The following is a 60,948-nucleotide window of genomic DNA, read 5'->3' on the forward strand; positions in this document are numbered from 1 at the left end:
TGCCATGGCTGTAGAATTTGGCCAATACCTATGGAAAAATACATGATGATGTCAACTTCTAAAAGCATAGTGAAAGTATTAAAGGTTCAGTGTTAATGATCTATAACCACACCTTCCAGAAAAATAAGAATTTAAGAAAAAATCTCATTACAAATGTTTTTATGACTGAAATTAATGAAAATACTGTATTAGTTGAAGGAAGACATGACAAGATTGTATTGTTTCATCAACATAAGAATGGATGAGAAACCTGCAAATACTAACAGCTGAAAGAAAAGCCAAAAAGTCTGTTTTCAGGGAGAGGTAGGACTTCCAAATGTTCAAGTTCAGATATGAACTTGTGTGCATTTGATCCTGAAGAATTCAAAAAAGAAAAACTTGTGTAGGGGAAAAAATAGAATACGATGTAGCTGATCCTGACTCCAGCTCAGAAATTCCATAAGAAGAAGACAACAAATGTTCTGCTGCAAGAGGAGTATTTGGGGCTTACCACAAATACCAAATGACATCAGTGTTTTCAACACTGTGTTGACAGAAGTGCCAGTTGTTCCGAGTTGTATTTGCACGCCTCATTGTTCGTTATGGTATATCACTACACAGATGTTTTGCACACAAAACATGGAATTTCTTTAAAGTCATCTTTTGGAACTATGTTTTCAGAATCACAGATGCAATAAAATGGAAATAGTTTTGAAGTGAAAAGTGAATATGGCTAAGAATTTCTCGACTCAATACTCTGCCTGACTACTTGAGTCATATTTAATTCTGCCTTAATTTTGACACAGCAAAAGGGGTCAAGAAATTTTCTGGGCTGAGTTTTACAGTTTGTAATTTTAGAAACAAGACTGAAACACAGCTAACAGTAGCAAGTTATTCACTATTTTAAGACCCTTTTCTGCCAATCATGTTTCCCAAGAAATAGTTTGAGATCACCATACTTTATGATGATTTAGGTGACTTTAATCTCTGATGGTTTCATAAAGTTGCCCACATCAGCTTGTAAGCAAGCATCAAGATGAAGTTCATTTTTTTTATTGCCAGTTTTTTCCTTGATTTCTCCACTACTCCGTACAAACTCTTTTACTGTGCTTACCACACTATCTGACAACCACCCAAAAGTGCGTCAAACAACATGACTAACATTTCACATGTTGTTTGTTCTTTCTTCAGCTCTCTCCTTGGGGAGAAAATTGCATGCATAGTGGAACATTTTGCTTTGGCAGAGTTTTATTGTTTAATTGTTGCTTTTTTTTAAAGTCTATGGCATGTGTTTATTTGAAAATTGAAGAATTATGTCTTGTACTTAGAGCAGAAGTTGGTGATATTTGTGCTGATGTTTGCTACTACAAAAGCTCATTCTTGGCTGACTCTTGAAGTTTGGGGTTCTTCAAACCCAAACATTGTCCACTTAAAGACATGGCCTAGTGTCTGAAACTTCACTAGCTATCCTCTAGGAGTTCAGGAGAGGCAACGGAGGATTGGTTTGATGTGCTTATAATAGCACAACCTCGGGGTACTACAAACCTTTCCACGCCATCCTCTCTGATGATATGAAATATGAAATTATTGTGGGATCGTCCTTTGGTTCTTAACATTGTGTCTGCTTGGTGTGCCAGGCTTCTGTTCCATATTCTGCAACCACCTTGTGAGCTTCTTTTGAAGCAACGTATTGATTTTAAAATTGCTCTCTTGACTTCTTCATCATTGTCCATTTTTATTTAATTGATTTTCTTTCTACATAAGGTTCTGGAGGCTCTGTGAAGTAAAAGGGGAAAAAAAGGCAAACAACAACGAACAGCTGGTTTCTTACTTCTGGTTAAAGATCACATGGCATTTCTCAAGGATAAGCTGATAGTCCTAATTTTCTAATCAAATTCTGTTTGGTTAATAATGTTTTTATCCCCTGTACCTAAACTGTGACTGGATCTGAGGCATCAGTATTCTCTTGTGTTGTGTCTTTATGACGTATTGTATGATGCTGCTATGTGTTGTTAAAACATTTTATTGCTGACCTCTTAGGGATTGTTTATGCCAGGCAGAGCGGTTAACATGCACATGTTTGTGTGTACAGCACCCACACCCACACACGTTCTCACTCATACATAGTCAGTAATAAAAGCACTTTGCTGCTAAATAAATTGAAAATAGTATTAATGCAATAAATGTCCAAGCAGGATTGATTCTGTGTATTTTATAGCATCTGCTATTGCTCTCTGTTTTCAAGCTACTAATATGTTCAAGTCTGCATAATATTGTTATTTCCAGATGCAATACTGGAGTTTGTCTGAGTGTGCCAATATTGGCTTGTTTTATTTAGTATTAAGTTTAGGCAGAGATTTACCACTCTGTATGTGAACAATATCTTGTAGTCTACATTTCTAATGTGTATGTTAGTTATTTTCAGTCACTTGTATCCATTTTCTATCAACGGCAGAAAAGGTCTATCTTCTACTCCTTGAATTTAGTAAAAACTACTGAAGCTCAACATCAAAGATCAAATGTAGGGGTTACAAGGACAGTGATGACTTTAAAATTATAAAAATGTACTAAACTAACTCTGTAGTAGGAGAAACACCTTCTTGTCCCCCTCTGATTTCTGTTACATTAAAGGAGCATAACATGCCATTATTCTGTATTTACTCTTTCTATCTAGTTGATTTCCAAACATAAGGCACAAGAAAGCAGTGATTAGCGTATATAGGTATGGAAAGACATGTTACCAGTTAATGTAATGAAGCAGCATAATTCATTCTTTGCTGTCTACATTATGTAGAGGGAAGCAAATGTGCATTAATCATGCAGAAAGCAGGAAATTGAGATGTATGGAAGGGAAGAGTGATATGATACATGAACCCATCCCCCAGCCTCACAGAGCTGGCAACAGGTCCGTTTTTGAATAATGTATATTTTGGCAGACATGTCATTTGACAGGCAGGGCTGACCAGGAGGGATGTAAGGAAGCAGGTACTTATTAGCAAGAAAAAGGAGGGAACAAAGCGTTATTACATCTAACGCAAAGTCATACTGACCCAGTTAGCATCTGCTAATGCGGAGGTGCAGGCTAACTGACAGGTTTCAGAGAGCAGCCATCCATGGGGAGTCATCACCAAGCACCAACGTTTCTGATGGGTGGTACCTCCTGCAGGCATTGCTATCAAGGCTAATGCTGCTCAACGTAGTTCGGTCCTAGCTTCCTGACAGCCCTGCTCCGCACCGTGCCCGCACAGAGAGAGATGGACAGGGAAAGGTGGAGGGGATCACCTGTCCCTTGAGAGAAGTGCAGGTCCCAGCCTTGTAGCCTGCTTGCCATCTCAGGAGAAGCTGTCTGCAGTTTGTCCTGGAGCAGAAGCAAAGTTCAGCCTGCAAGATGCTACCTGTGCAAAGAGCAAGGGTGCGGGCTCGACAGCCTGCTGGGGCAAGGGCAGCCAAGGGGCAAAACTCGTGCTGAGAGTAGAGAAGCGCAAAGAGCTCCCGGCTCCTCCACTCACCGTGCGTGATGTGTACCCATGCTGCGCGCGTCCACATGGCTCACAGAGGGAGACAAACTCATTCGAAATCCACTGTGCCAAGTGGAGCGGCACTTGCGCGTTTCTCCCTAAAACTCTGGCTCCTGGGGTGCAGGACCAGCTTGGCAACTCACTGTGCCAAGGCAAGCAAGACAAAAACCCAGAGTTTGCTCAGCTGGTCCCCATCAGAGCCGTATCTTGGCATCCTTCTTCTGTCACCCTTTCCCCAAGGCATAGCATCACGGCAAGGCCAGAGAGGCAGTATCTGGGGCGCCACTTCCCTGCTGCACTCCAGGCTCTTCCAAGAAGGGGTGATACATCCCGCCGAGCATTAGTGCTGCTTTGACGGGCCTGAGCTCTCAATTCCTGAGATCTTTTGCAGGGCTGCAGTCTATTCGCCACACACTGCTTTGCAGAGGGAAAACAGGAGCTGAGTGGGAGCTGGTCCCCACCCCGGTATAGCTTCATTTTAACCCCTCTTCTGTTGCCAGTGGTGCAGGAGGTGGGACATGGGAGTGAAAATCATGACCTTTGCAATCACAGCACTGATTCGTGATCTCTGTTATTCTGCACTGGCCAAGGCAGGTGTTGCTGAAGAGGCCCACCATATGCTTCTGCTTGATTAAATTTCAATTCGCAAAAATGCTGCATATGACATTTATATATACTTTTATATACATTTATACATACTTTGAATTGAATAAGGTCATAAAAATGATGAAGATTACACATAAAAGGAAAGTCACAGAAAAGGCAACTCCAGCTGATGTTCACCAGCCTAGCATGCTCAATGCTACTTTTTTAGTTGCTTCCTATTTTTCCACTAGTTGCCACTTACGGAAAGTTAAAATAATTTTTCTTTATTATGAGTCTCATAAAAAATGATCACAGTTTGTTTCATTGCTGGTTTATTTCCTTTTCTCCTCTCAGCTCTGTTTTTTTTTATACTTGTCTTGATTTTAAATTTAGTTTGTGGGAATTTATTTTGCTTTTCTATTTCCCCAAATTCCAAAGTGCTTTATACTTAAAAGAAAACAGATAGATCCTTCCAAGGTAAAAGATATTTGTCTTGCCTAGGCAAATAACATGTAATAAAAATAAATCCATATGGAGAAAAATGTTGCTTATGAAATCGTAGGCATAAGCATTGGGTAACTCTAAGCCCTTGTGCTGGCTATAGGTAACGGATTTTTACATTTACTTTGTTATTCGTTATTTTGAGGCTGTTAACGGAGAACTGTGGTTCAGTTTAATGACACACAGGACTAGGCTCTGTTGCTTTCCTTGATTTTGATCATTCTGCTGTCCTTTCTCTTTTCGCATTCTCCCATAGGTTCCCTCACACTAGGACAAAATCTGCAGGTCTGTACTCTTTTGCTATGGAAAAATTCCTTTTCAAGAGCCCCTGGATGATATTTCCAGTCACTTTTTTGCCACGTCATTTTGTCTCCAGCTGCCAGAAGAAATTTGAAATGCATCATAGTCACTACTCAAACTGATAACATGTGAGAGGTCCAGAAGAAATTGTTTATAAAATTTCTGACACGGTATGTCTTGTAATGCTGGTCTGTGTCATGTTCCATAGACATTATGAGATTACATAATGCATTCGATCTTTAAACAAGTACTCCTTTGAAACGTTTGACAGAGTTATGGCACTTCAGGTATTATTTCTTATTATGGACAGATAGGTCAAATCTGCAAACAATTTAATGGCCATATATCGCTACCCTTGTCAAATCAATCCTCCTAGCAAATGTGCTATCAGTGGTAGGAACATTTAGAAGCCTAATCCTTCAAGGTGCTAAACATACCGGTCCTCTTAACTCCAAATGGAGCTGAAGGCTCTCAGCACCTCTCTGGAGAAGGGCCCCAATTAGCCTACTTTTATAGTCATCCTGAATGCATGGACTTCCTGCACGTATATTAGGAGTCAAACCGCCCTTCAGATTTACTTCACTGAAACCTGAGAAGAAGCTATGCAACCGTGGACTAAAATGGCTCCATATGGTTCTTGGCTCCCGTATATGCTGAGGATTTCTTTTTTTCTTTCTCTCAGCTGAGAATGCTGCTCTCAGTTTTGCTGAGCTTCAGAGAAATGTGGTGTTCTCATTAACACTTTAACCCTGATCCCAAATAAATTACCTCACGCCACCATTTAGCTTAGCAGCAGCAGGCAAATTGAAAGGATTTGAGGTGTCAAAAGGGGACCAAACTTGACCCCTGAATCCTAGGAAAGAAATGTTTCCTTGTTTAAAGAGTTGGAGGAGAGAACAGCGCCTGAAGTGTACACAGCCTTGTGGAGAAAACGTTGATATGATTAATCCTCAAACAGGTTGTCCGAAGAAGGTTTGACAGATCTGCTAGCTTCCTTTGTGGGACCACTGACCTTGTGCATGTGTACATTAGCTGAAGTGCTATCCGTGCGGGGATACCATCGGTCTCTCATTTTATCTGGCTTGCTGCGTAACTCAAGGGGACTTCCTCTCTGACTCATCCCAACAGACAAAAGTCCTAATGAAGGAAGGAAAGATTGCACTAAGAGCTAGATGCTGGACCTGTAAGATTTTCAGGGCACTTCTACTTTTTTGAAGGTATCATGGAAAGATAATAAAAAATAATAGATAATAAAAAATCAGCTTTCATTTCAGGGAACTATAATGACTGTCATATTCCTGCTTCTCCCCAAAGCTGCCACTTTCATGCCTTCTCCCTAAAGAAGTATCACAATATCTAGCTTCTGATGTGCTGTGAAAGCCATAAGGCACTTTCACCCCTCTTTGCGTAGTGCCCAGGCCAGGAAAGCACACCAACGGGACAGCCAATGCAAACGGCGGCAGATTTCCCCAGACCAAGCACACACGTCCTGGCCACATCTCCCCACTGCTTAACCAACACCCTTTGGACATCTTTCTCTGTGAAACATTTCACATATGCAATGCAGGGCTGAGGGAGAAGGAGACAGGGTCATGACCAAGAAGTCTGAGAGGGAATGCGTACGCCTGGGAGGTGATGGGCGGTGTGGTATGTTCCCTCAAGCCTCATGCATGTGCACTGAATAAATCAGCCCCAGATTGCTTTGAAGTATGCACGAAATTTTTTGTAGCCAGGGGAGCATGTAGTAAGGGTGTCTGGGAATGAAAGGAGGGTCAGCACCAGCTCTGTATCGTTATGAAAATTAACAGTCTAAATCAGGGAGTATACGGTGATTGTAGGGAGTCTCAGATGGTCTTGGAGCACCAACTGAAAGAGGAAGATGATCAAAATGCAGCTCTGGAATTGGACCTTGTTCTTAAGCCAGAGTTAATAGGAATAAGACCCCTGAATATGCTGACTGCAAATGATGATTTGTTTCTGAGTCTGCAGAGCCCTGCTGTGAAGAGCCCTGGAGCCATGACATATAAAAAAGGAAAAAAAGGCTTTTAAATTGGCACAGAGAAAATAAATTCCGTGTCCTAATGCTGACAGCTTAAATATGTAAATTTTTTTTCCAGAAGCCACTAAAATAAATGCTGTAAATAAATAGTTTTAAATATTTCTTTACTGTAACATGGTGTCTCTGCTCGCTAGGAAGGCATTTGTGCTCATGGAAGAGCCAAATCAATATGCACTTATTCCAATATAAATGTTCGAATATTACAATATAAAAGTTTATTTTATAACAACAGATTACTGGTGAAGTAGCATTTAGCTGTCATACCATAGTGGTGTCGAGTAGCAATGTCAAAGCTGATTTTACCATTTAATAAGAATGAATCAGCACTAACTGAATAATGGGAAAATACCTTTTGTGGCACATTACATTTACGTAATTCCTCCCTATTTGCCTCTTTCTTCTGAAGTATTGTTCATTGTGTTTTCTTCTTGCTATTCCAGTTTATTACAGCAGTATCAGCTCCTCATATATTGACAGAGTCTGTGTACAAACATGCATGTACAGCCATACTATCCTTAAGCTGATTTGAATAACTTTGGCTCTGAATGAGCAAAAGCTTTGAATAAGCTTTGAATAAGCATCTCAGGAGTGCTCAGTAAGTCCCAGTAAAGGCACACCATAAAAACAGAGGAAGTTGCTTATTAAGTATTTCCTAATTTGTTAAATAATTCTGGGTTCTTTTAGGAAGTTCATAAGAAGGGACATTTCAGAAATGAGTGTAGGGAAATTAAAGCAAGTTTCTAATACACAGAAAGATATATCATCTTATTTCTGCTTTTCTCATATAGGTGTTGGCATGGTTAAAATCACCTCACATTTGTAATTATGAGACCGTGGTTTGAACTGTTTATTGTTCTATAAATCTTAATCAGAACAGCTGAGATTTGTGCCTCAAAATTATTTTCTTAATCAAATAAAAATGTTTAACCATTTCTGATAAGAAGTTGAGAGAAAAATAGGTTGGTTTGTTCCTGTTAAAAAAAATTAAACAGATGTAGAAAAACTTTTCAATGCATTGTCACAGGAAAGTTGTCAGGATACTTGTCCTGCTGTTCTGCTACTCTGTCTGTTCCTATTCTTGTGAAAAAAAAAATCTACCACACTCAGCAAAGCCTCCAACAAAAGCAGGGTAAAAAAACCCTCCACAGTAAACCAGTAAAGAAACTCAGTTTGTATGAGCTTAGAGATTCAGCAGTGTTTACTCATGCAATCTCTGCAGATGCCACTCCACTAGTCACTCACAGCGCCTGTGTCTTGGCAAAAGCATCATCCCCAGGACGCAAGCGAGTGTCTCCTGTACAGTGGCCATGGGGCCCAGACCCGGTGGTGCAGCTGCATTTTATACAAGCTATAAGTTATTTAGAAAAGTACATTTTTTAATAAAGAAATTTGTTACAATAATTTGGGGATTTTTAATTTTTATTCTCAAATCTGCGGAACATGATATCATACTGTTTATGGTTTAATCCTGTATAAATAGTACTCAAAATTGTGTATATATATCATCTTCAACTAGCAGAGCACTATAGTGTATGCTTAATTTTAAGTGGGTAAGTAACTTCTATGGAAGTTAAAGGGAATTTTAAAAAGTGTACTTTGAATGTTTTGCCAAATATGAATAGATATCCAAGGAGTACCTCAGTCAAGTTTACTTGCATTCCCTTAAATATAAACAAAGCAATTTCTTTAAAGTTATATACACAGGTACCATTTCTGCAATTGCAATGATCCATAACAGCAAGATGTATCCTATGGGCTTGAGAAAATGTTTGGCAGTTGAGATTCTCTGCGCATTACACGGTTGGACATATTATCTAATATTTTTGGCCGTACAAATCACTGAGTCCTAAGCCTATGGTGACTATAAGCGAGAAACAATTTAGTAAGTAAATGCTTTTCCACTCATAAATAACCAGAAATACCACTTCACAGATCTATTCAATAGAACTGAGCCACGTGATTAAACTTTGTCTTTCCTTTTTCTTTGTATGATCTACTGGTTTAAATATTTAAATGACTGCTAACAGTTTAATATAGGTTATCTTGATCACACAGAAATTGATATGATTAAGTTCCTCAGTGTACTTGTCTGTATCAGCTCTCAGATATCCACTTACAAAGTCTATTGTCTGAACTCCTGAAAACAAGATCTCAGTGGGGTTTCTTTTGTTGGCTAAGTAGCTGTGTTTCTTCCTGGGGAAATGTGGAAGTGCACGTATACCCTAGGGAGAATTTCTTAAGAGTTGCACGACCAAGAAGTTTGCCTTCTGAATTTCCAGATAGCTGAAGCAAAGAAGGACCAACAGATTGTCACAGAGCTGCTGGCAGGAGGCAACCACTGGGGTCTCTGCTCCAGCCTCCTGCTCAGATCATGACTATTGCCATCTCCAGATCAGGCCAGCCAATGGCTTTGTATAGTCAAGTCTCAAGGCCTCCAAGGATGAAGATTTGACAACCTCCCTGGATGACCTGCTCAGGTGCCGCACCACCTCCAGGGCCAATGTAGCAGTGCTGGTATTCAGCAATGTGCTCAGCTAGCACTGAAGGCCCAAGGAGGTCGCTGCCAGGTGGCTTAATGGAAGTTTGTAATTTATTTATATTCAAATTCTCTACTGGCTCCCAAAGAGAAGCAGCAAATCGGAAACCAGGCACCAGGCAGGCTTGTTATTTTTGTTGCCTTACTTTTGTCTTTTCTGAGACTTTCACTTACTAGTGGAGGTCTCCTGAAAGCAGAAAAGTTTGCCACAGAAGCAAACCTAGACACTGCACTTGGAGCACGGTGAGACTGATGTTTCTCGCTTGTATTAGAGGGTCATGCTGAAGTACCTCTACAGCTTGATCCGGCATCGCCTCGTGAGAGATGATGCGAGCCACATAGAGCAGACCCTAGTCTGGAGTTAGTTCCATTTAGCTAGAAGCCTGTTGTGATCCTGAAGAGCTAAGAAATGTAAGCATTACATTCAAATGTGATGTTGGAAGCAGGTTGTTGCTTGCAAGTTTGTTCCAGCCTGCAAGCTTGCTACAGCTTGTGAATTTAATTTTAGCTCTGGAACTTGCTCCAGTTTTGTAAGGTTACAGAAATCCTGGGAGAAGCCAGATTTCTTACATGCACCAAAAATAGAATGACAGTGTTTTCCTGAGAATTAAGCCCCCCCAAAAAGTGCCCCCTAACACCAAGGGCTTGAACCAGGTTTTCCCCCCTGTCAAACACATGCTAGGCTATTGCTATTTGATAGCAATTACCCCCCCACCCCTTTCCTCCCAGCAGCTCCAGCTTAGCTACAAGGATTTAATTAGTGAGTTTTTCCCAGCCCCAAATTGCTTGGTGCTGTGGTTTATACTGTGCCCTGCTTTGCTTTGTCTCCACCGCCCATGTTGTCAATAAAACAAAAAAAAAAGTTTTAAAAGTTAGAGCAGCATTGGTTTGACTAACAGCCTGCTTCTTGCAAAGTATTTGTATTTGAGCTTATTGAACATTCATTATGTATCAGACACTCAGCCTTGTAAAATTGATCCAGGAAAGGCCCACCGCATCAACCGGGCTCCTGCCTTGCTGGTTGTGTGTTGAGGAGTGCATTGCTTTTCCTGCCACACTCAAGCAGATAGCACAGCAAAAGCTCTCTGAAGCAGCCTACCAGCGAGGGCACAATAATAGCTCTTTTCCTGACCATTAATTCAGACATCATGCAATCAGTCAAATGAATCTGTCCTCCTTTGCGGCTCTTGTGGAGATTGCTGTCCTCTCGGCTCCAATGAAAGGGACCCCGACTCGGTAGCCTGTGCCTTCCTTTAATTAGAGCCAGTGATAACCCACGGACCAGCTCATTTTGCCAACGGCCATATATCACACGGCCGTCGCTGCCTGGCACCAACAGATTGCTGTCTATAAACGGAGAACCTTTCGTATGAAGGCAGCAAGCATGGGAACACCCCATGAGACCACAAATATAGCTCTTGTAGCCCTCCTCTCTGAGGCTGTCCCACACAGCCTGGCTGGGTTTTCATGTGATTCCCAAGCCTTAATTTTTATCCCATGTCAGAGCTGAAAGTGGCATGTCAGCCTTGAAAGAGCCCTTTGAAAATGCCTGTGTAGGCAAGTCTCATTTCAGCGCCGAGCTTAACTGCTCCAGAGCAATCTGCATTTTAAGGAGAAACAGCTTTGGCAGTCCATCAACTTCTCTCTGTTTGTTGCTGCTGCATATTTTATGTCACCACCATATTACAAAATGAATACTCCATATTACAAAATTAATATTGGAAATACTTCCGCTGCATTTTATGGACTTTATTTGTGCTTTGTTTTCACACGATTGTCTTACTTTCGTCTCTAGAGAATTAATAGTATTATTATCAAGGGCACACAAGCCTGGAATTAATCTGATTTAATGTTTAATTATTACTTATGATGTTTTTTAGATTACATACCAGAATTGTAGAATGCCGTTTTACAAGCTGGAACAGAGAGATGCACAGTAAGCTGGGATGCTGGGATTACTCTGAGACCTCATCAGTGAGGTTTTTCAGCAGTAGCGTCAGGCATCGCGTGGTGTGAGGTTTAGTTTAAATTGCTGTTGCTCTAATCAAGGGAGCAGGCACAACACTTGGACAGGAAGCTGAACAAATAATCAAAATTTTAGAGCTGAGCTGAGAGCACCCACCTGGATAATTTTGTATTGAGCACAGCTCAGGCCTCCCAGCGTTCCTCTTTGGCAGCAGCTGTTGTCTGGGAGGTTACGCCGAGCGACTGCTATCAAAAGGAATAAAACAGGAGCTGAAAGAAGATTGCTGCCCATGTGTTTAGTATCATCTGTGTAAGGGCAATAGAGTATTTCTGTGGCTTCTTCTGAAAGCTGATAGGGTTGGGTTTCCCCTTGAGCGTACCTGGCTGCCTTGCCTGCGGAAATCCTAAACAATACAGATGAAATTTTGGCCTGTCTGAAGTTCACAGATAAACTGCAGTTGGCATCAGTGAGAGGGAGGGGGTGAGACTCCGATTTTCCCCTAGTCTTTACTTTCTGCCTGCCCTGGGAAGAAGGGCAGGGATCTGGCTATGTCAAAAATCCCCTTGGCAGGGGGCACCCACAGGAGCTGGGCAGCTGCAGCCCTGCCGCCTGCCTCGCTCTGCAGCCGTGAACTTAGGAGAGGGCTGTGCTGAGGAGCCCTGTCTCGGTGAGACGGAGCCGGCGTGGCAGGCGGCAGTGCTGAGGTCTGCTTCGGATGCTGAGGATGACCCAAAGATGTCCAGTGCAGGCCTGTGAGCAGTCCCTTCTAGGAGGACAGTGGTAGGGCACAAGTGAGATAGGGCTGTCTTCATGGTGCAGGGCTCTGCAGTAGGGGAGTGGACACATGATAATCTTTTGAGATCATTTCCAGGCTTCCTAATTTGTGTATGCAGTGAAACTCTGATGTTCAGCACTGCGTAGGCATCAAAACCAGTAGCAGGGCAGCACCATCCTGTTAAAGACGGGTTTGCAGGCCCTGGGGTAGTTGCTGTCCTCAGCGGGATTAAGTTGCCTGCATTATTCAAGAGTGGGGAGGGAGCTGGAGCTGTGTCCTCAGGTCTAGCAGGGTTGGAAATACTCCATTTCTACTCCCTTGATTCAGAAGAAAAAAATTACTTTTATATTTCTCTTTTTCTCTTCTTTTTTTTTTTTTTAAACTTGAAGTGTGATGGTAATAGTGGAGCTAAAGGATGACTAAACACTGAATGCAAATTGTTTAATTTAAAACAGGGCTTATAACCTCCCAGCAAGTTCCAGACAAATTGTTCCTAAAAGGTCCTTATTAAACATTGCTTATTGTTGTCCACATTTGAAATTTAGTTTACATAAAGATTTAGGGGTAGTGCTAAATAATTACATGGCAGGATAATCTGTTCTTCTTATATATGGTTATAATCATTTGAAAAATCTATCCATGGAGTAGTTCAGGAACACCTATTCTTCAGCAGCTATTTTGGGTCAACTCAATGCATAGTCTATTAGAGGTATTACTTCTGCTGCAGAGTAATGAATCATATTTGCAGTCAGGAAGTCACTTGTGTAAGTGTCACTAAATATAACGAATACAGGGCTATTTAAAGGGTTTCAGGGTTGTCTGATGTTCTGGAAGATGCTGTTCCTCTGGAGAAGAAGGGTAGAAGTCCCTTATTCCAGCTGCTCTCAGTGGTTTAACATGGAAGAAAGGGAGCTATCAGGATTTGTGCCATGGGATGTTGTCATGCTTTTGCAATTCCTATATAAAGTGAAAAAGGGGCTTCTTAATTTGGAAAATTGCCTTGTAAGCTGGGTATGAAAGTATAGCAAAATTCCCCTGCATATTAAAGCCTAACTTACCAGTTTTAAAGCCATTCCCTTTGATTATTTATTCTGAGTCCTGTGTTAACAACAGGACTAAACCCCACGTCGCAAATCAAAGCAGAGACTCTGAAAATACTCTGTTGCAGACAATCCCTGGTGCTTCATTTGACAAAAAGATGGATTAGAACAAACTCCGGAGTGTTATTATTTCCACCCACATGAAAGATTGTTTCTTTTATTTGTATTAATTACTGATTACTGCTTTCTGTATCTTCAGCTCTTTCAGAGGTTTTGAATGAGATGTATTGCTTTCTATAGTTTCTTATCTAAAGGGAACCCTGACAGAAAACTGGTATCTCAGCCACTGTGCACAAGGAAGTCATTGATGTGCTCAGACGCTGTACTTCAGGGAAAACCCTAGGTGAGATTCTCAGAGAGGTAAAAATAAGTTCACAGATAATACTGCAGACAGCTAATTTTCCACCTGACAATAATGTCGTGAGTAAATGTGGTAATTAACTTTAAACTGGAGCACAGAAGGAAAAAGGAGCTGAGCGTGTTGGGCTTGTTGGGCGTGTGGTGGTTGGGGAGCAGCCCCGAGTTTGCAGCAGTCCTGGCTGCAGGAGGGGAGCAGGGCAGCCCCTCGCGGGGCGGCTGGCGTTGCTGACATCGTCTGCCTGTGGTAATGCTCGGGGGCTTTTATTTATTTGGAAAGACACACAACAGAGTGGCTCTTACCCCAGTGAATTTGCGTGCTAACTGGGACAGAGAGGGTGTGGGAGATGTCCTAGGCAGAGGCTTCATAGACAATTTGGCCTCTTACTGCCCAGTCAAACGTTGCGGGTCAGACAGCAACCCTGGGGCCTGCAGCTGCTAATACAGCTCTTGGTCGTTACAGCCTGGGCGTCGCAACGATCTCAGCTGGGAGGACCTTCTCATACAAATCCTCTTGGTCTCACCATTCAGGATGAGCAAAGGCCTTCTCTCTGCCTGGGAAAAGGCACTACAAGAAGAGGCAGTTACAGAGGTAGGTGGAGGAGGTTGTGCTTAAGAACCTTAAAATGTTACTGAGCCCTCGTTTAGCCTGTGGAGATCTCAAAATGGAAAAATCCAAGACAGGTTGCCAAGGGTTAGGACAGCACTTCAGGGGTCTGGCTTTCATACATTTTGTGCATAAAAATGATCACAACATCTAGGATGCAAAAAAGCGAGGCAGTTATTTAAGGTATCAATTACCATGAGACCAATATTTTGTCAGGTGACTGCATGAAATTCAGCGGTGAGCCTTTCATGGTCCAGGTTTTGTTAAAACGGGTAGTTTTAAAATAGCCCGTTGTACGTCATCAGCTGATCTGTCATTTTCCATAATTCATGAGCACTGGGGCAAGATTAGACAATGGAGTCTTGGGTGAGAATTCATTAATTTCCTCCATGTTTTTAGAAATGTCAGAGGTGTAAAGCTGAGAATAATAAAAGTCAAACTCCTTAGATATATCTACTGTGCTAGGAAGAATATTACTCTGAGCATCTCTGATAGTATACAGTGTCCTAGTGTGCATGTGTCTTTAATTGGTATGCAAGGAGTTTATCTGCTTTACTGCCTGCACTTATCAGAAAAGATATAAAATGGGATGGTGGTAATGGCTGCCTTCAAAGAAAAAGATATGTTCTTTCAAGGGTGTAAGTGCAATAAATCTTTCTAGTTTAAGGGCTCACTGGAAGCAGAAAGATTCTGTTCTGCTGACAACTGAATGTGGGGAACTTTCCCAGGGGAAAACAAATCATGTTTCTTTATTCAAAATATAGTAAAAAGTCACTGAAATGTGGTACTCCAGAATGTATATTATAGTATTTCCTACTGACTTCTTTACCAATTAAGACAAACTTACATACTAATACGTTTCTCAAACGGTTAATATAAGGTATCTGGCACTGAATACACTTGGAATACACTTGAGAATGACTCCCACAGTAATCTGCAGTTCAGATTAAAAAAAAAAAAAAAAAAAGACTAAAAATAAGCAGTCAACTTTAGGTCTTTTTTTAAACTATACCACAGGAATTCATTTGCCTGGAATAAAAGAGACAATGCTGAGTTCATTGCTATTCCAGAACCATTCTGCGCGTCTTTGAAAAGCAGAGTTAATACTACAGGCACCTACCGGGTCTTGAAGGGATCGTTTGTGAGTTGAAAAGAAATCAGTATATTTACTTTAGAAAAACCCACATTATTCATAAGAATCAAATGTTGTGCCTGACTGTTACGGAGAAACAAAACAGACAAGGGTGTTTTAAATTGATCTGTCAGTATGGTGCTCTCCAGTGCTCACTTTGTTCATGCAGCCAGCAACCAATGTTAGCATGAATTTAAATAATTCCCCTTGCCTTGAGTAATGACCACGAAAGGTGAGTAATGGTACCTAGGAAATATCCTAACTTTTGAGGAGCTGCCTCTTACCTGGGACTGTTTGTTTGGTCCTCCTCTCCACCCGCCCCTAATTGCAGGGAGGTGCTCTGCACAGCATATGACTAAACATAATACAATTTGATTTGTGTTGCAGTGTTCTCCAAAGAACAGATCTGTAAAATTACAACATGTGAAAGCTTAACACAATGATATAAAATGGCAGTGGCACGGTTCATATCTTAAACTGACAGACTGATGGTGATTATTGCAAGGACAATGCCCTGCATATGTCAAACGATTTGCAAATAATTTATGTCACCTTATCCTCCATTATTGTTTTTGCAGAGGACATAAACTGTGTCACTAATATTAAACTGTCGGCAAAAAAAGCCTACCTCAGCTTTTTCCTAGCTGAGAATGCAAAGACATCTGCGCAGAGACAAACATGCATATGGCCATCATTTGTCCAACATCTTACACATTGTGAAGGTTTTTTACTTGAAATGCCAACCTATGTGGCAGATGATGTATGTGTTTCTTCAGTCCTGTGATTACCAGCACAGAGCTGCTCTGCAGTGCTCTTCACCTCATCAGTTCCACAAGCTGCACTCCAAGGTGTGTGAAACATTTGCAGGGAGATGGCATCTGACATGCAGCAAGGCAAAAGCATTCTGGTGTGAATATTTGACTCCAGATTTTGTTCAAATCAGGGTCAGATTCTGACCTGGAGAAATTAGTGTGGGTAGAGATTTAGCACTACAAAATAGCTATTTGAAAACTGGAATGAATATATTTTAAAGATGGGGAAGCAGAGGAAAGTGGTGCTGTCTCCTGGGCGACTCCCAAGAGGCTGTAAAGGAGAGGGGAAGGGAGAAGGCTTTATAAATGACCTGGGCTTTATTCTTTTGGAAATAAGCAGAGGACAAGGCAATCTTAGTAATTTCTGTTTGTTAAGTTGCATCACCTCAGCTGCTGGGTTCTTTGTTTAGGTTTTGATGGTTCATTTATTACTACCAAGAAATGCCTTTGAAGAGTGATTTTCAGAGGCTGTTGCGGTTAAAAAAGCAGCAAAGAATGCAGAGCAGTGGTTGGAGCACGGAGCTGGGAAACCAGCCTCCAGCGTCCTGCTCTAGATTTTGCCCTGCTCACATTTGGGACAAATTACTTGCAACTGCTGTGGCTTGACTTACTCTTCTGTCAGGCAGATTTTTCTGTCTGACTCATCCACTTGGCTACATTTGCCAAGTATTTCGTAATCTTTGGCTAGAAATCACTCGTTTGATTGCAGATCGGTGACGTTTCAAATGGGATGCATCAAAAAACTTCTGTTGCCTTCAGTGCAAGAGATGGCTCCAATTCACTGTGGTAAGGAGGACAATATGCTGAGAAACTCACTGAGCTGATTTAAGGATTGAAAGGGAACTCCATTCTCTTATTGCTACCAGTTTTTCCTCTTTTGGAAGCCTCAATTAAGCATTTTGCACTTTTAACCCCCTCAGGAGTGAGGAATCTGCTCCTTGCCCTTCCAGGCTTTTCTCAGCCTACTTCTCAGTAAATCACAGTTTATGACTACACTGATAATTTTTTATTATTATAATGCAAAAATGCCAAAGAAATTTGGGAGAACTGGATATCCAAATGAGTTTTAATCTTACTTTCCATTTTTACAATGTTGAATTTTGTCAAACTTCAAAAAAAATTTTTAACACGAATTACCCTGTTATTGTAATTGTTTGTGATTAGTGAGTTAGAAAAGCAGATTTTAGGCATCATAGTTTATGGAAACACAATGTGTCTCCCATGGCAGCAGCATTTGGACTCGCTATAGATGCACGGAGCAGAAGGTGGTAGGCTTGTAGGAGGCTTCTCGCTGCCTAAACAAATCCTAGACAGCATGCTGGTTTCTCTGTTTGCGCTAAGGTGATTTTACTGGCACAAGGAATCTCTTGCGAAGCAGGGGGAGGACTGCAGTCCACAGGCGTGAAAACCTTTCCTAAGGGTGAGCCCCTTCCTTTTCCCTGTGCAGGAAGACCCTGACGCCGCAGCAAAGGCAGGGGGATCAGGAAAGGACGTCAGGGAGAAGGGGCAGCAGGATGGGCCCCAGGAAGAGGCACTGAACCAAATGAAAGCGCCTCCATAGAAACAGGTCTGCAGGAGCCGTCCTGTGTGTGTCAGAAGCATTTCCATCAGATGACGGGCAGCGGTTTCCACAGCAGTGTTTTTAGGCTTTGCTACAAGGGTACTTTGGCATAACAGCAAGGCTTTTGCACTCGCGCTTGCATGCAATACACAAGTCGCAGTCAGGTCTGTGATCTTTCCACACACATGCAAAAAACTACCTGCCTTTTACAAAATATTATAACCTACAACAAAATATGCTGGAGAGAAGTTTATCTAAGTAGATAAAAATGTACCCTTCCCATAATGCCCCCAAACTACTGATCTTCATCAACTGGTTCCTCAAACATGCCGCAACACAGACTTAAAACTGCAAATGAAAGAGATTGTGGAGATAGTCAGTAATCTCAGCTATATACTTCTTGGCTTGGAGGCATCGTAGATCAAGATGCTACGCACTTCTGAGGGAAGGAGCCGACAAAAACTGCAAAGGGATTTTAGAGAGGAATTTACAGGAACCAAGCTAGAAACAGCAGTGGACCTAAAGGCAAGTTTTTATTGTCTTGACAAGAAAAGAAAGTGGGCAGCTCTTAATCTAACAGTCACAATCTAAAGTGATGACATCTGAGAGATGAAGGATAATTTTCACAAGATAATCTCGGGCAATAATCCTGTGCATAAGTGACGAAACTTGATCTCAGCAGTGAGAGAATGGTTTGACCAGCAACAGATACCTTCAAAGTCAAGAAAACCTGGCCAAAATTGTACTGGCAAAAAGTAGAGAAGAGATGTCACCAGCCATGAGAGGATGACAGAGACAACCTCAGATGTATGACTAGGGAGGTGGACTTGCTTCTGACAAATCTTTGGCGGGAAGAAGTGGTAGAAAGTGTAAATTCATGCTGAGAGAAGACAAACTTGGAAGAGGAAGATGCTCTGGGGACTGGGTCATGCCATAGTCTGCAACAAGCCCTTTGCTGCAACAAGCCCTTTGCTGGTGCTTTTATTTTCTATGAACGATCATCCTTTTCATTCTTGTTTCAAATCTTCAGCACTGAACTGAGGTCACAAACCCTGGAAGACTGATGATTTGAGCAGTGCTTGTAGGGAAGGTGACCATCATGCACTACATCCTCAAGATCTCTAATTTTCTTCTAAATGCAGAATAAACTTTTAGGTAAAAACAAAAAAATCTAGATGAGAGAGCATTTATGTGACATAAAGCTTGCTTACAAAAATGTGTTTATTGGCAAACTTGGTTACTGTCAGCATTAAGCCCAATAGGAGAGGCATGAGTTCACGCTGACCTCTCATGTCAGCTCACTATTTCAAGTTAGCCTCTGGGCACACTGGTGTGGTAGACAGGGGCTACTTTGGCCGCCCCAGATGCTAGCAGGGGCAGTCTGTCTGTGTCAACAGTGCGAAGTTCTTCACTTCAACTAGTACCAAATTTGAAGTCTGCAGCAAGAGATGGGAACAGTTGATGCTTTCTATGGAAAAAGCCTGTGCCTTCTTTCCAGCAAATGAATCAGTTGGAGCCAAAAAGGGTATCAAACTCTCACCGTTTTTCTTTTTTCTTGTAAGCCTCAACAGGCAAACAAAATTGCACCCGCTTCTCTCCTGGGCTGAGTTCTTCAACCATATTCAAGGCTAACAGTCAATTTTTACGTCTCATTTATGAACACAGAAAATAGCCTTTCTGTGGGCATTGCTAAGCAGCCAGCTCCTCACAACGGTCTTGCGGGGAGAGGACGTGGTATGTCACGGTGACTTGGTGGCTTAGGGTTGTAACGGCGCACACGGACCTCCTTTCAACGTAACCACTTCTGTGTAGGCCAACCCTTTTTTTATTCACATGTGAAATACTTCTGATCAGGCAGCTGGAATCTGTGGGCCCTTTTAATCCCGTAGGTGACTAATGGCCCCAGTGCAGATACAGTTACCTGGGTGTAAACTTAATTCTATTCATGTCGCTGGTTTTGTTTCCTGCACCCCTATTACTGCCTTCACACAATGGTGTTTTGGCAGGCTGGTAACTGTTCCTATGGCAAAACCTTCCAACCTAGACAAGCCCTAGAAGGTTAAAGTCATTTCAGCATTTCTTTTGAGGTGATTACACAAGGGACCTTGAGCTCCCTGCCAAATGCTCCTTTTTTTACAAAGTTGGCGCTGGGGGTGTGAGCCAAGTATTGCAAGCCTCTGACGCAGATGAGTGCATGTTAGCAGTTAGTGAATGACGGAAGAGAGATCAGCCAGGAAAGTTTCAAACGCAGTCGGGGTATAGGCTGACTTTGCTAATGCTTTCTACTTCCAACTCCTACTTTTATCCTAAGATCAGATAACGAGTAGCACTTTTTCTTTGTAACAATTCATTAATCAGAGAAATGATCCTTGCTAGTGTTTAGATGTTTTACTTAATTTGGTACTTCTGGCCTGCTGCCCCAGCAGTGCCAAAATTATTATTTCTCACCCAGCAGGTGATAAATAACAACTTCAGTCATGATTAATACCATGAATTTCTCAACCTGACTAATGCAAAAAACTTCAAACCTGCAGAACAAGTGGGTGCTAATTGTTGTGAGAGCCATTGGAGCTGCACTCGGCTTGGAAAGAAAGCAAGCCACAGGAAATGAAGCGTTTTCTAGCAGCGCAGCTGATCCTAAGAGGCATCATTAAGTGCATCTCAGCAGCATTCTCCATGTGCAGGGCTGTGCTAGGCTCTTTTTTTCCACAACACTGAGCTTTAAGTACATTTGAGAAGCAGGAGATTGCCAGGTTATTTTTCTTTCCTTGGGGAGGAGGAGGGGAAATAAAATAAAAGGTAGAGAAAATAGCAGATTAATATCTCATTAACACCACTCAATACTATAATTTTTACTAACTGATATGTGAAGAGTGATAGATCCTAGCAAAAGCTGCTACCGCTGAAGATCCTTCACATAATGTCTGTCTTGAAATCTCATCACAACATCATAAAACATAGCATCAGAGACTCCCCAGTCAAGGAGAGCTTTCTTCAGAGAGGGACAGGCAAAGCAGGGGCTCGGGAAGGGCTGCCAGCTGGAACCAATGATCCAATACTATAAATTAGCCTGTGGCTGAAATCCCAGCCACTTCTGAATCACAAGCTGGTTTGCCACAGCCTGGGGTAGAGCAGGACGGTTGCTCCATTTTCCACGCTGTCGATGGAGTGGTGCAGGGTACACGGGATCCACAGCTCAGGTACGCATGCAGTGCTGTGCCGGTTGGGCAAACGAGACCTTCACAACATCTGGAATTGGCACCGCGCATTTCTGATAGGAGCAGACACCAGAATCCAGCAAGGACGTGAGCAGGTAACTGTGCTGAGCAAGGTTAGTCCCTTCCACAACCCCAGAGCATCATCTCGGGAGTGGAGGAGCAGTTCTATTTTCACCAGGACTTTCCCAATTATTTTAGCTCCATCAGGCAAGGAAAGCATCTGCTACTTTCCAACTAGCATTCAGCTCCACTTGAGCATCTCAATATGAAGCTATTAATTCGTGGAACAAAAAGACTGCGAGAAGCAAAGCACCACGGGCAGGTGACTTATACATTGTTCAGACTCGGTAATGTCTACTCGCTTGTAGTTATGAGTGCTTTTATGGCTTTGTGTACTGGGTTGGTTGGTTGACTCCTGCAGTTCCTGGTGTGACATATTCAGAGTACCTATGTTAAGCCACGGTGCAGCTGCTCCTGACATTCTTTCTGTTAGAAATTTAATTTTTGCCTTAATTTCGGGAAACTTAAGAAGTTCCAGCTGTCTGCTTTCTTCACCCAAAACAGCCTCTGGGAGCTTGGGATTGTTGAGCTTGAACAGCTAGGAAAGAAAATCCACGCTGTCCTCATGATCTCCACATGAGACAGACCATAGGCCTTCCTGGCCTGATTCCTGCCTCTGGTGCAGCAGTTGCACTTCAGCCATGGGAGATGTAGGAAAACACACAACCCAAGGGCAAAATTCTCGCAGCCTGCGCTTGCACAGCCTTGTCTACTAGAGGGCCATCAGGCTAATAGAAAGCCCTCTTGCCTTGGCCTTGGATAAGGCAGGTTGGTTGACTTGCTCAACACCCTTGCTAGAAAGGTTATTGGGTTTGGGTTGGTTTGGGGTTTTTTCCCACCCTTGATTGGTTTTATTGCTGGTCTTGTCTCAACTTTTCATTCTTTTTCCTGAACTGTGCATGGCATTTCAGGAGCAATCAGCATCAGTGTCCTTTATAGGACTGCGGCTTCCTGGAGTTAAAGCACGGCCTACGACCTTTGGTCCTTGGCGCTCAGCTCGCTCTGCACCGTAGCGCTAGTCATGCTAGCAATGGCATTTTAAAAAAGCATAATGGTGTCTTGTATTTATGAAGCACGAAGTATGTCCTTTGTCCAGGATTTTAACAGCTATTTTCAACACTGGTAGCAAAGCCAAGGTTTTCCTTGTAGTTTTAAGTTTAGAATGAGGTGCAGCCTGGACTCCAAACCAGCCCCGTGGCAAACGTGCCGGATAGAAAGTATGCTCTTCAGTCGAGGAAGTAAAGAATGTATTTTCCCATTTAAATTTTGCTTTACTAATTAAGTTATCAAAGTCACACACAAGGAACAAGGGGTGGTTAAACTTTCAGAAACTATTCCATTTAGCTTCCAGAGCTCAGTCTCTGCTTGCCCTCTCACTTCAGTACTGAAAACCCTGTAATTTGCCTGTCTCTGTATCCTTAAGTGCAGTCTGAGTAGCTCAGGTGGATTTGCGCAAACTTTGTAACAGACCAGTATCTTTTGCCGACACAGCATTTGAGTATATTTTCTAGATGAGACATTCAAAGTGGGTTAATGTATATGGCTACCTCAGTGAGGTTTTTTTATTCTCTGGAGTTATAACCCTTGTGATGTTACCACACAAAATTTGCAATAACTATCTGTTCAGCAGTTAAAGTGTTGTATTACCGGTGCTTGCTCTGCCTCACGGAAACCCTGCCAAAATATAAAAAAGTGGTTTAATTCAATGCTGTTTCAAAGCAATTGCTAAAATTTGGTTACAAGTTGGTTAACGGCCACTTCAGCCTTGAAAGAGGAGGAATACATGCCCACTTGCACTTCTTCAGACTGCACATAAGTTAATGCCTGTGCATAGGTGGGTTTGGAAAGCCATTAAGTAAATTACTCCTGTAGTTCAGTCTACTGGTAGCAGAAGAACTGCCAAAACCACAGAGGCTAGGTTAAAATCTTTACTCATGAATGGTGCTCTGTAAATAGCAGGAGGTAAAAGGCAAGTTTAATTGCTCTGGATTAAGATAGATACTTCAGTTTTCACATGGGATTTCCCCATCAGCATGGCATCGCTAGCTTTAGAGACTATTAGAGAGTGTTTTTCTCACAAAGTAGTGTGTATCGTAATATTCTCTCCAAACTAAGAAAAATCCTACAACAAATTCTTTTCCAGTTTTTCCAGAAGTTGCATTAATGCAGAAAAGGAGGTTCAAAAGAAATATCTGGGTTCGTGGGTACCGACCGCTTTGATAGCAGAAATTGTCACTAAGCAGTGAAGAGTTGATGGGTTTTAGTTTGCGAAGGTATTCAGTATGTACGTGTGAAATTTTAAGACTGAAATGCAGGACAAGGGCAGTTTTCCTCTCCTGGCAAGAGTGATTTGATAGAAGGCCAAGCCCCCCTTACGCATTGATACTTAGGTCAGTTGGACTCCAGCAGGACTCCTGTACCAAAAAGCGGGCAGTAAGAATTCCGCTCCATCTCCCCATCAAGCTGACAAGAGCGGTACCCCGCAGGGAATGAGTACGCAGTAGCGGTTCATGAGCCACAGAGTCAAGAGACCCCGGCCAGTCCAAGGTACGCAGCTGCTTTCGGCTCAGTGTTTAAGAGAGCAGGAAATGGCATCCAAAAATCTCACGACCATTGTGTAACCAGTTCAAGCCATTATTTTGACACTGAGGTGGATAGTCAAAAGTATGTATTTCATAGTAAGAAAACACAGCGGTTCCAACTAGCTGAACAGCCTGAGCTGGTTCCCAGTTGTGCCCAGGACTTCCCGAGTGCATGAGGGCTGGTTTTGCCACCAGCACGCTCCCGGGGTGGCTGGCGCTTTTGGAAAGTGCCAAGTACAACTGACAAAGCAGAACGGAGTGGTGCCATTTAGTCCATTCGAAGAAATACTAGTCAGATCGAGTCCTTGCCTACACACAGGAACTCCCCCTTGCAAAGTTCCACATTGCTAGGGTTTTTTGGAGCGCTACAATTGTATTTCGTTGTTTCCTGCTGTGTTATCGTGCCCACATGTACCATAGGATAATTTAGAGGACGAAGGATGAAGGCATGCCAGCCGCAGGCTCATACCAAGTCCTTTTGCTACGAGACCCACCCCAGCAAGTACATCAAAGTTCAGAAGCAACATTAATATATTGGAAGTGGCAACAGGGAGGCGGATGCTTACCTAGCAAATTCATTTCTTAAACAAAGAGCAAGACAAGCTGAGGATTAAAACTGGAAAATTGTAGGAAGGAAAAAAAAATGTAAATTCAAAAACAAAAGGTGAACAAGAAACAAAAGCAGAGGCAGGACACACAGAAGAAGTATGACAGCCAGGAGCTACTTTGACACAAAATAAGAACTGACTGAATAAGATCACATCACTTGTGTGCTGCGGAGCTCCATGACATTTTTTTCCACCCAATTCCTGAATGAATTTTGGCTGAGGCAGGCAAACTTAAGATCTCTAACGAGTCCTTTCATTCCCAGCTTAATAATTCTAACTAGTTTACCATACAACTGTCTTCCAGGTGTCCTGCCAACAGGATCCCACTCATTAACTACATAGACATTAATTACACAGACATAAAATTTAGTCAGAAAGGCATTTAGAAAGATCAGAAAGAAACTTTTTAAAGGATTTTATTTTTTTAAATACAGATAGCATATTTTTCCAAGGTCACTTTAGAGTAAGTGGCATACAGGCTATTAAAATGGAAGTGCCCATACAGTCGTTTCACGTTAAATGTGCACACTATATTCTGCAACACAAAAACTACATTTAGAATTTTTTTCTTGCTCCAGTATGATTTGGCAGCTTCAAAAAGCTAACACATGTTTCCATTCTCAAAATCAATTCATTGAACAATAAAACCCAAAACTGAAATGCAATCCACTCCAACCACCAACCAACACGCTTATCTCAGCAAGGACCTCTTAGCAGATCGGGCTGCAGCAGCTCCAGAGCTGTCTTTATCATGACCCTCAAAGTACTGCTGCTCTATTCGCCGACAAAAGGCTGTGAGATTACTGTAGTTTTTCACTTTTTCAGAGAGTTCATCAGTGGTTAGTTGAGTAGTAAGGATTGTGAACAGATGTCCAAATACCAGAGCATCTAATTCAGTTGGTCTGTAAAAACAAACAGAAAAAAGAACAGGTATTTTGGAAGGCAAAGAAAAACCCTGATCAAGAAAAACCCTGCTGTTGTGAATAACTTTTAGATAGCCACACAATCTAAGAATTGAGAAGAAATCAGGCAACACTGAACTTACCAAATGCATGAAAACTGTGTATACAAGTATATAGCATACTGCTAGTTCTCAGTATGGCATCTTTCTTTGCTCTTGGTAACTTGGAAATGTGAAAATAACATTTCCTAGAAGGGGCAGAGTTAATGATCCAGTACCAAACCATGCTCCACCTTTTAGTTCTGCAACAAGGGCAAATGCTTATCAGGTCTTTTGGGGGTTTTTCTTTTTCCTCTGCAGATGTATATAACCCTCCCCCCCAGCTATTATCTCACAAAGAAAAAAAAGGAGGGGGGAGCATAAAACCCCTATTCCCTTTTTGTCCTTTTCATAGTCAGGAACTATTCAACCAATAAGAAAAGGAGCTCCAGGGTGACAGCAGATGGAAACATCTATTTTTTTGAAAGGGGACTACACAGAAGAAAACATTTTGGAAAACAGTGGTCTATTGAATATTTTCAGTCCTACCTTATTTTAGGTACAAGCCTTCTGAACTGTCATCTTGGACCTTTGTATATAAGTAGCCCATGTGCAAATAAATTTTTTTTCAAATATATTAATAACTAACTAACTTAAGAGTCCTTCTTTACTAGTGTCCAAGGTAAGCACCATGAGGGTTTTCTAACTGATAAATTTTTTGCCTATTTGCGGATCACTAAGAACTCTCCAGTGGAGATGTGGACCCTTGTATAACAAACTTAAATCTGTCAGCAACAGGCTGCTTTTCTTATTTACTTCCTACAGACTCCCAGAAGTCACAGACTGAAAAATACTGGACTAAACACATATGCTCTCTTAGTAATATTTCAGACAGCTAAAAAGCTTAAAGGTTGAAACTGTACCAAGAAAGCCTGATTAACAAACAACAAAAACAAAATCCCCAAGCTACAATTTTTTACAGATACAGAAAGAAAATTTAGGACATACTATGTTTAAGAATGATTTGAGAAGATGCAATTCAAACTTGTCTTCTATAATGCATATTTCTGTACCCACTCAATTTACACTACCCACCTAGTCTCAACTTGGAAAAGACTAAGGGACAAAGACACACGCAGAAAAGTAACCAAGATCATATGCTGCCTTTTGAAGGCATCTCCCCGGCAAAATGCAGTTAACTGAAGTCCAGACCTCAGCATGTCTAGTCTGGTCTAAGCACAGGAGACAAGAGGGAGCTAATGTGATGTTATTTAAATCCATAACATTTCAAAAATATTGAGTTATTGGAGAGAAAAAAAAAGTGGTTTGGAATTGGAAGAAAAGGGTGAAAGCAGAGGATATCCCATGAAGGCCAGGTTGTTCCTTTTTCCTCCCCTGGGAATGTGAATCTTAGTTTTCATTTTGCAACTGATCCTTTGTTGATACAAGGCTAGCTTCTCCTGCAGTTCTTGCAACTCACAGGCACCCTTACGCTAATTCAGTTCATTCAGAGCTGCCCCTGGTGTTAAGAAGGGCAAGAGAAGCTGTCCTGGTCAGGATGGCATGACGTACATTCACTCCCCTGTGCCTAGTAGAGAATGTTACCCAGGAAATACAAGTAAGGCTTTAAATGTATCATTTTTAATAAGAAACTAACTGTATAAAGGTGTGCATTTGTAGCCTACATAAGTTGTGGTAGACTCTGCAGAGAGGACAAGCAAGAGTAAAACTAAATCATAAATAGAAAAAAAAAAAACAACAGAAACTTACAGAAGCTTTCCTTTTAAAACCTTGAATTACTTATTTCTGAAATTTCATGTTTATATTCCAGTCACACATTTGTATTTCCTCAATTAATCATGTAGCATTAAAATAAAACAGGAGTTTTCCATATATATGTGTGTATATATATATATATACACACACATATATGTGGATGTATACCAATACTTCACATTCCTGGATGTAATATTTCAGGAAAGAGTAACTTACTGCTTATTGAAGAAATATGGTTGTGTTCCTAATCTCTGGGAGAGAGCCTGACAACACTGATCTACGTCTTCAAGCACCTATCAAACCAAACGAGATAAAAGATCCATATTGTCAAGAGATACCAACATTGGAAAAAAAAATAACCTCCTTGCTGTATTTGCAGTGATGGTGCGAACAAGCAACATACAATGTCAGAACATCAAAAGCTGTTAAAGTCAGTCAAACTTACACAGTAGGCAAGTAGCTACGTGTTACCTAATCTAACATTTGATGTAAAGCAATTCTGATTAAGTGCTTCCCATAACATTTATAACTGAGCTTAATTAAAGGTACTAGCTTATACCTCAAAACCACTTTGCCTTTTTTTTTTTGGTTGTTTTTTTTTTTTTTTTTAAGACCTCCGACAAGGGAAGCCCCAGTCCTGCAAAGTGCGCCTATTAACGCCACACGGAAAGCGGGGGCCCTAACTTACAACCTGTTTTCAGGACTACGGCCTACACTAACATCACCAGAGATGTACACTCATGGTAAAGTGCCCTTACTCCCACCCCATCAGGTTGCACATAATTTAAGATTTAGTGCTGCTGAAGGCAAATACCTGACTCCAGATAATGTTTTAAGTACAGAATATATTTTTTACTACATCTGTTTTGAGGAAGTGTTACTCTCCAAAGCCTTTACAAAAAAAAAAAAAAAAAAAAAAAAGAACAAACAAATAAAACAGAGTAAAGAAGCAAGCTTTACTTTTTATACTGACCTGTTCAAGTGTCTTGCCAGCCCATCCAATGGCTTTCATCTTTCGCCTAACCTCCCATTGCTTCTGATAGGACAAAATGCGGTTAAGAGGCCACGGGTAAGGGGAGCCGTACCTCGGGTGAGTAATCTTTGTTTAAAAACAGAAAGGTACTGTGTTATAATATAAGAAAATACAGATACCTCTAGGCACAAAATAGCTAATATTCACATATTTCTATCAGAAAGGGAGCTGTAAAAGAAAGCGAGTGCCATGATATGCTGTAATTATTTGCGCAGAATTTATAGTTTGCAGCATAACCGTTTAAAACTATTACTTCAGAAATATATACAAAACCTGTATCTATTTTGCAGTCAGCTACCTCCAGTAATGACACAACTTCCCTAAAATGTATATGCAAGCAAAATTAAAGTGAAAAGACTGTATCATTAATGGTATAAACCTCAATGTTTCATTTATGAGTAGGGACTTGCAATTGTGAGCAAAAGTGTTTTCTCATTAAATTTTAATTAAGATAAATGCTGCAGAACCACTCACCTCCTCTACTGTAACATCATCACACCACTGGAGATAGAGCTAGGAACAGAAAGAACACTTACTAAAACTTCCTAATAAAGGAGAATAGAGAGACAATCATTTCTCACTAGTAGAACTTTCTTTTCTGTATTAGATTAAATTTCCATTTCATTCCTTCTGTTAGACCTCTGAATGTAGAAAAGAAATTAAAACTAGAAGGCAAAAGCCCCCTTGCTAGTCCTTACGTCGCCAGCACCAGGACCAAGCTGAGACCGAAGGCCCCCTCCTGTTGCCCATGCCGCACACGACTTGGTGCACAGGTTACCAGCCCTCAGCCACCTGCAGCTGGCCGCCATTTCCAACGCTCTTCCTACGCTGGGATTGTGTCACATTAACCGGCCACGGATGCGAACCACAGGGGATCCCGGCCTCCCAGCAGGCGCATGAGCGCACACGCTGTGGAAGGTGACAGCAGGGTGCCCGGCCAGCTGTGGGGTGTGGGGTAGGATCCCAGGAGCCACTGGTGTTTTCCATCTGCGGAAATCAGTTACTTCTACAGCTATGTGACACACTTCAGGTAGGCCAGGAGAATCATACCTGTGGCTTGCGTCTACAGGAACATTTCAGTAAGCAATCCATAGGGTACAGAGAATTTATTCCTCCCTCCTCTCACCTCAAAAGTTGATGACCTAATCTAAGAACAAGCAGTATTTCCAATATAGGGAAAAATTCTAAAGCTTTCTTGCCTATAGTCACTTATGTAAGTGTGGAGTTACTATGGTTTTCTGTACCTCTGCTGTCAAGAGCATATTATTGACTAATTCCATGTAGGCTTTCATCTCAGCTTTTTGGACTTCATCCAACCCATCACTGAGAGAATGGCCCTAATGGGGAAAAGAAAAAAGAGGAGAAAAAAAAAAAAAAAGACACATGTAAGAAAGGATATTGGAATATTCAGCAATGCCTGACCCAAGGACCTCTGAAGTCAATGAGCTTTGGCTCAGATCCTGATCTCTTACATAGTTCAATAAAAAATTACATATGCAATTTTTACATATTGTGTCTTTTAGAATTAAAAAAGAATCATCATTATGATGATCCACAAGAAATGTAGACTATTATCAGTTATCAGTGAACAGTTTGAGCACACAGCCTCCTGGTTACTGTTATCTCTGTGGCAAGAACTAAACACAAATTTAGGTCTGTGATACAGCTGTATCAACTGCTCAGTGAAAAGACAATGTTTTTAAAAATATGGGGCGGGGCGGGGGGGAGCAAAGGCAAATTTAAACACTTCAAGCTTTAAACCAGTCAGCTCTAGGTTTAAGAGCTCTGAGACCCAGAGACAGGGCACACAGAAAAAGAGTCTCAGAAACGGGCACTGGTATGCAGCTATCTGACACAGAACTTACTTCCAGAATTTGAGTAAATGTCAAAGAAAAACATTTCCGCCTCAACAAACTCCTATTCCAGGATATCTTTCTTTTAAAATGGCACCAGATTTCTACACTGTTTTAACAAATTAAGCAACATTCCAGAAGAGCACACCAAATCAGCACAATGATTAATCCCAAGCAGGATTAACATGCTTTTCAGTAATTGATGAAAACAATGTACTGTTATTACCTTGGCTTTTACAAACTGGACTATGGGCCCAAGTTCAGATACTACTTGATTTCCCACATGAATAAAGGGTACTTTGCCTGTAAAATGAGAAATATATTTTAGTAAAAGGTTTTTATACACGTAAAACATCATTTCCGATTTTCAAAGCAATTAAATATTGCAGGGACACGTCAACATCCGTGCTTTTTTTCAAATGAGAACAGGTAAAGCCCTAACATACATAGCTCACCCACCGAACATTTGAACTAACAAACATCTTCCTCCTCCTAAACCTCTTCTACATGCAATACTTGCAATTGTGTATTTCAAAGTTATTGAGTGATATCTATCAACTTCTATTTTAATAATGGATTTTGCTTTGCTGGAAAGACTTAATTCAATGTTTCTCTTAAGTACAGCTGGGAAATCCCAGGAAGGCAGACAGAGCCCTTGGCTAGTTTTACGACACAACGCTTTCCCACCCTCCCTTCTAGCCCACTGGCGGGAAAAGGGCTGCTGGAAGGATGACGGGACATGTGGCACTGTGCCCAGAAAAGCAAGCAGGGGGAAGTGCAAACGCACGCTCAGCAAGGCAGGGTCTTGACTCTCCCTCCTCCGGTCCTGCAGCTTTCCAACGACTGGGCCAGCAGGCTCCTGTTGACTGCCCCAGTCTTCACCCTCTAGTTGCGAGCTGGCATTTTCAAGCCCCCGTGGTCCTGGGGTCAGGAGCAGATTCTCAGTATGAGACCCACAGCTTCACAATCTGGGGGGCTGGGAGGGGGAAGGAGCTGCTTCATCATCATGGAAGCAAAATGGGGTTAAAGCTTAATACTAGTAAGGCTCAACATTCAGTCCCTGAAGCTGAGCCCTGAGGGTCCAGCATGGAAGAGAGCTAAAAACAACCAGTCCTTAAAAGGAGACTGGGAAATGACTGTGTCACTGGTGGAACTTGTCGGCGTGTGGAGGGCTCCCGAGTCTGTATGCCCACCTTCTCTGCTTGGTAACTTTTCTTACGCGCAGAACTGAGCCAAAGCTTTAAGGCAGGCAGAGATACAAGAGGAAGCCCTGTTACACACAGCAAGCCAAAGAATGACAGACGTTGCCTTACACCCTTCTTCCCAGCTCTCAACATGTGAAGCTGAGGGCTCCTGCTCCAATCCACCCAAACCGCATTGGTCATTCTGAAAATCTTCATCCAAATGCAATTGACAAACATCAACCTTAAATTTAAGACTAAATCTTTTAGGATTACTTACATGATTGAAATCATCCATAAAAATGGAGATAAATGCTGGATGGTTTGTATTACTGAGAACATCCTCATGCCCAAAGGCAGTAAACGAGCCTGCCCAGTGCAGTGGGGCACGCCACACTCCTACATTCCCACCTCTCGCTGTGAGCAAACTCTGCCCTCAGAGCAAGATCAGTACCTGCCTGGCTCCTAATAGCTTATTAGCAATACATTCACTCTTTTCACTGAAACACAAAAACAGTTCACGCTAACAGCAGATTCAGTCATGGTTTTTATCATGAGATTCACTTCTCACTGGCTCGATCAGCCTAAGGGTAAGAAATGAAGTGCATCACACCAACAAAGGCTTCATCTGCATCCACACGCTGCATGTTGCAGAAACACAGACCTCTCTGAGCTGCAGAATTCAGCAGTTTCAGTCAGACTGTACTTCACACACCAAGACAATCCTTTGGTATTCTGCTTTTGACTCCCTCAGAATGGGTTTCGTCATTCCGACGACTATGAGATAAATAACCATCCCCCCAAAATGATGAGATGCAGATCTCTGTCTGCTGCTGCTGTGAGACAGGGGGAGGTGCGGAGGGAGAAGTGAGCAAATGAAAACCTTCTCTGAATTATCATTGAGCAATCAAAATATTATAAAGAAAGGAAATAGGGAAAGTAAATAAAAATAACAAGGACTCCAGGAGTAAGGGCAAAAAGAACACAGGTATTTCTACCTACATTTAAAATTGAAGCAGTATCATTTTCCCTCTTGTGCTCCTTGTTTTCAGCAGAAGGAAGGAAGGGTTCAGAGCCACGTTATAACATCAGATGCCAGCAAGGGTGGACATAGGGTGCGGGGTGGGGCGGAGAAGAATGAGTATGCAACTGTCACTAGTCCTACTCCTGTGTGTGCAAGATGCTCCTCTGTGCATGGATTCAGCATTTCAAAGGTACCTTTATTTACTAACAAATAATTTATATACCTCCATATTTTGCTGTATTTTCACTGCTGCCCAGCAACTGTTTTTCTGTTTGTTTTTGGCTTTTTTTTTAATAGCATCATTCCAGCTGCTTTTACTGAAATATAGGTAGCAGCAGCAGAATCCATACAGTTGGCAGACATACAGGCACTTCCATGTGGCAGGCATCAGCCAAAGCCAAGTAATTGGTAAATAAGTATCTTCTCACACAACACAAATCTGAGAAGGAATGTGAGGATTATCAGACTTTTGCGCCCTGCATTCAGCAATCCTCTCTGATTTTTAGGCAACCTTCTGGAGCCGGCCTCCGGAGGTTTTCAGGCAACCAGTCACCTCCAGCAGAAGGTAGACTCTGTATCCTTCTAATACTTAATTTATTGTTGGTGGGTTTGGATTTTTTCCAGACAGTCTCATGGATCAGAGGAAGATCTAAAATCACCTGTCACCCTTAACAGTGACAATGCACCCTTCAATCTTCTCCTGTATCAACATCCTAGCAATCATCTTCCAGACAGGGTAAGAAAAGATACTCCTCCGGTGTTTTCTCACTCCAGCAATGGGAAAATATAACAGCATTCACTGGAATATTCCCTGGATGCAGAATAAAGCCACTTTTGGAAACGTAAGGCTTTCTGCTTCAGGACACAACAGCTCTCAGGCATTTTAGAGAAGGTTTCTGCCAGGCATTTGAACTGTCTGAATGCTATATGTAGGCACTGGAGTCACAGGCGCGTTTACACATTGTGCCAACGTTACTTTGCATTTGACTGTTTTAATTGTTTACAGAGGAGGAACTGCACTGGAGAGGAGGGGGGAAGGCAACCCACACGGCAGCACTGACCGACTGTTATCAGCAAGACAAGGCGCAGTTGCCATGGTATCAACATGGAGGTATAACGTAGTAATCTAAATGAAGGCCACACTTACCAGATGGGGACATGTACTCAGCATTTGCCCTGCAAACCACCTGGATTGGCAGATTGCACATTTGCAAAAAGGCCTGGAAACAAAGAGTCACATTTAAAAAGCATTAATACACCAGTGACAAATAAGCGTGTTCTTCTCAATACATTTGACTATGTTTTAGCTCGTTCTTCGCAGATGCTTATGAAGTATAGCTCCTTGCATACTGCTTTGAGGAAGAAAGAAGGGTAGGTTAAAGAAAAACAAGGTTTTCTAACTTCCTTAGACAACTGTTTATCATCCAGTCATTGACTGGAATTCTTCTAATGAAATTTCATCTACTTTTAGTGTTTTTCTTCAAGATGAGCAAAGCAGCAGTATCTGACAGACACAATTAGTTCTGTGGCTGTACAAAATTAAGTGACATTTTGTCCCTCCTGAAAATCATAGTATTTGCTTCTTCTGGCTAAAGCTGGCTAACCAAGTTCATACTGTGTAGCACAGCAAACGCACGTAACACCTTCCCACATTACGTTTACAATAGCTGCCAGAAGTTTTGCTCTATGATACTGTCAGAGCACAAATCTGCTTTGGGAGGAAGAATTTATTATCTGTAATTTATGTGAATCATGGAGAGCGTAAGTGATTGATTTACTGTTTCTTTCTATCTGTAACCTTAGATTCAAAGCATTCTCAGTAGGATACCGATTTTTGTCAGCACCTGCCATCACCACAAAATCCTTAGTGTGTTTCTGTTGAAATAGCAAAATATCAAGAAAAATACTTGCAATTTGGACAGAACATGGCAAATAAGGAACTTCTTAAACCTCTAGAGTCTCTCACAACTCAGCTGAAGTCCTATCATTCATTTCATCTTTGCAATTAGACAGGTCAGAATTCCAGATTCCAAAATTACACCTATTTATTATTTTACCACACAGTGGCTTGAGGTTAAAAAAGTCTACACCAAGGCGGCTACCACCATGAAGAAAAATGCTGCTGTAACTTGACACTTTCAACATGAGCCTCCTCCTAGCTCTTCACATCGCCGGGTCTGGCAAAAAGCTGCACGCTCACAGCTTTAGATGCTCAGACCTTAATCACAGACATCAAAGTAACCCAAACCTTAACCTCAAGATTGCTCATCTCTGCACTAAATGAGACCATAAGGCATGAACTAACACCGGCATCAGCCCTGTTCCTAACTTTGTGGCTCCTGTAGTACCCGTCGAGCAAACAAAAATAACTCAAACAGCCCCTCTCCTTTCCCCTGCGCTCTTCAAGTCCTCTATTCCCAAACCCTAATCCAAGTGCTGATACTAACTGTATCCAGGGAAAAAAAAGCCAAAAGCTTTGGTCCTTTTCCAACCAAATCCAAGAACTGCACAGTCCATTACAACACTTGGCTCTGGCAGGTTTAGATGACCTAATTCAAACCCAAATCCCAATTTAAAGCAAGGAACTATGGTCACAAGCTGCCAGGCAAGATAGATATTGATTACAGCTGATGAGAGCCCACCTCAGAACTGTACAGGCTCTGCAAAACCCACCACAAACGTGGGTTTCTACAGCTTTTGATTTCCTCAGCTTAACTCTAATGTAAAGCGCTGCTTGGGAGCCAATTATTATACATACACATGCAGAAAGAGAGAGAGATAAAGAGAGGGTACTAATCATGATCAACATCAGCCAAATCCTCCAAATCCTGCAATACTTAGCAATAAACTGGTCCCTAGAGTGGCAAAACCTCATCCCAACCAGAACCTCTATCACTGCTTAATGGAGCAACTATGACCCAAAGAAAATACAAGGCACTGGCCACATTTGACACCACCCCACACTTTCTAAGTCTGTGTGTCCACCAGAGTCCACCAAAATCAATGCTCTTGCTGTCTTAGCATCCCAAACTCCACGCAAACAGTAACACCCAAAGGACCAATTCTTAAACAGGAATTTAAGACATTGGTCTGTCTCAGTCCTAGATCTCTTCCTTTGCCTGCTGGCTCTGTAGGATCTCCAATGTCCAGACTGTTCCAGCTACTGCTATACGCATCATGTCTTCTGCCCAAACTGGGGCTTCATATGCAACTTTTTTGGAAATAGCTAAGAGACAAGAATGCAGAGACTTTGGTTTAGATTAAATACATACTCCTATGCTATTGCTGGACACAGTGTAACCCACCAGAAACATACACTCTAAATTCAACTGGTACACAGACTTGGTTCTTCTGAAAGCTCTACTGGTAGCTAACAACATCTCCTCCATAGTACTGTGCTGCAGTGCAACTGATGGCAGCAAACAACGGCTTCAAAGAGTTTCATCTTTGGGTGAGAGGAGTGGAATGAACTTGTACCATACTACTTAATCCTTAGCTGTTGAATTTAATCTCAAAAATATGTGAAGTTTCATTTGGTCTAGGTTTACCAAATGCATTTCCTTTGCAGTAAGGCACTAAATTAACTCTGCAATTCTGCATTAAGCTAGAGATGAATTTTATAACTGCCATGTACTATTCTCACTGCAAGTTCAGAAGACAAAAAGTCTGAACTGCACTGGAGTTAGGGCAACACATGAATAACTGAAAAGCCTGTAAGTGCAGGGACACATTTAAGCAAAAGGAGGTGAATAAGAGAACTATTTTTACTTTCCCATATCAGCGTGTCAAAAATGAGACATGCTGGCATAGAACACTTAGGTTACATGAGTTGCTTCAGCAAATTATTGCCTACTGTACATCATATTGTACATTAGCTCCTACACAGTACAAGGGTTCTACCAAAAACACAGCTTGCGACTGCAAAAAATAGTCCTCAGCATAGAGGCTAAACTATAAATAAAACCTTTTCAGTGTAAAGAGTTTGGCCAAGTTTCCATCAAAAATCTGAATCTGACCTTTCTCTCTCTCCTCCTCAATAAACATCCACAGAACAAGGAATATCGACCTTTATTACATTTGGCAGGGAAATTCTACCTCAGTCTCTGGCCTAGTGCAAAGGGGATTGAGAATACATTGCCATTTCGGCATCTCGGAAATGCAAACACACTGGGTCTGTGTGCCTTTTTTGCACTTCGTAAAGAAAAGGGGAGAGAGGAGACTGAACTAGAACTGAGCTCTAACGTGGGAACAAATATTAACTAACTAAAAATGTTCACTACTTTGGATAATAAAGAGCAGATTCTAGAAAGCTTAGAAATAAGTCAGTCTACCCTCAGTGAGGTTAAAAAAAAAAAAAAAGAGAGAAAAAAAAAGCAGGGGGAGGAGATCCTAAAATAAACACCAAACCAAAAACCTGAGGAAACTTCCTTGGAATAGTCATCTCCAGTTCTGATGAACATTTTGTAGATGGGAGACGAGAACTGAGTCTGAGAAACTGAAGGGTGATTCAAGATTAAAATTGGGCAAATCCATCTGGTTCTGCATTCACCCCAGCAGTCCTCCTGCGAGGTTCAGAAACACTGACCACCAGAGCTGCCTCTCCAGCAGCCTTACAGGGCCCATTCCAGCAGCCCCCTTCAGCATCCATGTGCCAACACCTATTCCACTTCAGCCTTTGTCTATAATTAGGATCAGCTTTAATATGAGTGGTGAAATAGTAATGAAATACAAATACAAGAGAAAACAGAACCATGAAAGAGTTGAAGACAAAATCATTTAATGACATACAATAAACCTAAAAATAAATTTTAAAAAAAATTAAAAACTGCTATTACATCTTTAAATAAAGATAGAAGCCCAGGTAATTAAAAGACCGGTATGTTGAGCTGTAATTTGTACCCAAAGCATGACCAATTAAATTTTAAGTGCTCCTTAAATATTGTTCTGCAGGAAAATGAAAGAAAGCTCCACAATATGAGAGAAGCTTAATTCTTATTAGATCTACAATGCTGAACTAATCATTACCTAGGGAAGTAGGCCAGTACCTGTTTCTTGATCCAGCTTAAACTAATGATCCACTGGATAGCCTTCAAGTTGACTAAAAATACATTTCAAGTGATAAGACAGTACTATCCCAAACTATGAGGGCTCAGCCTCAGAAATAAGCCTTACAATTTGCGTTGCTATGAGAGTACTTACATTCTTTCACTGATGTGACTGATGGGCTTTGGAAATTATTAGTACTAACACCACAGGTGTTTTTGACTTTTCCAGCACAGTGAATGCATTTCATATTTATGGAAATTATGGTTTCTTTTAGAAAAACAGATGGACAAGGATCGTGACCAATGCATTCTTATAAATATCCACTGCAGAAAACCTCAAATTTTTTTTCTGATGCATTCAATTAGATTTAGACAATAACTGATGTTAGACAGTAAGTGGCATGAACTATTGCCAAAATAGTTTAACTTGGCACAGATCAAAGAAATCCTACAGAGAGAATATAGGACAAAGCAGCAATTTTTGTGAATCTTTATCTCATTTAACGCTTTAGCCCAGTGATCAAAGGAGGATTTGTTCCCTTTTTGACCACTCATGGAGAATGTCAAGAACCAGCACATTTGGTGTGCAGATGGTATCAGACCGCCATGGCTTCCAACTCTGATAAAAGATGCAGTGGAACACTGATTATTCCAGCTCAGAGCATCTCGTTTCCGTTTGGGTACCTCACATATATAATTTGAGCAAGCAAGTAAACCCTTGCTTTTCTTGTGAGAGCAACCATCAGCAACTGGGAGTGAGCTCAGCTCCTCTGAGTGTTCTTAGAGTGAAGGGCGAGAGATTGAAGGCTGAAACCACCCCAGTTCAGTTCTGCTGAGATTTATGAAAATATCAACACCCCTTCAAAGACACAGCATCAAAAGCTGAGCAATCAGGAAGATCAAGGGCCCAGGCTTATTCTAGTACATCAGAGATTATTGTTAACATCATAAATTTGGCTGATCAACTTAAAAAGGGACTGAAAGGGTTGAACTGAATTCCAAGTGACACATAAGCTAGTTAATCAAGCCCTTGTGAAAATTCACCTAAAAATGGTAAGCAAGACAGTAACAGCAAAACTAGAAACAAGACACTTAACTGAGCACAGCCTGACTCTCATACCTTGCAAAGATGCTTGTAATTCCAAAGAACAGCATTAAATTTCCCACTCTCTTCTCCTCTGGAAAAAAAAAAATGTACTAGCACAGAATGAACAGGGTGACTATTGTAGGCCACAACCTGGATCTCCTCCAGCACCTAGGATTCTCATGCAATAATACTACAGCAGTTGCAGTTCTTCAGAATAAGTAAAAAAAAAAAAAAAAAAAAAAAACAGCTCTCATGTCTGTAGTAAAACTGGTCCACGTTACTTCATCTAAAGTTTTCTGGTCCAAAGTAATTGTAAAGATGTTCACTGAAAATGGTTATTGACACTTTGGAAACAACTCTTTCAAACAAACTCTAAGCAGGAAAAGGAGAACTGAATTCCTGCTGGAAAGGATAAACTTTTTTTTTTATGCTTAACACCTATTGAAAGAGTTAACTATTTGGATCAATTCATAAAGAGGAGGGGTTATCATTCTTATTTCCCCTTGGCCATGTTGCAGAAGATCAAGAGATGACTGCCCAATAGACTTTACACAAATAAAGGAAACTTCATTCAAGCGTAAATATACAGAATTCACTACAACTGAAGGACATCAAACCATAATGCTCAGGCTTTTAAAAGGAATGAGTAATTTCATGGCTCATACTAGTTAATGCAGCATAAAACAAGGGTAAGGAAATCTCAGATTGGTAAGAACTGAGTTTACTCCCCTGGTATCAGCAGGAGTGCCTACTTTATCCATATGTTCCACTGATTATTTGCATTTCCGTAATTTTAAAAACAGGGGCCTGATTTCTTGTGCAGTATCAGCATTGGTCAATGACTGAAGCAGACACCTGGAAAACTGTCCAGTTTAGTAACATATGTTCAATATAACGCCTGCTACAAAAACTTTTCTCTAAGTTATTTCTGGAACAAAGTGTGTCCTTTCTTTGTATGAGGTTAATGTGAGAAACAGATAAAGGTATTAAAAAATAAAGATTTAGCTTAATAGGGTCTGTCAGCTTCTCTCCCATGCATGCTCTCTGTCTCTCTTCCCTGCAGGCTAACTGTCTCCCCTTCTCATGCTCTTCCAGCCTCTCTACCTGTAGCATCTCCTACTCTTCTAGCACCTGGGAAGGGAAGGGAGAAGTGTGAACAATATATTTTTAGCAATGTTACCTCTCTTCTTCCAGACTGAAAGCACTGAGTCTACAAAGTTGCTACTGCCTCTGTGCGCCTTGTTTTTAATGGGAGACTTTGATGTAGACAGGGAGGTGGAGAGCTGCTGCAAGCCCGTGAGGAGAAACAGAGAACAGGGAGGAAAAAAGGTGCCACCAGATGAATTCTGTCTGTCCTTCCCTGCCCTCCCAATGTTTGCTGTTATAGACTAGGGAAGAAAGAGTGTGGGAGTGAGGACAACTGATTGAAGAAAAAGCGTGGAGAAGCTTCTCGGTGCCTTTTCTGCCCTACCACACGTTGACCCGCACAGGACTATGGTTTTCATTGCATTGCCTTCTCCTCCCAGAGAGTAGTAGCATGAGCCACTCTGTTTTCAAAGTCAGCACAGAACAAGCCAGTTCATATTTTTGCTGCAAGAGAACGAAGTATCAGCAGCTATGTGAAAAGCACTGACAGGAAGCTTTGAGGTGACACTTGTTACAAAATTAATTAACAATCTTATGCCTATCATTCATTTCAATCATGACAGGTGACACCTCCTGCCAGAATTACGGAGCACATTTACAACAACAGCGTTGCTTAAAGGACACAATCAACTCAAGGCTTGTTTTGTTTTCTTATAGCCTGCCCAATCTCAAATTCAAAATGTAGGTAGTATGTTGGATTTCAATTATGTAAAAAAAAAATAACCAGAGCAATCACCTTTGTGCTGCTTTAGCACAGTTCAAGAGCCCAGAAACCACAGCCAGCCACAGGGCAACTCAGCCCACCCTGCCCTTCCTCCTCTTCTCACACGACTGACATTCCCATCTCTGCTGCCACTGCCGCCCTCAAAACAATGCAAGAAAGTGATGCCATTGTGTCTTCTTATGATGACAAGGATGGAAAATGACTGTGCATGAAATACAATGGGAAGGAATAAGAGAAGGGAGGGGGGGAGTTTTGTATTTATTCCTACAGTTAATTGTTTTAGGTGCCATTTTTACTCTTGCTCTCCCTTCCTCTTTGCCCTCCCCAGCTACGGAAGAGCTGTTTGGACACCGTCAGTTGGAAACGTAACACATGTCGGGCAGGGAATCACCCTGTCAGAGCTCCACCCCAACGCTCTCCTCTTCCTCTCCAGTCCCCTCTCAGAATAATACATATGAGCAAACACATATACCCATTAAAAATGAGTTACAACTTGATGTAAATCATATCCAGATAGCAGTTTCTGAGATCAGAGGCAAGGATGAAATTACTTATGCCAAGACTCAAATAGTTCACAACTTACGTCCCCACATGAGGAACACTATTTTCAGATGGCACACTCCAGGCTTCATTTGAAGAAGATATATTCGTGATTAGTTTTTAATAAAGAACGAGCCATTCCGAGCCATGTCTTATTCAGCAGCTCTTCTAAAAGCACTTGCACAATACTGTTGTGAAGAAAGAGTGAAAGGCATTTTCTGTTTTCATTTTTACATTATTTCATGAGCATACAAAGGACAATATGTGATGACAACTAAAGAGTTATTCTGTACTTTATTGCAGGAACACATTTTAAAATTAAAAACCATGAACAAACCTACAGAATAATTCAGTTTTCATATCAAACAGCTGCAGACCCTGTAACTGAAATAGTATGTCTAAGGTTATAAATGAAAACTGTTCAGTATCATTCTTTGAGTGACAGATTAAATTCCTAATCCAGTTATGGTAATGGCCGCATTTGTAGTTTAACATAAATTAAGAGCTTAATTATATTTGTGACTATTTTAAACAAAATAACAAATTCCTTTGTACCTGTGAACGTAATTTATAGCAAAGCCACGTTCATTCTCCAAAACAATCTATTTTACACTGCAGCACAACACTGCTCTAATGGTATAATGTAATTCTTGTTGTAGAATGTGGAAAGAGTAGATTCACCAGTAGCACAGAGGTTTTGAAGATAAATGAAGATGCTATTCATTCAGGGGTAATTTCATCTTAGAACTATATGAAAGATGTTTCACTCACAAACAGTACCTGTATGGCTTGGGATTTAAGCATGTTTTCAGCTACAACGCAATGCTGCTAGATTGATTATGTTGATACTGCATTTCTCATCATGAAGAATTCCAGCTTTTATTCTCTTTAAAAAAAAGAGATTGTCAGATTTTCATTTCAGTAGTAAGTCTTTGTTCAAGCCTCAGCAACAAGTTCAAATTTCTGCTAATGTTTTGTCTAGAGAAAAAACAAACCACAGTTCATACACACACACACACATAAAAATCACAAATCTGTCAAGGGCAATTAATCATACGTGATTTACACATTTATTTGATTGCTTGTTGAAGTAAATAAGCAGTTGTCTGTGTAACACAATTTTAAATTGCCCAAACATCCTTCTGTCATTCAGGACTAAGAACAGACAATTCTAAATGCACTTTCCTGGAATATATCGAGACCATTTACAAGGACATCAATTGCACAGGCAATTAGTACATATCTTAACATAATGAGCTGCAGGCTCTATAACCTCAGGATAGCTATGAGAATCTCCACAATCCTGAACATTTTAGATGGGCTTTTAAGCAAGAGTCTGAGGCTAACTGCATAAAGCTTTCAGGAGAACCTGTAATAACAGAGGCAGTCTCAACATCCACATTCCTCCTCCCTACAAGTTGGAACAGTGCACAGAGATGCTCCGGGCTGCCATTTGAGGCAAGAGGCCTGGCACAGCACAGCTGTATTAACCCCCTCCCTCCTACGCAGCCACACTACTTCCACCCGGGCACTAAATAAAAAGGCTTTACCTGCACCGGGCGTCAACAGGGAGACGGGGCCTGGACAGGCTCTCTGCTTCAGACTGAAATATACTCTCCTGTGGCAATTCAGTTTTAATCCATTTAAAACTCCATTTTTCCCTCCTTGAAGTTGTGGAGTTGTTTTATTATTGAAATATAGTTGTGTATTCACTTCTGGATTTTGGTGGCTTTTTTTACTATGATAAGACTGATAAGCAGGAATGCTGTATAATGGAAGCCGTACAATAAATAAGCAGAGAATGGTTTTAACAATGAGTCATGTTACCCAGGAGGTGAATGTGTTTTCATTAACTTTAATAGGAACAGGGCTGAACATCTCACAAGAAGAACAGAGCCTTCATTCTATGTACAAAGTTCTCTTTCCTGTAGCTTGATAATCATTACTGGTTAGTATTTTCCCTTGATTTTAATTCCTTTGCAGTGATAATAAAACTTCATTCAATATCAAGATTTTGCAGCCTAAGATCAAATGGACTTCACTTTCAACAGGATTGTATAATACACTACTTCAAGTTAACAAACAAGGAGTGCAAACACCAAGATGTACCAAAGACAATGCACTAGCTCATTTGAAGTTATGTTGCATTTTCAGCAAATATAAAGAATCTGAACCTAGCAAAAGACAAAGGAATTGTTAATTTAGTCTGTTTCCAAGGACAACAATGGGCAGAAGAGGAATTAAAAAAAAACAACAACAAAAAACTACCAGAATCAGCAGAGAGGTTCCACAAGATAAGAGGATTTTTTTGTTGTTGGTTTGGTTGGTTTTTAACTATTGAAGGCACCACCACAGTTACTTAGCGATTCCCAGAAGACTCTGTCCTCCCCTCTCTTATCTGACACGTAGCTATAGTCAGGAGCCCAGACTTCATTGCACAATGAGAAGTCGTAAGTCCAATCATTATTAAAACAGCAAGACTCAACCAACTTCCATATTCAACCTGCAACCCTCACTACTCATTAATTCAAACAAAATGCCTGCAACAGTCTGTTACACCTACACTAAGAGTAACTTGCTCTGCTGCCTGCCTGATCTGCTGTGTTGACAAGAGGAACATGAAATGCCATCTGTATTGCAGGGTCCTCAATTTTAAAACAGTCAGCTTTTACTCTCACTAATTACTTATTATGGCATTGGATTTTATTCTTTCTATGTATCTATCTGCATATATGTCCACTGAGAGCTATTCCAGAGCAGCATTACGAAGAGGTGCTGTCAGGAGATTTTGAGAAAGATCTGAAAGACCAGTTGCACCACATTTAGAGTCTTGTTGTGAACCACGTTCCTTAAAGATTTGATGGCAGCTGACTCCACATGCTCTTTTGATCAGAGGGACTCAAAATTCTGATGCATTTTCACCACATGGAAGTTCAACAAGCCATGAACAAGCTATGTATCTGCTCTGGAAATATTCATGTGCCCCAAATCAGTAACAGGGGGAAAAGGAATGGTAATAGTGGGGAAAAAGTCCCAGGTACCAGCTCCTATTTCTCCTCCTAGCCCCCATTCCCAGTTCTTTCTCAGGAAAAGACACCCCCCCTCAAAAAAAAAAAAAGGGGGGGGGGGATGGGGGGGGAAGAAAAGCACCAGCAAAAAGATATCCAGTAAAAAGATAAACAGGCTCTCATCAGAATAAAAAGTAAATTCTAAAACAAAGGAACTCAGCAATTTCCCTATGCAAAACACACCGGTATATTTAAAGCTTTCTGATCACTAAGCTAGTAATACATAACTACAGATCCTAGTATCATTTCAAAATGGATCAAAGACACCAAGGATAGCTATTCTTTCGCAGTCACAACCATGTTACACAGATTCTTCAAAATAGATATGATTCCCCAATACAAAATTGGTCTATAAAGTTTAAGATCAGATATCTACAAGAACCATATTTATAGTCATGGCTACTATCAGCTGTCCAGCTAGAGAATATTGAAGAAAAACAAGCATTTTTAATATATTATAGTTAATTTATCATCTAAGTGACATGTGTAGGATAACAATGGACTGGAAACAGTAAAGCAAAATGATGTATTAGAAAAGGAAATTTTAGGGTTATGTTGTTGTGTCTTTTCTTTGTGTTTTAAATACAAGCCACACCTACACGTATTGCTAGATGGTAACAAAATTCATGAGAACCACAAAAAATACAGTTGCTGGAGTAAAAAGGAACATTGAGATTGAGCGAGCAACAAAAACACTTATTTGTATTACTGTGAGGCACAATATAAAACACACTGCCCAAACAAATAAACACTGCCTTATTTATTTGGTGCATCAAAGATGACTCATCTTTCCAGCAAAGGATAAAGGTACCTTCTTGCTGTGATAGAATTTACTCTTAGAAGTATTTCATAGATTGCCAGGCTGGGAGGAAAAAAGTCAGAGATCCTGGAGGTAGCTACCATGACCCTAACCTTTTCACCAGTAATGTTACTTACAGTTTCCAAGTGTCCCACTTTGGCTAAATAAGATGTGACTGTTTTGGACAGCCCTCAAAGACTGCTTGCTCTAGCTGCTCTGAGCTAGACCACACACAAAAAGCCAGAAGCAGGGGAACAGTGCAACTCCCTACTACGCAAAGCAGCAGCAAAGTTGCTTTGAAGAACAGGACCCTTACAGACGTCCTGCTCACCACCACTTCTGACAGCCAGGCCCTCTCTACTAATGGGGAAAACATCCCCTCGAGATTTGGGGTTACTGAACCTAACAGGTTAATGGAGTTTACACAGACTTCACAGCCACAGAGGTGCTTTTAAGTCAATTATAGATGCAAGTTTGTCAATTATATGGACTGTTTCTAAAAACCACATTGGATCTCAACTCCGTACACATGATGAAATTGAGAAAACCTATCAGAGACATACAGAGATTTGATGCCCACAGCATGAAGCAAATATGCCTCGAGTTTGGGGCAGTATTAGCTTTGAGAATTAAATAACCAGCAAGCATCATGCAAGATGTTACAAGACTAACCAGCATACCAAGTGACAAAAGATGGGAACCATGCACAGTTCCCAGAGTAGGCAGACAAGCAGATACTGTACAAACATAGACCAATATAAATACGAGTACAAGCAGCGGCACTCTATATAGGACTCTCAAATCCTCATGTCCTTTAGGCTCTGGCACTTCAATGACAACGTAAAGCACATCAGATGCAGAAAACAAGTCATTGATTTTAAAAGAAATAATCCTTAAATTATTCATTTAGCTAAATACAGTTACTTCAGCTAGATAATCATTCAAAAAATAAAACGGAATTAACATCTTCAGTTTAGAAAATATGACATTTTACCTGAACAGCAAGGGAAGATGCATTATCAGAAAGCAAAATTTGTTCCTCTGTTGAAAGAAAAAAAACAAAAAACACAATTACAAAAAACAGTGCCCATTTAGCTACTGACCTGTAACTGTTAGCCATTCTGGGTTGCATTTCTTACGCATCAAACAAGGAGTACATATATAATTATTATGCAGCTGGACTGGAAAACCTGTGATACGAGTATTAAAAAAAGAAAAAAAAAAAAAAAAAGAATACCAGAAATACTTCTCCTGCAAATGCAATTGCATTTATCATACATTACCACCAATGTACAATAAAAAATGCTCACAACTAAAACCCAAATGTTTGAGTTTTATGCCAATTACTCTTCTTCTAATCAAAGTTAAATAAAACCGCATCTTCATAACTCCTCTGGCTAAAAAGTAAAAGCATTCAGAAACCTATAAAAGCGGCTTGCAGTTAATATTGCACACTGTGTCTAGGTCTGTCACACAAAAGAAAGATGACAAGTTCACTGCAATAAAAATTCCATGCTTAGAAGACTAGGGCTGCTACCTATTAGTCTTCATTACTTTGCAGTCTTCTGACAACTGTAGCAGGCTGCTGAGCCCCAAATGGGGGCCATAATGTGATCTGATGATATATGAAGAGCTGCTAAAGGGAGCCTGAACCATCCTAGCCTATACATTTTAACAGTTCCTTTTTACTGAGAGCCCACTTTACCACAAGACTTCAAAAATCTGCTGCCTCAGCTATTGGTGCAGTAAATCTGCCAACTGTGCCTGCAACCACATCATTTTACACTGCCTAGAGCAGCCAATATAATGAGTCAATAATAAACCAAGGACCTTATAGGCCATGAATAGCTGGTTTATATTGGCAGATGCAAGCGTAGCTAAAACCTCTGACCAGACAAACAACACAAAGGACTCTTTTAACAGTTTCTGTGCTTCCTTGCAGTTAATTATCTTAGTGCATATTTAATGTGTTTTCTAAAAATAAAGTCATTATTAATTGCAAAAACCAGTGTACCCACCCTTCAGTTGCTGATACAACGTAGCATTTTCAGGCCAAGGCTCTGCGGCTGTGGAAAGAAGAGGAATTAATTAAGCAAGCCAAACAACAATTTGCTTGCAGATGCTAACTGAACACAAACATTACCTAGAGCAGGAACTCACACTGCAAAGATGCTGATGCAAGATTTAACCTGCCCTAAAAATGTCCCACTGTCACTCTCCTCTCCCATACTTCTCTCCTGCTCACAGAGGAACAACACAGAGCAGAAAACTAAGTCCCAAAATTTAAAGTTGCAAGAAAAGCTAAAATTCAAGCTACATTACAGAACGGCCTTGTAATTCTCAAGCAGCCCAAGCAGCTATTTTCCCTCCACCATAAAGACATCCTTGTGCACATTCCCATCACAATTCTGGCCACTCTCAAGAGCAACTATTTATTAAGGTACTAAACAAAGAATTCTGGAACAAACAGAACCAGACGCAGAGGAGAGAGGCACAAACCTCCAAAACAAGTGTGAAGAATGCTTTGGGGAAATTGAAAAGCTTTCTGCCTTTTAAAGTTGTGTCCTGACTGGTCCCATATAATCCCCACAAAGCCAGGTGCTCGGGCATGTCAGAAACCTACCCACCAGGACGACTGGGACTACCTATTGCTTTAAATGACATACTGGTGATGATTCCCTAAGATGGGAATGTCAATATGCATTAAAAAAACTGCATCATCAGTTGTTCAAAACAGTTGAACATTTGTTAAAAAAAAAAAGGCAAGGAAATAAAAGACAATCACATCTTCCAGTTGAGAACCGTCGCACTTAATCAATCATACACCACTTGAATTTATGGGAAGGCAAAAATAATAATCAGTACTGATTTACTGTTAATGGTAGCATTAAGATAACATTCTTTTGTCTCCATTACATTCCTTGTTAATGTCTGATTAAAAATCTATTTTTAAATAGCAATTCAAACCTCACATTCTATCCAAACTAGCTATTTGTAAACAAAATTAATGCTCTCATCGTATAAATTATTTTTTAAAGCAATAATGTCTATAAATAACTATGTGTGGTTCAAACAGAAATACGCCACTGGCTTCAGAAAGGTCATTCTTTGTGTCTTTGCCCTCAGAACTCAAAGAAAAAAAAATGCATGATTTTCTAACTATCGTTCTTTTTGATACTCATGACGTATTAACTTTTATGGAAGTCACATAGAACTGTACAGCTCATAACACTGTACACAGTTTTGCAAAGGTCACTGCCTTTAACATTAAGGCACAGAGCCTATCAAAGCTATACTAGTATGGGCATGAGAAAGCAACTAATCACATTTAAGTGTCATGAAAAAATGTTTTATGTTTTATTGTAGCAGTTATTGGTTTTACACCCCTCCATTAAAGTTTTGCCCTGGAGTAAAAATTCTTGAGGTGGAAGTACATTTACTTCTTTAAATAAAAAGAGACTAAAATAGTGTCTGCGGCACTACAGCCTTAACTGTTTAAAATAATTTATCCAACATACATTTCTTCAGATCCACTGAGGTCTTGCAAGAGCAAATGGAATGAGGAAATTAAGAATGTTACTACTATACTTTAGCAAACTTATCAGTGGTGGACTCTGAGATACTTACAGAAGTAACTAAGTCACAAAGGTACACTGATCTCATAAATACTCCAGCCAACCAGTGAAAACATCCTTTTTACATGCCCAAAATGGTATGGTGAACTTCAAATTGCATGGCCCCACTTCTACTGAAAATTTTTGCCTGACTCTCTTCAGATTGAAATGTCAGATTTATATCTAATTCTTAGATTCCAGCCCAAATTGGAAGTGGCCTATTTTTATATAAGCACATGGCTGAAATATTTCAGGCCCACAAAAATCAAGTGAACTTTTCATATTCCAACAAAAGAGCTAGGTATATTTCAAGAAATTCAAACACTAATTCCAGTCTTATCTTGGCACTAAGCTATATGCAGCCATGGAGACAGATAGATATATAAAACAGCTTCTACAAGTGTAATCCTACCAAAATGTAGTTTTGTAATCCAAAACTACACTGCTGCTAAGGCATGCCACATCCATGCTATAAACAAGTAGAACATTTTTTGTAACTTGTTTGCCTTTATCGTCTTAAATTTTCCTTCCACATTCTACTGATCACATACAGATTTTCATGAACCATATCTGCTGACCCTAATTTCGTTAGTCATGATATGAAGTCTTTATCCCACAGTCTTAGTACACAGCAGTACATGCCCAACTTGATGGAAGGAAAGGACAAGAGTAGTTTAAAATCTTTGCATTCACTCAGTCACAGTTTAGTTGTGTACTAATATATGTATTTTGACAAGTAAATGAAATGAGGACAAGCAGCCACATGAAAATCTCAGCCTTCATTATTAGTACACCTTAAACTTCAAATTTCAGCAGTTCTAAGACAATGAATGAATAATACCCCCTGCACTTGGCACCTGAGGGTCTCCAGAGGGAGGTCACAATTCTGACCGTGTTCAGACGAGGTGGACACATGCTCACCAGCCCTGAACCAAGACCTTCCGTTCTCTGTACACAGACCAGATAAAGGATAACTGATTTTGCTATCACTGTATGGACTGGATTTTAAAACAATCAACTTCACATAAAGATTCACGTATCATTACTCATATCCTAGAAAAAACATTCTGCAGCATGCATTCAGAATTGCATGCTGCAGATTGTGTTCAACAATACTGGAGATACATACACAAAGCCTGTGCAATCCTCTGGAAATCAAAGAATTAAATACCCACTCACTATCTGCCTCATATCTTCCAATTTCTACTCACTCTCTTTCTTCCAAGATGTTTAGAGTATGAAATATTTTTTCTGATGGAGCAGGAAGTTTAAATACATGCTGCTACACAAGATGTCCAGGTTCATAAGGTGCAAGCTAAATTCAAATATCAGCTCCCAAGGTGCCCTCGATCAGTTGTAAGGTGAAAACATGCGGCTAAGGGAGACCAGGACCCCATTGGGGAAAGAGAGGAGGAGGAATTGCTGAAAGGATGTCACATGCCTCCACAAGAGGAGAAAGTGTGTAACATCTTTAATGTACGGCAATGACTCTTGCCTTATGAATGTAGGTGAAGACATAATTTGTGGAATAATAGGCACTAATATTACACGCTGCTTCAGTTCTGTCATATTTCCAATCCATCAAGTTGATTAATGCTATAATAACTCCTCACAAACTTATCATTTGTGCACTAATGAAGTCAAATCCAGTTTATCCTTCGGCAACTATAATCTTCTGGTCTGTAGATGTTCGTTTCCCTGCAAACCACAGCTACTGTGGCGCTAGGTATATAAAGAGAAAATTAACAAATGTGATGTCAATTCAGTTTTAGAAGCTTTCAACACAGAATCACATTTATGTGTTAGATCCTACACAACAGACATTTTTATCATTAGCTGCTCCCAGGATGAAATAACTGCCTGGAAGTATGCCTTACAGGAATAGCTTCTCTACATATCTTAAGAATAAGGAACTATTTGGTTCTTCCTTCTGCCTCCATAATCAGAGGAATTACTATTGTGTGGTTTTCAATGGGACTCTCTCAGGCTTGCAGTCTTTCATAAAAGTTGTTTTCCCACCCTACTGAAACTTTTCCCATGCTTAACAAATTCAAATATTTAGTCTTTCATTGTGGATTGTCCGCTGTTTGTTCAGGAGAAGCAAACCTCATACTGTTGTCTTTCCCTACTTCTCCTCTACCACGCTGCTTGTTTTAATGCCAGTTACAGGAAACAACCATCCGTAGGATCAGTCCTCCCTGTTAAACATGTCTGAAATGAGCTTTGAGCTCAAAAGTTACTGGGAAGTGAGAACTAAAGGGAGATGGACAGAGAAAGCATCACTGCATAAGGCTTATTATCCTAGGAACTGAGAATTCGGCAGATGCAGCATCACAACAACCGGAGAAGTTAAACGGCAAGTAGACCACCGACATAAAATCTTCTTTGGTTTTGTGGATGAGTCAAAATGCATGACAATTTCACTAAGCACAAGGTGTTTGTTAGTCAAAGTGTTTTACTTATTAACAGTTTAGCATAGAAAAATGTAGATTTCAAAGTGTTAACAGGGTTCTTAGGCGTCAAATTAGACTTTTAGAAGAAAATTCTGTGAACCGGTGTGTTGTATGTTCCCAGTGGAGTTTTAATTACTCGGGTTTGTAACTATCTCTTAAAACAGATTCCTAGACTCCTCACCTGTCACGTCAAAGAATGACCTAGAAAAGACATCATTTCTGCTCTTACAAAAAACTTCCAAAACACAGAATGAGTCACAAAAGTCACGTCAAATTCTTTGCCACTAAAAATGTATTGCATTAGGTGCATTTTTCAGATTTTGTGGTGAAATGTTTTACTTGAGCAACATTAAGGCCAGAGACAGATATTCAAATAGCATTTTGATTTCAACGTTGCCAGATGTTTCATACTGCCATTTCAATAATAAGATTTTATCCACCCAAATACTTTTGGGACAGCAAGAGAGAAGAATGCACATATGCTGTAAGCGATACTTAAGAGCACTGGACCCCACTATCAGCAGGGGATCAGCAGCTCACCTGAGGCCTACACACATCTCAGCTCCAACTAATGCTCTCAAAACAGGACATACTATACTTGCACAGAGGTGAATCTTAATTCAAAGAATGAGAGGCCGCAATAACATCCCCCCAGTGAAGTCTGTGCAAAAGGGAGTACCACATTCCCAAGATGCTCTACAGTGCCTCAGCCCCACCAATTCCTTGTCCAGGCTATTCAGAGTCTCTTTATGAATGTACAAAACTTGGTTTCAACTCCTACACTCTGAATTACTGGGAAACTGTTCGTCCTGTGTCAGTACTGCCTGGATGGATGGGGGAAACAGACATTTTCATCCATCTTCCCCAAGCAGCTTCACGATGATGAAAGAGATGAAATGAAATAAATGGTTTACAGTTATGCCTTTAATCCTGTTACTTAAAAAAATAAGACTCTGACTGTGAAAATGAGAAGACACAAAATACTTTGCATGTTAAATTGTGGAATATGCTAAACAACAATTTAGCCATTCCAGCGGTCTAGTATGAATAGCCAGTTTCAAGCAGTAGGGTATGCGGTGCGGTTTGCCCTGCTAGTCTGCCATTAATTTAGCACACTTGTCAAGCTGCAGCATTCTTGAATATCAGCCACAGACAAACACCAGAGACCTGTGGATCCCGGCATCAAGATGCTCCCTCCTGCACAGGAAATTAAGTTATCAAGAGGTTAAAAGTTTTCGTAGGAAAACACTCAACTTGAAATTAGGTTGTTCCCAGCTCTTAGCAATACCATAGAATTTCAGTGGGGCAAGAACATTTTTGGAAGGCAATGCAGATAGAAATTATTTCCTGTTATAAAACTAGCCTATGCCTATTAAGAATCAAGGCTAAAGAATTAACACAGAATGTTACTATCCTGTTGATTGTTTCTCAAGTAAGAAACTATACAGTGAGAAGTAAATCAAGACAATCTCTGCCCCAAATCTCCTTTAAATTAAAATTTACTGAATTCTCAGTATGCCAGCAATTTATCCTTTGATATCTTCTTTCTGCTTCTGTAAATTAAGTACTCAGTCAACTAACAATCTCTTCCATGCATTTCAATCTGTGCTGTTGTGTAGGTGAGACTAGGACCTGGCCCAGGAACATTTGATCTTCTCAGACAGAGCAATTTCCTGAAATGTTAAGAAGTTGCATACGGATCGTATAGAAATGAAGACTACTCCTTCTCTAAAGTCACCACATTTGCATGGATCAGTTTCTTTTCTGTTATATTCTTCTCAAACACTTTGATACTAAACTTGCATAAAAAGGAGGAAAGCTGAAATATCTGTATTTACCAGTTTGGTTCCCGTGGCATTAAAGGCCTATTAAAACAACCAAGAGGCAAGATATCCTCTATTAAAAACAACAACAAAAAAGTTGGCATTAATTTGAATCACTGTATTGCAATATTGCAGCTGGAGAGATTAACTTACACATTATTTCCACATAGTTTCCTTCAGCCTCTCCCTAGGTACAAATTTGATTAAATTATAATGAGATACCTCAAAACTGTTTTCTCACAAGAGAAAACACTAAAAAGAAATTTAGTCTTACATCTGTGCAACATCCACATCCAACAACATTACTTACAAGTCTCCAAACATTACGCATCAAACATCATAACAATCAGCAGGAAAACAGTTACCCTTTTTAGTTTCCCAGGACTGGTGCTATGGGGGGACTTGCTGCTCACTATGGTCTAGATGTAGTAACCCAAAGAAAACCACACAGAAAGCTATCCCACAGACTCCAGAAGGAAAGAGGATTATTAGCTGCTTGATGTTAAGATGCATCAAAAAGAAGCAGATGATCACTTCATTCTCTTCACAATACAAATCGGTCATATTTTCAAGTAGCAATACATTCTTTAAAAAGAAAATGCCAGGAATTGATGTGTTTCTATATCCTTATTACAGGAAATAAGTGGAAGTGTGTATATATATATATAGTGAAGCTGCAGCCACTTTGGAACCAAAGCAGTTAAAAATATACATCTCGTACATTAACAGTGATCAATAAAGGAAGTATGAGAAAGTTGTGAATTAGCTGCCTTAAGACCCACCAGTTCAACCCACCCACACCGAGTACAGATCAATTTCATGTAACTGGCCCGATCCTGTAAACTAACAAGGGCCAAGAAAAAATGAAAGCATCAGCAACTCCCTGGCTCTGCAGACAAAGGACCAAAAAGCGTTTCATAGTGCCTTGCCAAATGAAAACCAACTTTCACACAAGTTAAACAGTATGCATTAAATCATGTATCAAATAATTACATCATTTGCTTAAATCCATCCCGGGCCTCCTTTGTAGAGATATTACAATTCAGATAAATCATGACTGTTCAGTAATTATTGATCAAGCAGACTGTCAACATAAAGATTCAATCTCAGCAGCAATTCTCAAACTTGAGTTTCCTGTGGCTGCACCACTAAGACAGTCAGCGTGTGACATTACTGCAGCAGCCATTTAGCATGACACAATCTGCTTCTTCGCCCTCCAAGAAAGCTATTAATTGCATGTATTTAAGCATTAGTCCAATTCTGTTACTGTCTTTGAGTCGACTTTCCAGAGAGTACACATCTGCGGTTCAATCCTCCAGGGTGCTCAGCGCTCTCACGCTAGAGGAGGCCACAGGAGGGAGATCACTCAGCATCTCCGCACTTGCAGAATCATGCCTCCCATCAGAAGAGGAGGCCACAAAATCTCAACAAAATCAAATCCATAAATAAAAGTTGTTCCCAAATCAACATCTGGATTTCTTCAGAAAAATCAGAGTGTGCCAGCTAAATGATCTCAAAAGATTTATTTATAAGGTCCTGACAAGCTGGAGCTATTTTACTTATTCCTGATATTCAGCACAAATGCTCCATCTCGAAGCTCTGTAATCCTTAATTACAGCTTTTTATAGATCTCTAAATCAATCCCGTCCCTTTGTGCTACTTAAGTCCCTTGCCCCTCTTTGGCCCTGACTCAAGTAGTGAAACTTCAAGCACAGGAGCTCTGAAGAGTAGGACACTGGAGGTATGATATTCATGAATGCCTTAAGCGCCTTACTGGACGGGGACATTTCTTAGCCATGTTATCTACATTTCTATACTTTAAATCAGTCCTTTGAAAGCTCTCTTAGATTGAGATCCCCTCTTCTCTGTGGTAGTCTGAACTCCTTCTCCCCTAAGGATGTCTGGCAGGCAGTCTGAACACCATTTCAGCAAAGTTCCCCAAGGAGCTCCCTGCTTCTCATCCACAGCACCCCTACTCTGATCCACAACAGAGAGCCTACACATCTGTCCCGCCAGACAGGACCTCAATATCCCATACCTGCTCCAAAAGCTGGTCCACATACACAATTCCTGCTCACCCAGCCCTGGCCCCTCTGGCCTTTTGTTAAGGCTCCCCTTCATTCTCTCTTTCCTGTCTTGCCCACAGCCCTGAGCGCAGCAGTACCAGGAGCTACAAAGTGATGACAACAGAGACTCTCTGTGCCAGAGTCTTGCAAAGAGGCAAAAAGAGCTCAGATCTCTAGGCAGGAGAGCTCTGCAGGGCAGAAATGCAAGCAGTTAGCACTGGTGCAGTCAGCCAGCCAAGCACTGCCACTAGCAAGGGGGAAGATGCTGCTTTAGGGCTCACAGTCTTTAAGTCAGCCCGAAACAGACAATGGTATTTGCAACAGCACCTCTCAGGCTCCTCCTCACCTCTGGGAAACACTACAGACTTCCTACTTCAAAATCTGAAAACGTTTATCCTCTTTCTCTTCATCATATCCTCACAGTCTTCCTCATTTCTTTTCCAAGACTTTCAGTGAACACACTGCAATGCATCCAGTTTCTCCAATATGGCACTCAAATGCAAAAAAAAAACCACCAACACATGCAGATGGACTTTGAAAGTTCTTGCTAGGAATGCAAGCAATACATCAGCTTCAATTTCATTATACAACAGCTAGAAGGCAGAACTGTTAAAAATTCCCATCTCTCAGCATTTTTACTTTCCAATTCAGTACGCACATTCCAGTTTTTTGGTTGGGCTTTTTCCCCCCCAAATGAGACTGGTATCAATTTTTCCTGCATTCTTTGCAGCACCATTGTAATTTTTTCTTTTGATGTTTCCAATCCTTCCTACGCATTTCATAGGTTTTACTACTACATGTAACTTCCTCCAGTTTGTATTAAAACATCCATGTTCACGTGACATCTATGTTGTCTTCTTAATAACTAAAGACCAGAATTTAAAAATAATAATAATAAAAATCTCAGAACCTGGTGTGGACTTTCTCTCTGTCCTCCCCATGGCTTGCATGCAGCTGCAGCTTTTCACTCACTTTCAAAAGAGACAGCTGAAAATGCCCAGCAATGCAGCAGCGTGCGACGCCTGTTCAACTAGAGCAAAGAAGGACAGCAACCAAGCTCTTTAATTCATTCTTGTTTTAAAAGGGAAGCAGCTCATAGGGTCCAAATCTACACGAAGAGACCATGTTAGTGCCTAGGGACAGTCAGAGAACAGAGCATCCAAGGACCAGAGAGAAAAAGGGAGTGAGAAAGAGAAGAAAAATCTGGTTCCTCTCTGAAGTTGTTCTTCTATGACCTCTTGTGAGCTCCTAAACAGCACTCATACCCGAATCATTCCACAACTGATGAAAGCTCACTTGCAAATCAAACTGGACAATAAGAAAATACGTGTTACTTTTCATTTACTAATTTTGTTACCATTATTTCTAGAGCAATCTCATTTCTGGCATGAGAAAAGAAGATAACTACTTTAGCAGAAAACATGCAACGATAAAATGCTGATTAGAGAAAGACTGCTTAGTCTTAATGGAGCCAGAAACAACTATAGAAGCATACTCTATCATAAACTGTAATTATATTGCTTTTTAAAAACAAGAAATAACAATATCTAAAATGAAATATGTACTGGACTATAATAATTGTGAAAGAAAGTAATTTTTCCCCTGACCTAAAAAAAGATTAGATAGGCAATCCACTCAAAGGATTTGTTCAAATCAAGTCATAAAATATATGTGTCTGAGCACAAATTGGCAAGAGGAGCGCAAGAGACTTGTTTATTGAAACTGAACAAGAGTTAAAGGGATTCCTTTTAGTTTTATTACCAATGGGAAAAAAAAAAAAAGCACATGTAAAAGAACACTGTAAGATAAAATCATACAGCCTGACAAATTTGTTATTTTCAAATCACCTCTTTTTGACTACAAGCACCTCTGCAGGAGGCTTAAACAATCTGTGCTGCAGACAACCTATTATCAAGCAAGAATAACTATTTTTTTCACCTTACACATGCAGGAAATGTTAACATTTACCTATGCACATTTTGATGCACAAAATGCATACTCAGTTGAAATTTTATGTCTTTATGTGCAGGAACAATTTAGGTGGTCAGGTTTCATTCCCTGTGTATTTGTTCTCAGCCAAATTGCAGCTTGTCTCAATACATAAAACATGCACGTCAGAGATTTATTTTCGCTCTGGCATGTCACATTGGAGGTAGACTCACTAAGAATGTAAAATATCTGAAGGCAGAGGGCATCTGTTTTTCAAACTGCATTCATTTCCCTTAGTATTAAAACTAGCCTAAGACCCTTGGACGTAACTCAACAGCAATAAACAGCAGTAATTTTCCAGAGATCAAAGGACAAACAAGGATATTATTTTCTCTCTTTTGATCACTGATCTAAAACTAATGTTTTGGGGAAAAAAAAAAGTAAAGCATATTGAGTAATTTAGTGATCAATTAAACATCTTTTCAACAATCTTTTATAGATGATTTGAGCAGTCAGCTTCTCAAAACTACTAGAGTTAGAAAGATTAATGTTCTGGACCACTTGAAAGCTGGCACTCTAATTCTTCTTACAGTATAAACACTCATTTCCTATCCTGTTAATACGTGATTGATGCTGAGCTACTCTAAACAAATTCTCTACCATATTATCCAATTAATATTTTCTACAGTTCAGAAATAGATGATTTAAAATGTGACATAACATGCTTGCAATTCATGAAGCTATGGAAATATTTCTTTATTATTATTCCCTGAGACACAGAATCAACCTCTATATTTCTGAATAAGCGAACAGTTGAATGGCACTAAAGCAAGTGTTTTACTCCACGTAAGTGATTTAGTCATCGTTTTGTATTTAATCATTAATGCATTACAGCAGCAGGCTCTGCTCAGCATGTTCGGGTGAACGCATGTTGCACAGAGAGGGTGCTGAATTACTGCAGCAGCGCAAGCGGGCTGAGCAACTGATGGTCACAGAAGAGCTGAGGCTGGAAGGCACTTCTGGAGGTCCGGGGTCAGCTGCAGCAGGTTACCCAGGGCCATCTCCAGTTCGGTGCTAAGCATCTCCAAGGATGGAGACTCCACAACTGCTCTGAGCAACCTGCTCCAATGTTAAACCATCCTCAGAGTAAAAAAAGTCTTTCTTATGTTCAGATGGTATTTTCTGTGCTTCAGTTTGTGCTGAGACAGTGAATAGGCACGTCAAAAATGAATGTATAAGGTGCAGGAAAGGTGAAGATAGGTAGTGCTTAACAAAAAAATTCAAATACATACACAAGCAAGTCAGTTGTAAAAGAAAGTTATGATCCTTTTCTCTACTAAAACCCTCCCCTCAGCTTTTAAAACATTTCTAGAAAGCAAACTATGCTGGGATGATTGTCTTTAAACACCTGCATGCAAAGACCCATGCTTTATAGCTGTTACATGTTAGAGCAGCGGTAGTTCATTGCAACTGCCACAACAAAGCGGCCGTCTTCATGGACAAAACCCTCGATGACAAGCCAATCAAATTTCATTTTTATAGACATGGAAAAAATTCTCAATCATTCTTACATTTCCATACATACATAACAGAAAGGCAGTATTCACAACCACAGATATGGGGATAAGACACTATTAAAACAAGTGTCATTGTTAAGTGGTATTTCTTCCTTGCAGATGCACCATTTTTCTTCCTCAAAAATATTCTTACATTTGCGGGACATTTATATCTTCTTGGTACCAGAACGAAATATAGTCTGTGTCTGTGCAACATCTCAGGAAATCTAGAAGTACGTTGGGTATTGGCCAAGATCCTGGATAACCTTTTTTTTCCCCCTAGAAGAATCTTCCATATGAACAAATGGAGTGATTTTGCCATTATTTAGTTTCAGTCTGGGACTGGTACATAATACAGATGAGCTAGGAAGGCCACGACCCACTGGCAAAGGTATTTTTTATTTTCAAGGCAGATAACTGCTTTTGACACTGATTCACTTTTGGGAAAGCAAAGGCAATGTCATAATTTTGTTTTAAAGAATGATTCAGTGGACAGGTCTGCAACAAGGATTTGTACTGTACCTTAAGTCACAGCTGTGTATCCAGCAGAAGCACAAGATTAATAAAATAAGCACCACCCATTTCTGCTCTGCAGAAATAGAGGAGCATTGCCAGTATTTTTCTATTAGATGCCTACATACTACTTTACCTATAAAAAGAAAATGAGCATCACTTAACCTGTGACTGACAGGTAAAAGATGACGTGCTACTGTTTTAAGCTTATTAAATTGTAGGAGGGTCCAGAAGTACTTGAGCAGCTCTGATGCCCTCAAAGCACCACCTTAACAGTACAGTTATTAGCACGAGAGTCTGACTAGTATAAGCAGCATCCAACTACCCCAAAGGAGGGGCAAACATCTCTCTAGGAACAGAAGAAGAATGCTTCAGCATGGAGGGAAAGAGCCAGTTGTTGCAGAACTTTGTCTTCTTGTTTCCCGTTTTTCAAACACACATTTTCCTTACACTGTACTTAATTTGGGTCTGTCATTGCTGTATTCCACAACAATTTGCTTGTTTAGCAGGAAGTTGTTGCAAAAAAAACCAGCACTTTCAACAAGAAAGCAATGAGATACCTACATACAGTATAGTTTTGAGTTTGTAATTCCAGAAGAAAGTAAATATCAGCAAGCTGTCACTCTAGAATATCCATAATGGTCACAGAACAGAGGAACCCAGCAGAATCAACACCTACTCACATATGTCGTTATCCTTGTGTTTCACAATGTAAATAAAATATACTAAAGAGATCATAAAGGCTAGTAAATGGCATGAAGCAATGCTGACTGTGACCATATTCTCCACATCCTGAGGATCCAGGGCTCTGGCCCTTAGAGCGTAAGCATGGCTTGTGCTAACGTCTATGAATTAACAAATGCCAATCCTACCAAGTGGCAGAAGACCCAGCTCCTGAGACAAAACACCGGCTTCCACCTCAACAGGTCAGTAGCAGTTAAAATGCTGTTTCCTTGCAGTATTTATTACTTGTGAGCTTGTGGAGCAGCAAGAAACCAGGAACAGAGAATAACAAGTAAGGAGAAACTGGCCAATGCACTGATTTTCAGTGTGCAACGTACTAAATGGATTTTGAACTTCCTAGCCAGGAATTACCCAAGGTGCATGTTTTCTTTTTCCTTGAGAGCAGATTAATATCATTTTTTGCTAAACAACTCCACAGCGATCCACAGTTCTCTTTTATGACATGACTCACACCCAGTTTACACGGCCCAGCTGCAGCAGATCACAAGCAGCAAAGCACTGTCGCATTTCCCAGCTTCACAAGAGCAACACAGCACACACGGCACGCTCCCGTGGGGCGCGGGGAGAGGGTGGCACCGCGCTGAGCTCGCCCACAGAGCAGGACTCAACGCCAGCTGCTGTAATTATAAATACCATGCAGTTTTTTGGACCACTGAAGAAAAGTAAATAGTTTTAAAGACAGACGAGTTATTAAATCAAAGTAAAGATGCGCCCTAGCGTAGGGGTTAGGGACCCCATAAAGGAGGGGGCCTGGCGAACCTGCACGGCTGTGCTCTGCGGGGAGCTGTGCAGGGTGACCTGCCCTCGCCTCCGAGCGCCAGGCGGGCAACGAGAGGGCAAAGGGGCCCGGGGCCGAGCTCCGTACAGCCCCCTGCCTCCGTGCAGCCCCCTGCCTCCGTGCAGCCCCCTGTACAGCCCCCTGCCTCCATACAGCCCCCTGCCTCCCCCGGCCCGCCGTTCGCCTTCCACAGCCGCCCCTCCCCGAGGCAGGCGCGGCCGGCTGGCTCCCAGGGCGCCCCAGCCCCGTCCCGAGGGCTCACCCAGGGGACCGAGGCCGCGGGGGTTTGGCTCCGCACCCCAGCGGGGCGGCTCCAGCTCCGCCGCCACCCTCAGGCCGCGACCCGGAGCGCAGCGTCTGACAGGAAGCGGGGCCCTGCCCGCCGCGTCCCGCCCGCCCGCCCGCGGTTCTCTGGGCCGTCACCCGCCCCTCACCGGCCAGCTGAGTCACGAAGGCCTCCGCCACCAGCGACATGTCGCGGAGGACGGGCGACAGGCCGAGGGCACGCACAGGAACTGGCCACCGGGGCAGCAACTGCATCCGGGGCCCGCCCCGCCCCCGGCGGTCGCCGGGCCGGGCCGGGGGGAGCCGGCGCGCTGCCGCCTGCAGGCGCTGGGAGCGGGGCCGCTCCCCGCCGGCAGCGCTGAGCGGGCAGAGGAGGGGAACTCCGAAAGACCTTTACGAGTAAACGGGTGTTGGGGAGTTACTGTCGCTCTCCTCAGTACTCCAGTCTGAGGAAAAAAGCCTTTTTTGCAGCTCTTTCTTAGTGGTATATCACATGTGTGCAACTTAGGCTGTGATCCTGCAGGGAGGAGTCGGGGGCAAGGCTGCGCTGCACCAGTAGAAGAACATCAAAAAAAACTTTAAAAATACCGTGGCTCAGACAAAGTCCCCAGCCATGGGGAATTTTTACTGTTGATGGAAAGTCAGCTTAATGTGCTCCATATGACATGTTGAGGCAATATCGTAAGGAGCTGAAAGATGCAAGTCCAGGCTATTT

At 41.1% G+C, this 60,948-nt stretch overlaps 1 protein-coding gene across 1 annotated transcript; it reads right to left on the bottom strand.

Annotated features, from left to right (window-relative positions):
• Nucleotides 1–24,670: 24,670 nt before the first annotated feature.
• On the bottom strand, nucleotides 24,671–60,493 carry MTX2 (metaxin 2). Its single transcript, XM_082311827.1, has 10 exons — nucleotides 60,383–60,493; nucleotides 46,491–46,538; nucleotides 45,467–45,513; nucleotides 33,211–33,283; nucleotides 30,085–30,161; nucleotides 29,250–29,342; nucleotides 28,480–28,518; nucleotides 27,946–28,071; nucleotides 27,189–27,265; nucleotides 24,671–25,158 (listed from the first exon to the last, which is right to left on the bottom strand). Exons 1-10 carry the CDS (start codon nucleotides 60,486–60,488, stop codon nucleotides 24,948–24,950), a joined length of 897 nt encoding a protein of 298 aa, XP_082167953.1. The 5' UTR covers nucleotides 60,489–60,493; the 3' UTR covers nucleotides 24,671–24,947.
• Between the last annotated feature and the right edge of the window lie 455 nt (nucleotides 60,494–60,948).

Source organism: Platalea leucorodia, assembly GCF_965183815.1.
Source record: "Platalea leucorodia genome assembly, chromosome: 5".
Taxonomy (NCBI): domain Eukaryota; kingdom Metazoa; phylum Chordata; class Aves; order Pelecaniformes; family Threskiornithidae; genus Platalea; species Platalea leucorodia.

Excerpts from the sequence above, each read along its gene's own strand:
- MTX2 (XM_082311827.1), bottom strand. The coding sequence starts at position 60,488 with ATGCAGTTGCTGCCCCGGTGGCCAGTTCCTGTGCGTGCCCTCGGCCTG. Across the intron at positions 46,539-60,382 it reads CTTCGTGACTCAGCTGGCCG|CCGCAGAGCCTTGGCCTGAA; the intron begins GTGAGGGGCGGG and ends TTCTTTCCACAG. Across the intron at positions 28,072-28,479 it reads ATGATGTTACAGTAGAGGAG|ATTACTCACCCGAGGTACGG; the intron begins GTGAGTGGTTCT and ends TTTTAAACAAAG.